The sequence below is a fragment of the Lontra canadensis genome, unplaced genomic scaffold, assembly GCF_010015895.1.
Source record: "Lontra canadensis isolate GAN:19392208 unplaced genomic scaffold, GSC_riverotter_1.0 scaffold57, whole genome shotgun sequence".
NCBI classification, from domain to species: Eukaryota; Metazoa; Chordata; class Mammalia; order Carnivora; family Mustelidae; genus Lontra; species Lontra canadensis.
This window is the reverse complement of record NW_022631051.1, coordinates 9,682,133-9,751,824: the sequence shown is the minus strand read 5'-3', so window position 1 is coordinate 9,751,824 and position 69,692 is coordinate 9,682,133. Positions and strand designations below refer to the sequence as shown.

Below are 69,692 nucleotides of genomic sequence, written 5' to 3'. Positions count from 1 at the left end.
TGGTATTTGGCAGCAGAGCTTCTGGGGAGTGATTAGTTCCTAAAGGTGGAACCCTTACAAAGGGGACTGGAGTCTGCCTAAAAGAGACCACAGAGAGCTATGTCTCTCCTTCCGCCACATGTGGACACAGTGAGAAGATGGCAGCCATGGGCCAGGACACTCAGTCTCCCTGGGCCTTGACCTCAGACTCCAGAACTATGAGAAATACCGCTTGGTGATTTCTCAGCTGCCTGGTTTCGTATTTTGTTATGCTAGCCCATCTTCTGCCTCTCCTCTGCCCACCGTGGCCCCTTGGGTCCCAGGGCCTTCCAGCATGCCCTGGGGTGGAGTTGGGGGGGGGAGGAATCCCACCTTTGGGGCCATCCTAGCTGTGCTCTCAACCCCTGCCAAGGAGGTATCAGAAGTCCCAGATTTTTGGATTTCCTAAACGGTTGCATTTAATTTGGAAGACTGAGATGCTCGGGGCACAAGCAAAGTGTGTTAATAATGGTGGGCCAGCCGTCTGTGGGGCCAGCGATCTGCCTCCAAGGACAGGACAGCAGAAGGCATTTGGCCCAGATCTGGAAGAGGAGGGAGGGGAATGCCTCACACCTTGGTTGAGATTGAACCCAGCCACAGGGCCGCCGTCTGCCAGTCTCTGGCATCCTTCCAGTTTCCATTCTCCCTCAGTGGGGACCAGGGCGTGCAAGCATTTGTTCTCAGAGGCTGCCTGTTCTCAGCGGGGCAGGGCTTCCTCCTCCCAGAAGCCTTCCAGAGACACCTCCAGACAGGGGCCTCCATGCTGGTCTGCCCCTCACTCACCATGGACCCCGGGTTGACGAGGAACCCCTCTGAGCCCCAGTCAGGCCTTGGATGGGTTTGTGTTTGTACTAGGAGCCCCTTCCTGCCCCTGCTCCTTGGGGGTTCCCTTTGTGGCCAGGGCTGTCTTTCGAGTCTTTGCCACCCACTCTCCCCAACCAGTTTCCTCTGCTTCCTTGCCCAGGAGCTGTGGGCCAGCCTGGCAGGACCACCATCTTTGGGAGGGTGGGAAAGGTACTAGTCTGTACGAGCCCACTGCCGGCCAGGCGCATACCACCTCCTCCAGCCTCTCTTGGCATCTTCCAGACAGGGAGACTGAGGCATTGACAGGCCACACGGTGGTCCTGGGCTGCCTTCCAGTTCACCCCGGCACACTGGCTTTTCCAGGGCTGGTTCATTCAGGCAATGGAGCTTCAGGACCTTCCTGGCCCCTGGAAGGAGAGCAGGGAAGCCACGGGGCAGGGATGGACGTGAACGCAGACCCTCTCCAGGGGGGACTCAACCAGAGTGGCCTGTGGTCACTGCACTGCTGAGAAGTCACCTTCAGAGGGAACAGATCCATCTGTCCTAATCTTGTCCATGGCGCCCAGTGGACTCCCTGACCAGGCTTGGTGGCAGTCTTTTCCTGCCAGCACTGGGTGGGCTGGGAGCACCCGCCACTCAGGTTCTCTGTTTGCTCCCTCCCTCCCTTCCCCATGTGCTCCCTCAGAGGGATCACTCTCATCGGGAGCTCCACCACGGGTTCAGGGCCTCTTGGTCGCCCTTCTGCAAACTTGCGTTCTGTGTCCCGGTCTCCTCCCTTCAGCCCCTACGCTTCTCAGTGCGCACATCTTACTGTTTGATTCTGTCCTATCTGTGGTGGGGGCCTGGATGGCTCCTAAAATGAGTTTCCTGATGCTATGTGGGCCAGGGACTGCCGGTCCCTCTAGCACCCTGATGGTCCAGGGCCTCCTAGCATCCTGTCCCACTGGCCCAGCCTCTGGACCCATTGCGGGGGGTATCCTCCTGGCCTTTGCCTAAACTCTGGGCTGTGGCATTCCTGGGGGGTGGGGAGGGAAACAGCAGCTTTGGAGCTGATTCCCTCAAGGCAGTGGTGTGCCAGACCCGGCTGTCCCCAACTCTGGTGGCAGTGACAGCTCACTGGTCCTTCTGGAATCTGCCCTGGGGGGATGCTGATACCCCAGAAATCCACAGATGCTCCAAGTCAGAGCCCAGGTCCTGCAGGTTGGGAAGAATTGGCCAGAACCTCATACTGGTGGAGCATGGGGTCTGCCGCGCACCACGGCATGGGTCAAGTACAGCCCTCTACCAGGGTTAGGGGGTCTCCTCGAGATGGATGCTCAGCTTCCTTGCCCAGTGAGCATCACTGTTGTTGGCCCAGGACCAGAGCCAAGACAGGTGGTCTGTGTGGATGGGAAGGTGGTGTATCGCCCACCCATCACACCTCCCAACCCTTGTGGGGCTTTTACAGAAAGTATTCCTGGAGGGAGGGCTTCTGCTGGGGAGAAGTAACCCTGGGATGTGCAAGACAGAGGGCATACCCCCTGGTTCTGTGCCCTGGCCTGGGCTGGGGTCTTGGGTGGGGGCTGGGTAGGCACAGAGGTTGGCAAGGCCTGTGGGGGAGGGGTGGCTAATCCCTGGTTGCTTGGCCTCCATTCATCAGCTCGAAGCTCCCCCTTCCCCAGACTTTGAAGCTGCAATAAATATTGATTCTGGCAAATCGATGCATTTCTGAGGACCTAGCTCGATAGCAAAGTTACAGGATCAGGGCAAAGTCATCCATGCCCCCAACTCCAGCATCGCTAAGAGCCTGGCCACGTTTCTAGGGGGCCGGTGCCAATGGCTGGGGCCACCTGAGGGGCTTTGCCTACACCAGCTCTCGTCCTCACCTGGCAATGGCGGAGGGGGTGTCCCCGTGCTTGCCAGGGCCTTCCTCATGCCAAACCATCTGAGCGTCTCCCGTGAGTACTTTGCCTGGTCGCCAGGGTCCAGGCCAGAACAGAGCCCCTTCCTCAGGGCTCTTTCTGCAACCCTTGCTCTCCTTTCCCTTGTGGCATGCCCCTGAGACGGGGAGCTCACCCCCTCCTAAGCTGCTTCTTCCATCTCCCTTCCAGCAGCACCTCGCCCTGGCCCTGGGCCTGCAGAATTGTCCCCGCCCCCCCGCTGCCCCTCCCTCTACCTGCCACTGAAAACATACTCCAGGAGGTAACTTCCGCCTGCTCAAGGTCACTCTGGCCATTTCCCCCAGCTTTGCTGCCGCCACCTCGTCTGGCCCTTCTAGCTCTCTGATCACTTCAACTCTCAATCAGTCTGGATCCCTGACGGGCCCATGGGGTCCCTGGGGACCTCATGGTCCCTCTCCACTTTTACACATGGTCTCCCTCTGCCTGGAGCTCTTGTCCTCCCTTCTATGAGGCACCATTCAACAACACCCCACCCCCTCCCCGTCTTTCCTCTGAGCTCCGACCTGCCTGAAACTGTCTTCCCTGGAGGGTGAGGCTGGGAGCCCAGGACGCTCAGAGGATACCTTCTGAGTCCCTCTTGAGGGAGGGGCTGAGCAGGATAGCTCCAGAGACCCTGTTTGGGTGGGTGGGCACCTGCCCATCCCCCTCGGTTTCACGGACATCTCTTCCCTCCTCCCACCACTCCCCCTGATCTTGTGTCCCACTCCCCCATCATATCTCCCATCTCCAGTCCACTCTGCCTCTCTCCCTTCTCCTACAACTTCAAGGCTAGGTCTGGTGCGCTCTGGCGGGCGGCTTTATTTATGAGATTTTGGGAAGTGCAGATGTGATGTTTCCAGCTAATAGCCCCAAATCACTCGTGCCGCCCCATTAGCGAGGAAACCGGCCTGTGGACATTACGCACTGCCTAAGTGGGAGCCGAGGCAGCGGTTTTATGACCCTATAAAACTTTGGGAGTTTATTGCTATTGAGCAAACATGTAATCTGATGCTTCAGGTTCAATATATGTAGCCAATGGCATCCAGGGCCGGCTGTGGCTGTGGCTCTCGCGGACGGGCTTGCTGGCTGTGCAGGCTGAGCCACTGAGACATTCAGGGGCTTTGGAGCTGATCAGTGATTGACTGGCTGCAGGATGGCGGGCAAGACTCACGGTGGCCATGCTGGGGTCTGTCCTCCTGCATACGGAACAGCCCAGAGGGCAGGCAGAGGGGAGAGGTAGCCACCAGGGATCTGAGGCTCGTGGCAGAGCGTTGGGCCACAGCCCCCAGGCAAGGGGCTGGTTTGGGGAGATGCTGAGGCAGAGGCCACAACAAAGAGAATGTTTCACTCCTGAAAAGTGGTGATTCCAGTGGAGTTCCTCGCAGGGAGGGGATAAAGAATAGGCCTGGGAGGGGCCATTGGCTATACCTCACATACCAGAGGCCCATCCACCCATCCCTTCATTCATCTACCTGCCCATCCCCCCAATCATCCACCCAACCATCCCTCCACACATCTGTCTGTCCATCTATCTATTGCCTATTCCATCCATCCACCCATCCACCCATCCATCCATTGCTCTGTACACTCTTCCATTCATTTGCATGTCCACTTACCCACCATCTACCCAACTGTACACTCATCTACTTGTCTGTCTGTCCACCCATTCATTCATCCTCTACCCACTTGCCCACCTGTCCATTCGTCCTTTCCCCACACAGCTGCCCTTCACCCAGGATTGTGCTGTGCCCCCAGAAATGACCCAAGCCTGGGAAAGCCTTGGGGACCTACATCACCATGCAGAAGTGCTGACATTTTGCTTTGGCCTCGGTCAGAGCACCCATGATCTCTTGCCTTGAGCTTCATGCCCCAGAAACCTCCTCCTCGTATCTGCATGCTTTATGTCATTCATCTAAAGAATGGAGACCCCTGTGGGTTAACAGTGGTTTATTTATTTCCTCCCGATTTTGGTGTGCACACACACTCCTTACCCTCACTTCATGTGAGACTCTGTGCTTGTCTGGTCTTCGTTTTCACTCTGTATCGTTGGGTATTCTAGCCATTTCCACCTTTTCTGTGGGGACAAGTAAATGCTGTGGCCACAATGAGTCCACATAGCTGGGTCTGCCCCTCCAAGGCAGACCCCACGAGCACAGAGTCCAGGAAGGGGGTGGGAGTCCCCATGACTCAGGGCCCCAAACACCTGGCCCCCTGAAGCCGCTTTCACTGGACAAGGGGCTCCCGCGGTATCTGGCCAGAGGGGCGAGGGCACTGGACGGGGCTCGTCTTCAGAGTGCTGCCTCATCTGCAGTTTTCTCAAGTCCTTGGTGTTTTGGCTCTGGATAAGCTTGTGTTATGTTAATGGTATTAATTTTTTTGTCACGTTAGTGTCAAAAATTTGCCCGATTCATTGCTTTTCTTTGAACTCCCTGGTTTCTTCTGAGCCACCTGAGAATTTAGCTTTCACACAAAGTGTACTTCGCCTTTGTTCTTAGAAAGTTCTTTCCCACGGGGGATTCAGTCAATATTTGCCTGCTTACTTCCGGTTCCTTCCCACAGTTTCATCTCTTTTCTGTTTGCAGCACCTTACCCCTCCGTTCCCATCTGTGGGCCCTGCATGCCCTCCCTCCCCACCTTCCTGCATAAATTGTTCTCGATAGCCTTGGTGCTGTGGCCACTGAGGGCACAGACCTGACCCCGGCCTCCAGAAGGACAGGGACATCAGCGCAGACGTGCAAAGCAAAGAAAGCAGGTGTGGAGTTAGGGCTGAGGACGGGGAGGTCAGAGCTGGGGCCTGGAAGGGGTGTGTGGCTGAGTGAGTGGGGGACGACAGAAAACTCTTGTCAGAGTGATGACAGGCGGGCAGTGGTGGTGTGGGACTTGGCCAGGGAGGGGAGGAGTGGACAGTGCTCTGAGGAAACCCATTTGGTCCCCATGTCAGGCGTTCAGATCACCTGGAGCAGGCAGTAGGGCAAGAGAGGGAAGGAGGGAGGTGGCAGAGTTGGGCGGCGGCTGGACAAGAAGCCCCTGAAGACAGATCTCCACCCAGAGCGGCCACTGGCCCCGCTTGCTGGCCAGCATGGGAACGTGAGCTAGAGCCTTCGCAGCCCTGGAGTGTGTTTGATTTAGGAAGCTACGAGGTGGGCTGAGTGGGGCAGTGGGGAGCAGTGGTGCCCAGGGCGAGGGGACACGGGGTCCCAGCTGTCGGTTCTGGGCCATGAAGGTCTGGCCCAGAGTGGCTTGCGCAGGTCTGTGTGGATCTAGCTGCTTTAACGCCCCCCGCCCCCCGCCATATGCATGGACGCTTGATCCCCTCACCCTTGAAGGGCAATCGAGTCACGGAAGTTGATGTAATGAAGCTGACAGAAGGCACGTCTGTGCTCTGGGAAGCCAGGCAGCTGGGTCATTCTCTCCTGAGGTCAGAGGATGTTCTCTTGAAATGAGCTCTTCCTGATAGTGGTTCTCTCCAAGCCGGCACCAGACACGGGACGTCCTCCTTCCACGTAATTCATCTCTGTAGCTGCTCAGGGTCCCATTGGTGGCGTTTCCTGCTGCCGCTGACCATGGCAGACTGTAGGGGCTCTGGGTGGGGGGGCAAGCATGCAAACAGAGCCAGAGGGAGGCCCCCTTCCTGCCCCTTTGGAGATGAGGGCAGGCGAGGAGAAGCCTGGAGCCAATGCCCTCACCCCTGCTGACAGGCAGTGAGGGACGGGGAGGCATGCTACGCCCTCTCTGAGGGAGATGTTCCCAAAGAGCGAGCTGATGGGATGTGAGACAGACCCCCAAGGGTGAGCTTCTGCCCTGCAGTCCCACCGGGTAGACTTCCAGGGGACACCATGGAGGCACTACCAAGCTGGGCATGGCCCAAGGGGCGCCGGTGGGGACGAGACCAGGTCTGAGCACAGACGGAATGAGATGGGTCCTAATTGTAATGGATGGGCCTTATCCTTGGCCACAAAACCTGATGATTCAGGGTCAGGTGGAGGGTCGGTTTGGCTGGTCACAGAAAAGAAAGAGACTTGGAATCAGGCTCCAAAGCCCCATGAGTCCCTGATGTGGCTGGGCACTTCTCAGATACCATCCCTGGTCACATTAACAGAGGTTGGGGCCTGGAGGGAGAGAGGGGACAGGTCTGTGGACTGGGGATGAGCCTGAAGCTGTGGCCGAAGCAGGTACCAGGTGGTCGGTACAAAAGATGGACATGGGCCCCGCGGTTTTCTGGGCTGCAGGATGGCGGGAGAGGAAGGCTAGGTTTCTGGGGTGGCTGGTGTCCAGCGGTCAGTGTTAGGAGCTCGACGTAGTTTGCAGAATTGGATTGGCTGTGAAAAACAGGCCTGGGACAGCTGCTGGGGTACCCAACCTGAAGGACTGTGAGATGGAGAGCCAGAGCCAGTGCCTTGAGAGGGACCCAGTGAGCGGGCCAGCATGGCCATTGGGCTGGGTGCCAGTCGGGGATAGACCCTGAAGCCCCAGCCTGGCTCTGGGTGTCCCTCACCGGCCCAGCCTCTCTCTGTGCAGCAGCCTTGTGGTTATAGCTGAAATGCAACCCCATTAGCTCTGGGCGTGGGAGGGGTGGTGGTGGTGGTGCAGGAGCCACATCCAGAGGATGAATGGTCAGAGGGGAGGGACTGCTCCACTTCCCAGCCTTGTCGAGGTAATTAGCAGTCTCGATTAGCACTTGACCTGTGGCCTGCACCGGGCGCCTGTCAACTCGTTACTGCTAATTGTGGGGACTGGTGGCACCTCCGGACTCATTACCCGGGTCTCAGCCCCTGCCCCGTGAGGGCTGATGGGAGTGGGGAGTGGGGAGGGGAATGACCCCCAGGAGCTGGAAGGCCAATCGGGCCGTGCCTCCTGGCAGGCCCTCCAGCTGCCTGAGTCTCCACAGCTGGGCTGGGCCCCTTTGCTCTGCAGGCATTTTAGTTCCCCTGGCCTGGAATCACCAGGATCCTTGGAGCTCTGGCTCACCACGCAGCCAAGGGCTCTGAGAGTGGGCCCCCGGGCGGGTCTACCATGGGATAGGTCCATGGGGTGGGCGTGACTCTGCCTGGAGTGGGATCCACTCCTAAAACCTTGCCCTCGCCCCCACGCCACACTTCCCTTGCCCACCTTGTCTTGCTGCCTTGTGACTGCTCCTCTTTGCTCACACTCCATGCGCTGCGGGGGCCACCCCGAGTCCTGCAGAGAAGAGGGGTCATGGACTCAGTCAACAAACTCATCCAGCTATGCGGAGGGGCAGGGGCCTGACCTGGACCTTCCATGACGTCACTGTCCATCTTTCCTCACTGGGACAAGTGCCTTGCTAGAGATGCAGGGCTGTGAGTGTTCCTCCCGGGGTGGCCCGGGCAGACGCTGGTCTTCCTGGGCAACCCCCCCCAACCCAGGCTCCGGGGCTCACCATGGTGGCAGATGGCTCTGCTCTTGAAAGGTGTGTCTGGGACTGCCTCTTCCCCCAGGGGTGATCAGGGTCATCTCCATGATCATCCTGGGTATGGCCGGGGGCTTGCAGACAGGGCCCACTGTGTGCCCCAGATGTCCTCGGTCCTCACTGGCCTCTGTAGATCCCGTGCTTGTGCTCCTTGGCTGCTCAGCGTCCTCTGGGGGCAGTCGGGAGGAGGTCAGAGCCCAGGAACCTTCCACCAGGCACAGAATTAAACACAGCTCTTGAGACCGGATGGGTTCCTCCGAAGTGGCCCCATTGTCGGCCAGAGTGTCACTCTGCCCATGGCCTGGCGCAGTTGTGACTGGTGGGCGGACCTCGCCTCATCACAGGAACCAAGACGCAGCGCGCCCAGCTCAGCTTCCGCTGAGTTATGGGCTTAATGCCGAGGAGCTGAGCAGGCCGCCGGGGATGCTCCTCACAGCCTGGGGGGCCAGGGCTGAGCCCTCATCGCCCAGGCGCCTGCCTGCTCCCTGTCAGCCGGCGGAAGCAAGCCGAGAGATTTATCTTCGCTGACTTTACGAGGTACTAACGGAGAGAGGGCTGAGATGCAGCAGCTGAATAATTGATGGCCGTCGCTCACTCGGGGAACAGCCAGGCTTGGGTATGGGCGGCGTGGCCCGGTGCTGGCCGCAGAGAGCTGGGAAACCAGCCGGGGGACTCGGGGAACCCAGCTTGGGGCCCCAGCGATCCCAGATACCTTGGGGCAAGTGTTCCCAGGAGCAGAGCTCAGCGATCCCAGGGCCAGCTCACCTTCAGCTCCCCGACTCATGCCCTGTCCACCCACCCAGCAACCTCACAGCTCTGTTCCGTCTGCTGCCCCCTGAACCCCACCACTTTGGGCTGGGTGTAGTCCCCATTGGGCCTCTAGGCTCTACTCTGAGCCAATGAGCCCTGGGAGATGAGTGGAGGTAGGGAATTTGGGGGTGGGCTGTGGCGCTCTGAGCACCCGTTCCCCTGGCAACCTCAGCTTCCCTCTGAGGAGGGCCCCCTCATCTGCCGGATGGATGTATCTGTCCTCATCCCTTATATGCTCTCTCTTCTCTGTTTCTTCTTGCCCCTTATCCCATCTCCGGCATCCGGGGGACCACTCCCTGCCCAAGGACACCGGAGGGCCAGGGACAGGGTGGAGTGCCCCCAAGAGCCATTCAGGTGGGAATGGGGCACGGGGCTTGGATCTGGAGGCAGGAGAGACAACTGCCAGGCCAAATGGGCAGCCAGGTTGGAGCCTAGACCACCGTGAGGCCTGGACACGCCCCGTCCCTGAGCGTTTCTTTATTGGTAAGAGGGGTGTCCGTGACCACATGTTTGGTCATTCCAGGTGGCATTCCTCCCAGGAAGGGAGGCACTCACAAGCCCTTGCATCCCCCGTCCCCTGCTCACTTTACTCTCCCCAAACCAGACAGGATCTTTACAGTGGAGGGATTTTATTTCCATTTTTATCAAATAAATGTTTGTTATCCTCCCTTGTGGCTGGCCCAGGCAGGGTTAGGGGTGTCACAAGTGGGTTATTTCCTGGTATCAAGGGAAGGGGCCTGGGGATGGTGAGGTAGAAAGCCTCCACCCCCCGCCAGACCTATTGCCAGAAATAGCCATATGGCTCCACAGCTCACCCAACAGGCTCTGCCTCAGTGTCCCCTGCAGACTCAGGCCTGTGCTCAGGGCCCCTGGACCAGGTCTGGCCTCTGGGACTTCTGCTTGTCTGAGGCTTTCCCAGTTGCTGGCACGGGTGTGATGGGCGGGCACCCGGGTCACAGGCACATGAAGCGACTGCCACCACGTCAGCTACCACGCTCTTCTCCCGCGGGCAGCTTTGGGACCCAGTGGTGGAGACCTGACTGTGTCTAGTCGAGAGGGTGTTTGCAGGGTGGGCGGAAGGCCGAGTTGAGGCAGATCATGCCCTTGAGTTTGTTTTCGACGAACCCTTGCTGGTGCAGCTTTTCCTGCGTCGAACCCCCTTCCTGCAGCCAGGCCCCCTCTGGGCCCAGCGTAATCTGCTGAGCCTTTGCTCAAATACAAGCAGCTTTGCCTCTTTCTAAACACAACTAATCCAATTTGGGTTTTGGGGGTTGGAGGTGGGCAGCACCAGCCAGAGAACGATCCGTGGCTGGGGCTGAGGCCAGGAACTGGGGCTGCGAGTGTGGGCTCTGGGTGAGGGCCATGGGTCCCCTCCCCAGGGTGCCGCTCCCACCTTGTCCCCACTGTCCGTCTGTCTTGAATGGGAACCAGCACAATACGTGGGGCAGCCCTGTGGTCTGGCCACCGGGACACCAGACCCAACACATCCCGTTTCCACAAGGACCGGTAAGAGCCAGGAGAGGGGTGGGACCTGGGCTGTGGGATCTCAGCCCCACTGGGGGCCAGGGCAGATTCCCCTCGAACCTGAGATCCCAGCTGAACCTCCCCAAACCCCCACTATGCTGGCACTCCCAGGATCTTCCTGCCCCTAACTGCCCACGCTGGCCTCAGCCCCCTGCCCACCCAGCCCAGCCTGCCATAGCCAAGGACACAGGGCTCCCATGGGCCTCTTGCTCCTGGACTGTGCTCCAACTGGGGCCTTTGAGGGGCCCGTGCCCTGGGTTTTGCTCGCCCGTGGCAGAAACTGCAGAACTAACCAGAACACGCACGGCTCCCAGATGACGGATTCAATTCAATTCCACAAATATTGACCACCGTCTAATCCACTCGTCCTCCAGCGCTGGCCTGTTCCGCTGAGGTTCTCAGCACGGCAGCCGCAGCAACTTGTTTAATCTGGGCCCCAACAATGTCACTGGATTGCAGTGAGGGAGCTGAGGCTCCCCCAGGCCCCCAGCAGGTGGGGCCAGGGCTGGGGTATGACCTCTGTGCACAGGAAGGCCACTGATGACCACTAACTCTGCCTGAGAGGTAAAGTGGGGGCTTAGGCCGGCTGAGGGTCTACCAGGCTTTGTGGGCCAGGGGTCATGGTGGGGAGCGGCTAGAGACTCAGCCTAGCCCCCCAGGTTGGGGAGCTGGGTGAGCCCAAGCCTGCCCTGAGTCTGGGCTTGTGTGGGGGAACTTACTGGGGTCTGGTGGCTGTAAGGGGGGCGGGGGCGGTGGGACAAAGTCCCTCCTTGTGAAGGTCCTTTCCCTAGCAGCATGACAGGCTCAGATATCCTGGGCACACAGTGTGCCCTCCAACCTCTTCCTGCCCCACCTTGGGCTAGCCCCTGTCTGACATGGGGCTTCCCTATACTTTATCTGGGACCTTGACTCTGCCCCCTCACATGCTTTGCTCAAGACCCCTGCACCTTCCGTGTGGTTTCAAGGCCTAGGGAGGCTGGGAGGAGGCCAAGGAGGGGCCAAGAAGGGGAGGGTTCAGGGGCACTGGGCCTCTGTCATGCCTTGTGCCTGTGGGTCACTGCATGGTGGCGTCCACAGAGGGCCTGGAGTCTGGTTCCTGGTCAGCCAAACTCAGGAGGGACAGCCATTTCCTGGTTCAATGGCCCTCTGGCTCAGTGCTCTGCAGGCCTCCCTGAGTGGCAGCCTGAAATCTCCAAGCAGAGGAAAGCACATCCACTCCTTTCTCAGGCTCTGGTTCTCTAGGCCCACCTGTGCGATGCCTCCTACCTTCCCAGGGGAGGCTGAGGTTGTCACTTTTGCCTTAGAGAGAGTGAGCGGCTGGGGTGGCCCCTGACAGGTAGGGCCTTGGCATTGGGGTGGTCTTGCCATGGGGAGGAGCTGAGGCCCTGGGACAGCCCCTGCCACCTCAGCCATCCTGGCCCAGGAGCTAATCTGCACTGGGCACTATAGCCCCGTGCTGACCCTGGGCACCAGGAAATTGATCAGAATTGGAACTGATGGATTAGAGTAGAACCAGGAGAATTGATTTTTCTCCCTGGGCCCTTAAATGCTGCTCTCAATCAGGTGATCAGCTCCTGGGCAGGGGCGGCCCTTGGGACAGAGGTGGGAGTGAGGGGGTGGCCCTGGGGACAGAGGTGGGGTCATGCTTCAGCCCAGTCTCTGGGGGGATCTTGTGTCAAGTCCCTTCTCTGACCGGGCAAGGGATGAGAGGCTAACTCCCTCCCATATCAGTTGTGTGAACTGGCCAGTCCTGTCCCCTCTGCATCTTGATGGCCTTAGTGTGAGCCCGGGGGAGCCCGTGACTTACCTCTTGCTCAATCATTCATGCATTTGACAAGCCCTGTGGTGAAGAGAGCATGGTAAGCCTCGGCAGGATGTACAGTGGCAACGGAGACAGGCCCGGCCGGTGTGTAGAGCCTCACGGATGCACACTCCTATCAGCCTGCTGGAGTTCGGCTGGGGCCCCTGGTCTGCAATGCCCACCCTGCCCTCCCGTCTGCCTTCTGCTGCAGAGCCAGGTGCGGGCTGAGTTAGAAGAAAGATGGGCACTCGCTTGTTCTGGCAGCAGGAGCCTAAGACTATGGCCAGTGACCCCATGGGCACTTCAGGTGGCTCTGGGCCGTGGACAGGCCCCTGAGAGGCAGGAGTGTGGTCTCCACCATGCTCTACCTTGGGCCTGGCAGCCATGGCCGCTGATGTGGCAGGCAGTGGCTGAGGAAGGACAGGTTAGTCAGTGCCCAGCCTGGTGCTGGTGCTGTAGGCCCACCCCAGCCTGACTCAGGGAGACCGTGAGGGGCCCAGGAGGCCCAAGGCATTTGCTCAGCCCTTTCCAAGGCAGCCTAGAAGGGACTGCCTCTCTTAGATCCTGGGAGAGAGGCACTCTATGCCCTGTGATCTGGGGGCTGCTGGATAGTGCCAGCATGACTGGCCTTGTTAAATTCCTCACTGGACATCTCCCAGCACACGGTGCCCCTCCCCAAAAAGGGGCACAAACAAAACCGTGGTGACTTAAGTGACAGCCAGGCTGGGTAATCACTGGGGTTTCCAGGCCCAGACTGGTCTCCCCCCCCACCAGAAGTTCTGTGTTGCCCCCCACTTTGAGGATCTGGCTGGGGATCCTGGCACTTGTCAAAATGTGTGTCTGAGCCTTAATTTCCCCCTGCATTTGGCAACCTGCCCAGCAAATGCTTTGAGGCCTTAAAGCAGCATACCCAGGCCCTGATTAAACACACCCAGGCTGTGGACCTTGGCCGAGACAAGGCCCCTGTGCACCCCCTGTCCAGTGGTCTCTGACGGTCCCTCCCAATTTGACCATGGGCCTGCCCTTTCCTAGTGGCTGCATGGACCGCAGGAGAAACCCTGAGCTGGGAGACCAAAGGGCATGCCGAGGGCCAGTCTCCCTGGGCGACCTCAGGAGCTACAAGGGATGGGAACCAGAGCAAAACATCCCACCACCTGGTCGGGCCAGTGTCCAGGGCAGATGGAGACCAAGTGCTGGCCACCTCTTCACACCTAATGCCTCCATCCCTGGAGCCTCTGGCCTTTGAGCTCTGGATGTTTGAGCCATGGCAGGCAATGGGGAGGGAAGGGGGTAGATCCATCCCCAGCCCTGACCACCTCTGCCCAGGCCCTGTCCCCAGGCCAATCCCTCCTCAAAGCTGGATAGGCCTGGGAGTCATGTGACAGTCAGAAAGTGAGAGCAAGCAGAGACCCCCAGACTGTGGGGGCGACCGCTGGCTGAGTCACCCCTTCAGCTTGGCTTCCTTCTGTTCCTGAAGCACCACATGTCTCTGTCCGCTGTGGCAAGCACCATGTCCCTCAACTCGCTGCCTCGGTCTACTCTTGTTGGGGGGGTTCTGGGTTCCCCCAGGTGATGAGGACAGCTTGCCATGCCAGCTGGAAACTCCACCTGCCCCAGCCAGCCCTCAAGAGCTGGGCGGGCTTCTCCTCACTCGCTGCTCTGTGAGCATAGGCATGGGTGGTCCTAGGTGCTGTCCTTGGACCCCAACTCCTCTTTTTTTTTTTTTTTAAAGATTTTATTTATTTATTTGAGAGAGAGAGAGAATGAGAGAGAGAAAGCACATGAGAAGAGAAAGGTCAGCAGGAGAAGCAGACTCCCTGCCGAGCAGGGAGCCCGATGTGGGACTCGATTCCAGGACTCCAGGATCATGACCTGAGCTGAAGGCAGTTGCTTAACCAACTGAGTCACCCAGGCACCCGCAACTCCTCTTTCTTGAGAGCTGGAACTTCTTGGTGGTGGATGGTCCCATTTGGAGCTCACTGTGTGAAGGAGACTGGCCTTCTGCCTGGGGGTGGGGGAAGCCCCCATGGACAGCCACCTTGGAACCAGGCCCTGCAGCTTGGAGTGTGGAATCTGGGCCATGCCAGGTGGGTCCCAGGGCACAGGGAAGGGCCTGAAGCTGTAGATAACCTTTGGTGGGAGGCCCTTGAACACTGAGCAAACCTAGCACAAAGTTGATTAACAAGCCTCTTTGCTCAGTACCAAGTGGCCAGGGGCTGCTCAGGTATGGACAGGAGCTGGACAGGCAGGAGGATGGTCAGGCTCAGCCCTGGGTATGGGGTGCCGTCAGGGCAGCGTGTGGTGTCTGACCCATGTGGGGTACAAGAGCTGACCTCTGCCCAGAGCCAGAATATGCTGGATGCTGCTTGTGCCCCGTGCTTCTGTGAGGTCAGGTTGCCCTCGGCTTGGCTTCCCTTCCCCTGTGTAGCTTCCCTCACTCTCCCCACGGAGCCTCCGTGCACAGCTGCGCTAAGACAGGTAACCCCCGGTAAGTCCCCCAGCCTCCCTTCCCATCTTGGTCCTGCCTCACCTTACCAACACTGTTTGCAGAGCAGCCCCACGCTCCCGCCCAGTGCTTGGAGGGGCAGGGCTACCCCTGGCTGAGGAGGAGACTCTCCTGGCTGGGCCTTGTAGGAGGGTGGGTGTCACCTCTCCCCCTAGCAGGGGAGCCCCAGCACCACACTATGACCTGCGGTCCCACCCCAGGCAGTGGCGTTTGCATGCAACTTTGAGCCCATGCTTTGCACCTGATTACGCCCCTCGGTATGGTTCCCAATACCTGGGCTCTAGGGATCCACCTGGACCCTTGCCCTGTCTTGGCACAGGACCCTGACCCAGGGTCCTCCTGGCCCGTGCTGCCAGAGGCCAGCAAAGCCACTTGCTGGGAGTTCTCCTACAGATCACGTGACTTCCAGGTCTTTGGTAAAAAAACAAAACAAAACTCAGGGATGAGTGTTATGTGGGGTGGGGCCTTGCTCTCATCTTTACTGCCTTATTTCTGTCCTCCCAGTCCTTGCCTGCCCCATACCTCACTGTGTACCCTCCTGGGGGCCCGTTCCAGGGAGGGCTCCAGAGCACCCAGCCCCGGGGTACCCGGTCTCCACAGCCACTGAGCAGGTGGGCAACTGAACAGATAGGCTGGCCGGCCACCAGCCGTCTGAAGTCGCTTCCTGCTCACCTGCTTACCGCTCAGCCCAGGGCCTGCCTAGGTGACGAGGGCATACCCGGAGTCTCTGGGGAGGGCACACCCGGAGTTTCTGGGGTGCTGAGGAAGGTCTGGCGTAGCTGAAAGGCCCTCGGCTGCTTGCCTGACACGTGGGAGAGGGCGCTTGGTGGCAGCAGCAGGGGGCGCCTGCACTTCAAGGTCGGCGAGGGGCTGCACAAGGGGCCTGAGTGAGGACGAAAAGCCAGGACCTGCTCGTGCATGTGCATGTGAATTGTGAGCACGAGAATGTGCGTGTGCAAGGCTGCATGTGCGAGAGCAGGCTGGCGTCCTCATGTGTGGGTGCGAGTTTCGGGGATACGAGGACGTGAGCGAGCAAGCATGCAAGCGTGCCTGTGTGGTGTATGCGTGCGTGTGGGTGTGCACGTGTGTGATAAGCGTGCACGCCTGTCAGTACAAATGCACAGCAACTGTGCACAGGTGTGAGCGCGCATGTTTCTGATGAGTGCGTGGGTGCATGCGTGAGTCAGTAGGTATTAACAAAGGTTGGTGAGGGTGCACACGGGTGTGAGTACGCGGGTGGTCCAGGCTTTATGATGACGTCGGTTTCCAGGGAATTACTTTTTTTTTTTAAAGATTTTATTTATTTATTTGACAGACAGAGATCACCAGCAGGCAGAGGCAGGCAGAGAGAGAGGAGGAAGCAGGCTCCCCGCTGAGCAGAGAGCCAGATGCGGGGCTCAATCCCAGGACCCTGGGATCATGACCTGAGCCGAAGGCAGAGGCTTTAACCCACTGAGCCACCCAGGCGCCCCTGCAGGGAATTACTTTTGACAGTTGGGGGGCCCAAAAGTCTGGCTAAGCTCTGGGGCAGTCCTAAGCAGGAGTGCCTGATGGCGTGCCCAGGAGACCAGGGAGCTCAGAGTGGAGTCCTTGGCCAGAGGATGTGGACAGGGGAGGTCATGACTAGCCTGGGAGCTGGGCCTGGGCCCTAGGGCTAGAGGACAAGCCTTGGCCCTCCTCTTTTCCTCAGGACAACCAGCAACTCCCAAGGAAAGTGCTCCCAGTGCCAGCCTGCCAGGGGACACTCGACCACACCTCGCAGCGGGCGTCGCCTTAAACCCTTGTCCCCAGTGGGGGAAGGGAGGCTCCGCTCCCCACCAGGCCACCTGGGGCTCACAGCCCAGGGCCTGCGCTGGCCAGTGGCCACCGGCAGTAGAACAAACGGGCATCGTGCACTGTTCTCCGTGAATCTGGGGGTGAGAACAGCCCTGCCAGGTGGGGGAGGGCTCACAGGCACAACGAAGGCTCTTGGCACTACTGGGTGTTTGCAGGCGCTAGTTTAGTTAGCACGAAGAACATTTCAGTCCTGAGCTGCCAAGCCTGCAGCTGAGCAGTGCCCAGGGGTGCTGGGAAGAAGGGTCCCAGCCAGGAAAATGCTGTCTGATGGGGTCATCGGGGTCCCCCATGCTGGCCTGACTGTGTCTGGGAGACACGGGCTAAGGTCCTGTGTGCGCTGAGCTTGTGTGTTTCATTCCGAAGCCCTGGCTAGGACAGCCAGGCGTGGCTCAGGGACCCTCCTTGTGGCCCAGACCCCCATCGCTGACCCCAGACCCCTCCTGGCAGCAGAGCTGTAGACTCTGGGCCAGCCCTGCCTATCTGGGCCCCAGGAAGTCACTCCAGCTCTCATTCTGATGTCCCCCCTGACCGTGCCCGCTCGCCCACCTCACTCACGGCTCTTCCGGTTCCGGGCGGGGGCTGGAAGCCGGGTGCGGCTGGCTCCGTTGGCGTTTTTGGAAAACGGCCGCTCTAGGCAGGGAGGGCCTAGCCTGTGTTCCCAGCAGGGTTGTCTGGCTGGGGGGTCTGCGCCTCGCCCCTGCGCCCCCCAGTTCTTGGCTCCCCCCCACCACCACCGCGCAGCCTTTCTTGCCTGGCGGGCCCCTGGCCGCCGCCGCTGCCCGCCTCGGGGTGCGAGATTTCACAGTGGCGTCCTCCTTGCCAGCTTGTGTCTCACGTAGGGGATGTTTCCATTTTTACAGCAGAAAGCAGCGATTCCAAGCGCCTCGGCAGCAGCGGAGTGCGGCGGCCCCCGGGGAGCTGCTGCCGCGTCAGGTGCTTCGGGGGGAGCAGGCCGCTCTGCCAGCCACGGCCCTAATTGCTGTCACTCAGGGAGCCGGCTCTAGCCTGGGGCGGCCCAGAGTGACGGGGACCACACGGGTGCGCAAGAGCCAGAGGAAGGGTCTTCAGGGATAGGCACAGCTGCTGGGGGCCTTAGGCCCTGTTGGCAGCCACATGCTTAGAGACCCAGTGGTGGTTCTGGGCAGGAGCTTTGCCTGCGGGACACCCGTCCTGTGGGGTGGGTGACAGCCCCGGTGGAGCAGGCGTCAGCCTGGGTGGGTTGGAATCCTGGCATTTCTCTCACCAGCCTTGTGGCCCGGGCTCAGATCCTGACCCTTGTAGCCGGTCCTGGGGCTGCCGCAAAGAGGGACAGAGGTGGCTGGCTGTGGCTCGAGGTGGCTCTGCTGTCATTGCCGTTACTTGACTCTACTCTGCTGCTAAATGTTACCTGCCCACTCTGGAAAGCCTCCCCAGGTGTGGGAGGGACACACTGTCCTCCGTCACCTACCGCCCTTGCTTGGGTCTGGTCTCCCAGGAACTGCTGGAGTCCAGCAAGGACTGTTTGGAAGGCTTTCTCAGAAGTCTCTGCTGTCCAGGGCACAGCAGGTCTGTGAGCTTGATGTCCAAAGGTCTCATGAGCTGGTGCGAACTCCACTCTGTCCCTGAGGCTTAGAAGGGAGAAGGACAGGAAGGGGCAAACTGCACGCTCTGTGATTTACAAACAAAATGATAAGCATTCCTAGGAAACAGAAGGAGGATTTGGCTTTACATCCTCAAACCTGTGTGCCTTGAAAGAATAGGGTGCTGTTTGGCGCATCACAGTGGGGGCTAGGGCATGGCGACACAGCAGTCCTGAAGGAGCACTGTTGACCCTGAAGCTCTGGGGGGCATCACCAGCACTGCAGCCCCGAAGGGAATGGGGCAGGAGGCAAGGGCAAGGCTGGCAGTGGGTCCCGGCCCAGGGGGAGGCTGGGTGGGTTGCTGGACTTGGCTTCCACCTGCCCCATGCTGGACCACTGGGATGCCTCCACAGGCTCCAGGCAAGCAGGAGAGGGTAAACTGAGACATGGAGGGCCCAGGGTGGGCACAGGTTGTGGGCTGGCCTGAAGAGAAGTGTCCAGCTGGGCCCTGCGCCATCTATCTGCAGGGCATGATGGAGAGCAGGACTGCCCGACTTTGGCTGGTTCCAGGGGCCCAGATCCTAGATGTGTGGCTGGGGGGCCTGACGGAGCATTATCTGTGCTGTTGATTTGTAAGGCAAGAGCGTCTTGGTGCTCACAGCAGCACCTGGGAGTTCTTACGCAGGGCAGGGTGGGTGCAGAGGGGTCACACACAAGGGACTGAGGCCCAAGAGGATGGTGCTGGCCCTGGGCTCCCCAATAGTCCACAAGGGCTCTGAAACGGAGTCTAGGGGTAGCTGGGTACAAATCCCACCTCCCGCAAAGGGCAACCCTCCTATCTGCACCCATGCTGCCCTCCCAGTCTTGGTTTCCTCCTGACACCTGCTCTTCCTGGGGCCCAGATCTGGTACCCCAGTGGGGTCATGTGTTTGCAATTTCTGGGCTTCCTGTCCTTAAGCTCACCTACAGCAACCCTTGTCTTCCCACGGAAGGGATCTTGCCCTGATCATGGACCTCGCCACGGTTTCTGGCCTTTGTTGGGGGTTCTGAGAGTTAGGGGACCCTCTGAGGCCCCACAGAAATTTCTGGGTCCTTGGTCAAGGCCTGCAACCCCCAAGCCTCAATTTCCACTAATGGCACCTAATCTCCATGTGGGGGAGAAGACTGGGTTCCTCCAGCCTCTCCAGGCTTCTTAGCGCACCTGCCAGTCCTATGTCTCTGTCCCCAGCAGGTGAGTGGTTCATTGGGGATCCGGGACCTGCTTCACTGGGGGGCAGGCTTGCTGTCCTCCAAGGCAGGTGCCCTCTCTTGGGAGTGCCCTCCTTCAGACATAGGAAGTGCCTGTCCTTTCCTAAGTAATAGACTCCATCACTTGAGGCCTTCCTGGGGCCCACCTACCTTTGCCTGACTTTGACACCCTGAACTTGGACTTGGGTGTTGGTGGAGGAGGGTCCTGCCTGGTCTTCATGTCCCTGCAGCCTGGCACTGGGCATGGGTGCCTTGCCGGTTTGGGGCTGCTTTGGTCTCAGCCCATTTGGGCATCTGTTTCCATGATGTCCCACATACCTAAGGACAGGAGGACATGGGGACAGAGCTCCTACAGAGACCTGTCCCTGGGGCAGGTGCCATATTTTGGATGTCTACATACATGTACACAAATGCTCACATACATGGACGTGCATATACGGACACATGTCCACATATGTACCAGCACACGCTAGTGCACGAGTTTGCATGTGTGTGTGCGTGCACACACACACACATACAGGCCAGATGAGAAACATTGGCCAGCGAGGGTCTAGGGAGGTCAGGACTGCCAGCAGGCTGGGATTGGCCCTTGGCCCCTCCAGGTACCTGAGAGGGGGCTCTCTTTGAGAGCAGGGAGCCAATGGGGCCAGGATTTGGATCTGAGTTGGGGATTTAAATCCCAGCCCAGGGCCAAGGGTGTCAGGTAAGTCCTTTCACCTGGCACACGAGGTCTCCAACCTAGGGTACAGGAGACACAGAGGGGGTGCCTCGAGCCTGTGAGATGCTGAGGCCAGGGCTGTGGGCCACGGCCTTGCACCATAGTCATGGTCCGGCTGAGGACTTACGGGTCCAGGAACGGTGGGGTCTGCGGATGAGTCCTGCCTGTGCCTGGGGGGCACACCCATGCCCAGCAGTGCGAGGGGTTGAGGTCCCTGAATGCTACTGACCCCGATGAGCCCCAGGCTGCAGACTCAAGGGCTGTTCCGAGTCAGTCCCCAAGGGCCTTCAGTTGTCACAGCATGATTTCAGGCTCCTCTGCTTGTCTACCTGTGAGTAAGCAGACCCGTCGGGGGGGCCTCCGCTGTGTGTACCCGGCCTGTAGACATGCCCCTACTCCTGCAGGGCCCCCCACCGACAGCCAGAGGAGCCTGGGGCCCGCTCTCCTGGCTGGCCTCCTTACATGTGCTGACCGTGGTTTAGGACGCCCTTCTGCTGCCCCTGAGATCCCTCACGGGGACTGACCGCAGCTCTGAGAAGCTCCGGGGGGTGGGGGCAGCTGGGGAGCCACATGCAGGGAATAGCAGGCTGGCTCTTGCTCTCCCCTGGCCTGATCTGCCCCCTCAGACCCCAGACCTGTGGCTCACACCCAGCTCGGGCTCATAGTCTTCTCTATCCCCAAACCTGGGTCCCCAGAGTCTCCCACATCCTCTGTCTCGGTCCACTGGGGCTTCAGGGCAGGATCCTTTGCTGGCAAACTTGAGTTCCCATCCAGCAGTCCAGGCTGAGGGCAGAGATGGGCCGGCACAGGGGGCACATGCTTCCCGGTTGGTACCTGCCAGCTCCACCTGGGCCCCTCCTGCCCCACCCTGCACATCACCATCATGGACAGATTCTCCTGCCTGTCAAGCTGAGGATGGGGAGACTGCTAGGGAAATTGAGGCTGTGTAGCTTCCCTGGTAACTACGCTACTCAGCCTCCCATGCCGTTGGCCTCAGAGACGCCCTCCATGCCTGCCAGACAGATGTGCCAGAGCTCAGGTCTGTGGGGTCCTCCCAGTGTGACGGCAGTTGGGCTCAGGGTTAGGCCGCAGTCACAGGGACCCTGGGCTCAGGGTCCCACCACAACCTCCCAACCCCCAAACAGACGCCTCTGTCTGGCAGAACTCTCAGTCCCCTCCCAGCACCTCTGCATGCCCACGGCCATCTGCCATTCTGGGGAGTTGGTGGTGCCCGAGAGGTCCCCCCAGGTGAGGGAAGAGCTGGCTCAGAGGGATGAGGCCCACTGTGTCCCTGCACACTTCTACAGCTGGCCACCCGCAGCTTGTGACATCCCCTTCCACTGTCCCTGTTGTCATGCGCTGCTTGCTTTAAATCTAGGTTTTATGATTATTCAGCTCTGGCAAAGCCAATAGACCAGGAGAAGATTGTCATTGAGAAAATAATGGGTTACTCACAAAGCCTAAGAGGAGGGTGCCTGCCGTGCTCCAGGGAGCCCCCCGGGGAAGGTGGGTCAGCAGGTGGATCAGAAGAGGGAAACTGTGGGTAAGGAGCCTCTGTTGTGGTTTCTGAGGGAAGCCTGCAGGGGAAGCAGCCTTAAGACTGGCTAGTTCGAGTGATCAGCACTCTGGGGCCTAGGGGCTGTCCCTGGTTGTCTGGTATGTGGCCCTAGGTGACAAGGACAGGTAGGCAGTGACCCAGAGTGGGGAAACCATGGAGGAGGTGGGTGGGAGTGGACTCTGGGTTGTTTGGTTTTTCTGTGAAATGTGTGCTTGCAGATGAGTTGTTTGCTATCTAGAGACTGGCTAGTCCTGGCAGGCGTAGTCCCTCCAGGGGCAGCCAGGACCTGATCAAAGCACCAGAATACAGAAAATAAAAGGCATGGTTAACAGTGTATGTTCTGGGAAGGCCCAGGGCATGGGGAAGGGGTGTCTAACAAGTCCCCTTGTCTGCAGAGGAGCACCAGGGCCCACCGCCCATGCCTGCCCCACTGAGCCATCTAAGCCCATCACTGACTAGGGGACAGAGAGACCTGCCTGGGTTGGGTGGGCTGAACCCCAAGAAGACTGGCCTTCTATCCCAGGCTGGGTCCCTCCAGGGAGCCCATCTTCACATGGTTCTTGCGGACTTTCATTACAATTGTTGTTTGGGGGAATATTTAAGAGTATGAGAAGGAAGAACCATCCGTTTTGGAGGGGACCGCTCTGATATGGGCATTTTCTGTTTCCTGTTCTCTGTGTCCCCTGAGAATGCCCCTTCTGCCCCGTTAGCCACGATGGCCTTGAGCCTAGCACCTCAGGAGCTAAGTCCTGGCTTGTCCTGCTGCTTCCTTCCTCTCGACACTACCTGCCTGGCACTCCTTCGCCAATTCTGCTGCGGCTGCGCAGATGGCCTTCCATTGCTTTGTCCCTGTCCGAGGACATCTGCCTTCCAGAAGGACGATGGGAAACACCGACATCCTTCATGGCTGGTGCTGGGTCCTGCTTCAGTCGTCTAGTTTTATGGGCACCTTTTTATGCTCTTTTCTTCTCCTTCCTTTTTTTTTTTTAAACTAAAATGATCCATTTATTCAGTTAAAGATTGCATATTCAGGACATTTCTTCGGTGGGTGATTCTGCATAGTAAATCTAGAATGAACCAGAGACCTATTTTTATGTATTAAAAAAAAAATTCAGTGGCATATAGACCTATAATGTTGGGGAGGGGAGGTTTGGAGGGGAAATACTCTTTTTTTTTTCTTTAATGTGGTTAAATATATGTAGCATAAAATTTACCATTTTAATCATTTTTAAGTGTCCGGTTCTAAGGCGTTAAGCACATTCATGTGGTTGGGCAGCCATCCCCGCCATCCACCTCTGGAACTCTTCATCTTCCTAAACGGAAGCTCTGTCCCCATTAAACACAGCTCCCCAGTCCCCACCCCCAGCCCCCGGCAACTCCTATCAGCTTTCTGTCTCTATGAATCTGATGGCTTCAGGGACCTCCCGGAAGTGGAGTCCTACCGTAGGTGTCCTTTTGTGGCTGGCCTGTTTCACCCCTCTGCTTTATACCGTTTTGCTGCCTGGCATTCTGGCTTTCTGTGTTCTGCCGCAATGGGTGGTAAGCTGGATAGACGTTCTGTTCTTGATTCTCTGGGCTTGAGTCCCGGTTTTCAAAAATACACTTGACCCTCTGGCTCTGCAATGATCAGGGGTTCGTGTTGAAACAATAGTTGTCACTTCCTAACATGCGGACCCCTGGGTTCTGTGCCCCTCCTGCCTGTCCCCTGAGTTAGGAGGACATCAGCACTGGCTCCCTGAGTCGGTGTTCTTAGGGGCCCCAAAGCACCCATGCTCTGATGGGACACCCCCGCCCCCACCCCAGAACCCAGGGACGTGTTTCAGGGCAGTGGCTCCCAGGATGGCCTCAGGACCATGAGGATGAGCTAGTTCTGGGAGACAGGAGCTCAGGACGCAGAGTGCCTGGGAGGCCCCTCCCAGCTCCCGTCACCACTTCCCTCTATGGTCAGCCTTCCTGGCTGGCTGATCCCCAAGCTGGACTTGTGGCCCTCATAGTGCCAGACTTCCACCAGTACCCTCCTTCCAGGGAGAAAGGGGATCCCCTTCTGCTTGCGTTTGAAAACGGAGGCATCTTAGTTAGTTAGGCTTGAGTCATGTAACTCGCCCTCCATGCAGTCACTGCAATGTGGCTAGGAGGAGGAGGTACTGGGATTATCCCTGCCTGGGCCTTGGGCCCACCCTGATGCCTGGGGTATCAGCCATCTCAACAGCAATGTACCCTGCTGAGCTGTTGGCCTCACTTGGAGGGGACAGCCTGACCTGCAGCCTTGTGGGGACTCGAACCTGGGCTTTCTGATTCCAGGTGGAGAAACTGAGCTCCAGGTCAACAGCAGACTCACTGGAGTCACACAGAAAGCTGTGTCAAGTCACAGTGTGACTGAGAGTCCCTCTACTATACTATACCATCTCTTCCAGGAAGCCTTCCTGGCTTGGCCCAGCAGGGCCTGGGGTGGTCACACTCTGTAGATGTCTCCAGTGTCCAGAATAGGACAAGTGCTTGCTGCACAATTCCTGGGTTCTTTTGGCCTACCCCCTGTGCCCAGGATGTCTGTGGAATTCATGATTATGGCTTAAGAACTGTGGCTGGGCTCTCTCCCCTGCCGCTCTTTGCCTTTCACCCAGACACGTGCCGACTCTCCCGGGTCCCCGCTGATTTCCTGGCACATTGACTGACCCCTTTCTGCCTCCCACCCCTAGAGTCCAGGCCACACAAGCAGGGCCCAGACATAATTTTTCCCCTGGGACCTGCCCATGTATGGGATGGGCCTGGTCTCATCAGCGACCAGGCCGGGCACCCTGAACCTCATGGACCTCGCTTGCAGGATGGGCCAGGCCCCAAACATCCTGCTGTTGAGGGTCCTGGAGTCTCATTATGGGTGATGCAGTCTCTATTTCGTAAATTATGAACATTTGTAAGTGTTTATGGAGGCCCCGTGAGATTTTGGCACAAGCAGTCGACGATTTAGGGATAGAGGGGGGCATGTGGAAATGACAAGTCTTGTAAATGGGAACCCGCTGAAACACCCCGTTAGGGGGATTTACTCCGATCCTTAAATATTGGAGATTAATTTTTTGAGAACCTCTATAAAATAAGAGATTTATACCTAAAACAATACCGTACACCATGACAGGATGGGATTAGAGTCAATTTATTTGTGTATTAGTCAAAAACTCAATTTCATATATTGTGCAGAAAAATTAAAACCCTTTCTGCACTTTATTACAAATTATGCATTCTCCATATATGGAGATAAATAATTGATAGCATTACAAATACTTAATCTAGAAAATATTTATTAGGAACAGACAACTCATTTTTCACATGTTTCGTTGAGGACAATGTTGCACACTTTAAAAAATTAATGACGACTTCTTGCAAGACAAAAAATGTCTACATCCTAATTCTTTTGTTCAGCATCATGGTTTTGCCAAGGAAATGAGGCTGGGCAGCAGGACAAGAGAGTGGGGTTGGGCTGTCCCCTCCATGACCTTGGCCGTGGATGGGTGGGAGAGTTTCCGGGTTCCTGGTGCTCAGAGCCTTGAGCCTGGGAAGGTGCATTTGGAGAGTGTTAGCATATTGTTTTTCTGCTGCTGCCCACACTCTCCTTGGCTTGTAATTTAAAAATAAGTGTTTCTGACTTACTCTCTGAGAAAGCACCATTTAAAGAGCTAAGGAATCAAGCTTTATGGACTTGAAGCCCAGCGAATCACAGAGCTGAATTATCCAGACCCCCAGCTTGGGTCCCAGGCTCTGTTCCGGAATGAAGGAAGGCCTCCTGGATGGTGGGAAGCAGGTGCTGACTTGGGGCCAGTGACCTCACCTAGGACAGGTGACCTGTCCCCCATCACATGCTCTCCCTGCCAGGGGAGCTCCCAGCCTCCACCTGAACTCCACCTGGGATCCATCCTACCCTGGGCTCTATCCCAGCTCATCTCAGAGCTGGCACAACACCCCCCTCCCACCCTCATCACCCATGTCCCCTTCCCAGGCCTGCGAAGGAGGAGATGAGAGGAACCAGGAGGGGCATTTGGGATCTGTGCCCTTGCCCATGACCTCTGTCCTCTGCCCTCTGTCCTCACTGTGAGCTTTGGGGGCTGCGCTGGTGCGACGGGGGAGCCAATGGCAGTGCCTGGCAGGTCCTTGACGCCCCGTGCCCCTGGGAGCACTAGGGACTGAATAAATAAAGCTGTGTTTATTAAAATATAAATTTGGTGCCTAACGGAAGTGCTGTTTCTATACATAGAAAAAAAGGTTTAAAATAAAACCAAAACAGTTTTAAAGGCGCAGTGGCATTAATTATTCATCTCTTGTTAATGAAAACATGCCTTTGCAGGTGGTACAGCAGTCCCCCCATGGGGGTCTCGGGGCTCTTGACAAGTCTGGCCTGAGGGTAGGGAGTTGGGTGCCTCCAGCGATGGGCATCTGTGTGGCAGACCCTGTGGGGTGGGTGCCGGTGGCTCTGAGCTTCGGTGTCCCCTGTGTAAAATAGGGTGACCATAGCACCCTCTCGAGACTGTTCAGTGTGTGTCAGGCAAAGGCTGCAGTAGGACGTGGGACCCAGCAGGGGACAGAGGACACAGACCAGCCTGCAGGAGTGAGCAGCAGGGGCTGGTCGCTACTGGGGGCCAGTCCACACACATCCCTGGCTTCTATGTTCAGGTCCGGGGAGGAGGGTGGAGTCTGACGTGGGGGAAGGAGGAGAGAGTAGGGAGCAGGGTTGGCTGGGTGGCAGAGGGAAACAGGGACGAAGGCTGGTAGGGTCATCCTGATGAGATGATTCAGGCCAGGGGACAGCTGGGTGGACACACTGGTGAGTTAGCCTGGCTAAGCCAACAGGCCGTAGCTCCCGAGACCAACCACACCGGGGACACAGCTCAAGGCTCTTCCCTATCTTACAGAGTTCTCGCCACTCATCCTGGCAAGGCCCAGGGGACAGTGGCTGCCTACCTGTCCCTGTGGGCCTGCCCCAGTCAAGTCCCCTCTCTTGGGCCCACTTTTCCAGACCTCAAGTCTGTGGACATCGGCTGGCCCACCGTCTCGGACATCTGCCTGGGAGGGAGGGTTCTACCCTTGACGCTTAGGGGTACCTCGCCCTGTTTCTGTGTCTGGTGAGGAGCCCACCCAGTGGCTGTCTTTTCTATCAGTCAGGCTGGTCAAGTTATGCTGGTAAAACAAATAGTCCCAAATCTTAAAGCAACAGAGGAGGATTTCCTGTTTACACTCAATGCCCTATCACTTGGTGGAGGGACCCAGTTCTCAGTCACTTGCTGACCCAGGCTGATGGGCCATTTCACTGGCTTTGGGCCAGAGGGAGGGAGAATCTGTAGGTCTCTAAATAGCTGGACGTGTCCTACCCCGCTCCTGCCCATAGTCCATTGGCAAGAGCCAGCCACGCCCCCAGGTGCAAACAGGTGGGGTCCTGCAGTCAGAAGGTGACCATGGGAAACACTTGGGGAGCAGTGACAGGAGTTCCCACCCCAGCCTCCACTTTCCCCATGGGCTGCACAGAGTACCCTGCCCACTGTGTGCAGCGGGGATCGGTGCCAAGAGGCCCTGGCCATTCTGCGGTGGCCAACAAGGACTGACAGGGACCTCAAACAAAGCTGGGTCCAGGGCCCTAAACGGAGGTCCACCCACCCACCCACCCATGGGATCCTGGAGCTTTTGGCTCCTGTCATCACCTGGGGCCAACCCCAGGGAGGCCTGAGGCATTCATTCTTGTTTTCATTCATTCATTCACTCATTCATTCATTGTTCATTCACAAACATCCCAGAGGTATCACTCCACCTGCCCCTGGGGCCAGGCAACTTGGGCTCACCTTGGTGGGTGGGTAGATCTCCCTGGAACTCCGAGGACCCTGATCCCCGTCAGTCACCCCGCCCGGCCAAGGGGTCTGGGGGGCCAGAGGAGCATCTCAGAGTGGCACTGCCAGTGGAGCTTGGGGCACAGGTGGTCCAAGACTACAGCTCCCTATGGAAATTAGCTGTGCCCTCAGGCAGCAGTGGAGGGGTCCCAGCAGGTGCCTTTGAAGCTCTGCCAGCCCCTGGAGCAGGTAGGGGAGAGAGAAAGGGGCTGCTGGGAGAAGGCTGCATGGGCTCCATCTGAGTTGGCAAGGCTAGCCTTGTTTTGGCTCCCCAACCCCCGTGCTAGGGCAGGCAGTGGCTCGGTGCCTGTGACCCTGCTGCATGTAAGAGGGGACTGGGCCCAGGGTTCTTATGCTGGATGCCTCCCAAGGGAAGATAGCCCCAGGCGGGACCTGGCCCCGGGATGGCCTGGCTGGGCAGAGGCATGTGGAGAGCTGGCCCGGACACCTTGGCCGGCTTTCAGCCTGTGAGCGGGTGAGGGTAGGCAGGCTGGCTTAAGCCCCCCGCTGTCAGCCTCCGCCTCGCCAACAGGTCTGACCTCGCTGGAAATATTGCTCAGCTCAGTATGGATTTCCTGTCTTCACCGAGGTTGCCACGCGGCCGGTGCTGTTGCCGAGCGGGCGCAGGCCTGGGGATGTTTTTCTGTTGTGGTTGGGGAGGGCCAAGTGGGCCTGAGCTGCCCAGAACTCTGGCGTCTCCTCCTGCCTGTGGCTTAGGGGCTCTTCGCCTGGCATGGGTACTGGACCGTGCCCTGTGGTGCAGGCAGCTATCAAGCCAAACCTCTCCCCAGCTAGGACCCTCTGCCCATTCCCCAGGGTACCACCCTGGGACCCTTTCTAGAGCTGAAGTTACTGGGACAAAATCTCTGAGCCCTGCATACATTTGACCTTGTGCAGGGGACAGTATGATAGCAATGGGTCCAGAAAGGGGCCATCGGTCCCTCAGGATCACAAAGCCGGGCCCTGGGAGAAGTGCACGCTCTGGGTCTTGATCTCCTCCCCCATTGCTCTGGGTGGGGAGCTGGGGGCGAGGGCTCTGGCTGGGGGACCCGTGGGATGGTGAAGGGGAAGATGCCAGGTAGAGACAGAGGTAGGTGTACAAGCACAAGAGGGCAGATGCTAGGACCTCCCAGGCAGACACACTGGCACACACACATGCCCACTCATATAGACACACGCATACAGACACGTGTATCCAGAAGCACATGTGCCCCTGCCCCGCTCCCCACGGCCAGCATGCACATAGATGCTCACTCAGAACTTGCCATCAGGCCTGCGGTGCTGGAAGCAGGGGCCCTGGGCAGGCAGGGCCAGCTGCTACGGTGATAATTGGTTCCGAGTAGCTGTGCCTGGCTTACCCTCCCCAAAACCCAAGGGCAGCTGCTGCCCATCTCTGAGGCCCTCACCTTCACCCTCACCCTCACCCTCCAGTGTTTCAGGAGCTGCTAGAAGGCTCCCCCTGGCAGGAACTGTGGGGCATGGGACTCTGTAGTGTGGTCCCTGAGGCTGGGCATTCCCAGGTCCCTGCAAGCGTCCCAGGTTCCCAGACTCCCTGGTATAGCAGCAGTGGGGTGGGGTGAAGATGGGAAGGAGGGAATGAGAACTGTAGGCTTCTGGGTGGAAGGTAGGGAAGAAGACTTCAGGCCTTGCTTGGGTTCCTGTGAGGGTCTCAGGGACACAGTCCACTTCTGGGCAGGGTCTGTCACTCAATGGGCAGGCTTACCCAAGCTTCCAAGATTGACTAGGCTGTCCATGGTGGAGGCAGACTAACAGGACACAAAACTTCCAAGGCCGTTAGTCCCGAGCTGCACAGTGGAGAATAACTGCTGTGCCATTAAAACAGTTTATTTTGCTCTCCAAGAAACTAACAGCTGCTGATACTCAGCCCATCTGAGCCCCTCCCTGGGGTGCTGAGTCTACTGGTCTTCAGCTTCCCATTGACTTCCGGTATAGGGGATGGCCATGCCAGGCTGAGGGTCAGAATGGGCAGAGGATGACACTGAGGGCTGGGCCATGCCCTTCCCAGCCACGTCCATGACCCCAAGATGTTTCTGACTCCTGGGTCCACATCCCCTTGGCACTTATCATGGGTAGTCACTGAGGTCTCTGGATACTGGCCTGGAGGAGTGCGGTGGTCATACAACTAGAGCAGCACTCTATGGGGCTGATCCTGGGCACACATGGGGCATTTGAGGGGGTCAGGGATGACCACGGAGGGGAAGGGCATGGGGTGCAGTTGGGCGGTCCGGGAGGCCCTGCTGGGAAGGTGGGCTGGAAGCACAGGCCCAGAGCAGCAGTAGAGGTGTGCCTAGAGAGAGTGCACAGAGAGGGAGTGGGGTTGGTGAACGGGGAGGTGCAAAGGCCCAGGGGTAGGCTCCTGTGACACCCATAAACTCCTTCCACTTGGCAGACCTGTGCCTGTCATGAAGGTCACATAGTGTCTCCCTCTACTGTGTGCACGTGCAGTAGGTGCTCATAACTACTTGTTGAATTTTAATCAATCAATCAATGAATGAATGAACTAATTTTTTTAAAAGATCTATTTATTTATTTGACAGAGAAAGAGAGACAATGAGAGAAGGAACACAAGCAGGGGGAGTGGGAAAGGGAGAAGCAGGCTTCCCGCCGAGGAGGGAGCCTGATGCAGGGCTCGATCCCAGGACCCTGGGATCCTGACCTGAGCAGAAGGCAGACACTTAACAACTGACCCCCCCAGGCACCCCAGTTGCTGAATATTAAAAATGACAGTCTGGAACAGGGTCCTCTGAGGTGTAGGACTGTGCACACTCAGGGTCTCTGGCTGCCTGCCTGGAGCCTGGGGCTGCTGTCTGGGTGAGCCTAGTGTGCAATGGCCCAGAGGTCACACCCATGCCGCAAGGACAAGGAGTAGGGGCTCACTGCCTGGGGATGTCTCTACGGTTCCAAGTCCCCTCCACTGGCCTGTTACTCCTGTCTCGGTCCTATTCCCACCCTGTGGGAGTAGGGTGGGGAGGCTGGGGAGGCAGCTCCTGAGCAGACAGGAGACACACAGGGTGATTCTGGCAGGGACTGAGGAGCCCACAAGGCTTCTGGAGGGACAGTAGGTCGGGGTCAGGGACCCTAGCACTGTGTGGCCAGAAGGCCTGGGAGAGGTGGAGACTCTGGTCTGAGGCTCACCATGGGGACTCCCTGGTCTAAGTCCACAGTGGCTGAGAAGCCAGCTGCTCCCTCCATGTTATTAGGGCCCCTCAAAGTCCAGGCCTGACCTTGGGGTCTTGAAAAGAAAGGTTCCGGGAGGGGAGCTGAGTGTGGACTCTGGGACAAGTGGACCAGTATTCTTGGGTATTTCTTGTGGCCCAGCTTTTGGCCAGAGAGGAGCCAGAGGTGTGGGCGGGGAGCCACCTGAGGGGAGGATGTGGAAGCGAGTCTGGATGGGGCAGCCACAGCTCTGGGGTCAGCTCTCAACAACTCAGCCTGACATATGTCCTCCCTGTGTGATGGCACATGAGTATGCTGCCCCACAAGGGGCCAGAAAGAGCATGGCAGTGTCCTCTGTGAGTGTCCCTGCCAGGCACCTGAGTTGGGCCTTGGACTGCATGACCACATCACTGGATGGCCCCCAGGACCCAGGAAGGACCTGGCAGTGTCTGGGTGCCACAGTCCCAAAGGGGCCACAGCCCTCTGACAAGGTCTACGGCTGGGTCAGGGGCTTCATCCCTGATCTCTCCTTTACTTAGCAGGGAGCCAGAGTGGCCCATGCAGCTGCCTTCCACGCCCATCTCTGGAGAGGCCCCTGAGCTCTCAGGAGGCTCCTGGCTAGCACTTGCTCTGGTGTGGATCCTAATGGCTACGCACCTACTTCAGGTCAAGCCAGCTGCTCCTACCACGTTCAACTGCTCATTGAAGCAACTGCCCTTGGGGTTAGAATTTGCTGGAGTTTCAGCAGTAGCTTCTGATTTTAATGTTGAGAGAGTTGTGAACAACACACCATGCAACAATGAAGAGTGTGTGAACACATAGAACAGGGCTGGGACTTCAGGGGCCTTGCTTTTGGAGTCTTCTGGGAACAAGTCCTTCCAGGCCACCTTCCCTGCCTGAACTGGGCCCAGGGACTCCACAGTCAAGGTGGGTGATGCCCTGGGGAGGAGGTCAACTCTGTAGGTTGAGCACAGTTTCCTGCTTGGGATCAGCCCGCAGATGGGAGGGCTAAAAGATGGGGACCTCCTTCAGTCAGTTGAGTGTCTTCCTTTAGCTCAGGTCATGATCCCAGAGTCCAAGGATCAAGTCCCGTGTTGGGCTCCCTGCTCAGTGGGGAGCCGGCTTCTCCCTCTGCCTGCTGATACTCTACTTATGCGCTCTCTCTCTCTCTCTCTCTCTCTACCAAATAAATAAATAGAATCTTAAAAAGAAAAAAAAGGGGGGAGCCCTCTTGTCCACCTCTGTGTCCCAGCACTGAACACCAGTGAGTGTCTGGAGGTGATAACACACCCAGTGTGGTTACGAATGATGCTTTCCAGGGCTGGCTGGTCAAGAGAAATCCACCCTGGGGCAGCCTGGGGCAGGAGCTCAAGTCCTGAGCTGGAGTCTCCTCAGGGGGACCTGTGAGGAGACCCCTAGCATCCTGGCAAGATTCCCTGGGCTGACAAAGCGTCTGCTGCTGACTGCCACGGGTGCTGTGTGGTGATAGGTGGAGGCCTTAGATGAAGGGGACACAGGCTGGAGGAGGGGAGCCACAGACACGGAACCCCAGAAGAGAACGAATCCACTGAAATCCCAGCCTGAGCACTGATCAGCTAGGAGATGTGTTGGTGTGGTGTTGGGGTCTCCCTCTGTGTACTGTGCACATACATGCATGAGAGTCTGTGTGTGCATGTAGTTTGTGCACCTGTGGTTGGCCTTCCCTGGGTGCAGCCCACAGTGCCCAGTTTTCTCAGGGAGTGTCCATGGTTGGGCTGTGGAGACAAGCTGGCCCAGGGCCTTTGGATGATTCTCTGAAGGCATTGCTGTGAGTCTCATTGTTACTCCATTTCACAGACCAGGAAACTGAGGCCTGAGGAGGACAAAGGACCACCTTCCAGCAGCAGGAGGCCGATAGGGGGCTAGCCCGATGGCCCTGCCCTGTCTCCTCCTGGGATTCCTCCACGCTCCTCTCGGTGTCTTCATCTGTAGTTTCCCTGGTTACAAAATCACAGTGTGTATCCTTGGTTCTTCCTAGTTAAGTCTCTCCATTTGGAGGACAGCATTTTGGGGTCCATGTCCCAGATGTGCCTGGTCATAGGAGTCACCGAGCGTACTTGATCTGCTTCAAGTCCCCAGACTTGCCAACCCACCCTCCTGTGAGCAGACTGGACCCACATTTGTAAGAAGGACCAGTGGATTCTGTGTTAGGCAGGTAGGGAGAAGGTGGCTGGTGGAGGGAGAAAACTTAAGTCCCACGTGGGCCCCACACCTGCCCTCGAGGAGGAGGAATGATGGCAGTTCATCCTGGGTCTTCTTGGATCCCACTCTCCAGGCTGGGTGCCCCACCAGATGCTAACTGTGCACATTATCTTGGCCCAGTGCCCATGTGGCCGAGCTGGGTGTGGAACCTCCCTGCGTCCCTTGGAGGTGTCTGGAGCCTGGACCAAGCCATGGCCTGAGGAAGGCCTGTTGCCAACACACCTGGGGTCTATGCCCGTCCCTGCTCCGGCTGCGCGTCTCCCAGGGGCCTGGAGCTATTTCTGCTGCACCGGCCTCTCCACTCCGCCAGGCTTCAGTGAGCAAAGATTGTGTCGACATTGACAGAACAGGCTGGCATGGCACTCTGTCAGGGAGAAGGCCCAATTAAAAGGGGAAGTGTGGGGGCGTGCTGCAGTCCAGGCGGAGTGCAGGGGCGCCCTTGGGCCCAGCCTGCCCCGGGGCAACCATACACAGCCTCTGCGCACCAATGGCAGCAGGCAGACTGAACAGCGCAGTGGTGATGATGCTGGGTACCAGGGAGAGAGCCTTTCTCCTAGGGGACCCCCTTGCTGCCACACCTGCCGGCCCCCTCAGCCGGTGTGCTGGGAGTCCTCTGGGTACAGACTCCAGCCAGGTGCAGAGGGGAGGTGGAGGGTGGGCACAGAGCCCTTGGGCAGGACACAGGAGGACAAGGACCTGCTGGGGACAGTGGGGGCTGGGGACCAGGCACCCCTCACATCCACTCAGCCGTTGCTGGGAAAATGCTACGTGGTGGCAAAGCTTTGTCGGGTGCCCTGTGCCTCTTGCTTGCACTCTCTGATGTTCCAGATCAGCTCTCTTTCTGGGCCATGGCCACACGCAGCCAGCACACCAGCCGGCCTCAGTGACAGAGCTGTAATTGGGGAATTTCCTGGTTAAATGAACAGCTGGCCACAATATGCAGCCTGGACTGTGTCCTCCTCTGCTGGCCCACAACTCAGTGTGGCCGGCGCTGCGATGGGGACACGTTGAGAAGGGGAAGGAGAATGTGTTGCTGAGACCCTGGGGCTCCGTGGGGTCCCTGGCCAGCCCCTCACTCTCCTCCCTCTGTCCCCCTCCCACAGGCCCCACACGCTGTAGGGTGTCCATGAAGGAGCTCCTCATGGTCTGTGGCCCTCCAACTCAAACAAGGCCTGTCTCAGCCTGCACACGGCCCAGGGAGGGGACCTCAACATTTGACCCCAGCCACGTGCCTTTGGCCTGTCCCATGGGGACACTCACCCAGACATAGCATCTTTCCCCACATGTCACCTGTAGGTCACCCCATCCATGTGCTGAGCTCAGCCCCTGCTGAGGGTACTCAGGTCCCTGACTTTGCCTGGCTCACCCCGCCAGCCCCTGAGTCCCCATGGGGGGCCAGGCAGAGGGGATGGGTTGCTGTTGTAAAGACTGAAGGTGACCCGCACTCAGAGCCACAGCAGTGGTGGTCCTGGCTGGGACAGGAGGGATGTGTGAGGCCCCCAGAACAGAGATGGCATGAAGGAGAGTCAGGTAAGACACACCCTGTGCCCCCAGCCCCTTCCTCACGAGGGCATATGGAAGGAAAAGTTGTCACACGCTGTGGCCTGCAGGCCCCCACCCCTGGCCCCAGTGGCTTTGCCTACTTAAGGCTGTGGGATGAGCAGGTGGGGTGCACTGTTCCCCCAGTATGGGCTGTCTGTCTGCTCACAACACTCTATGCCCTCGGGCCCTGAGCAAGCAGGGACTAGAGTGGCAGGCTCAGGGTCCCCTGAGGCCAGGGGTGTTCTGCCCTCAAAGCCTGGATTTCAGGTCCCCACCCCACTCCCATATGAGTGCGTCCTCTTATTAGCGCTGCTTCGCCAATTTTGCAAGTCAAATCCTGCATTATTGAGCGCCTGCTTGGATCTCCAGCTTGATAGGCAGCCAGCCAAGCTAGAGGCCAGCTGGGAGCAAGGAAGTCTTTGTGTCAGGCAACAGCAGTCACCCATCAAAGGGGCCTGGGGACCCCAGAGGCAAGTGAGGCAAACCTCACAGCTTCATCCTTCTACTGGGGTCCAGGGTCACCTCTCTCTTTTCTCAGCCTCACCCTGGCCCTGCTCAGCACCCTTTACTGGATTTCCTGGGGACACCCTGCCCCCACCCTACATAGGCTGCTGGTAAGGGAGTCAGGTGAGCCCATGCACACCTGGCTCAGGTCCCTGCCCTGTCCCATCCCCCACGGAGGCTCCCCAAGCTCAGGGTAAGCCATTGGCCTCTTACTGTCCTGTGTCAGGCCACACACAGGCTGTTCCTTTTGCCAGGATGGCCTTCCTGGTGCTTGGCCAGGTGGGGGTGGGGAGGAGTGAGCCCCTCCTTCCATGGGGCCCTCAGGGACGAGCAGCTGTGACACGCATAGGAGAGGATGCCAGTGACCACAGGCTGGGTCTCCACAGGGCCAAGAGAAATGGTTTTTAGTTTCTCTGGCAGGGCTGGGACCCCCACATCTGGAGGGTCATCTGCCCCTTAGCTCCCCACTGGCTTTTAGCAGTTCTTTGGGTGAGAGATGAGGGGCTGCTGGTGCAGGGTCCCCGGAAGAGAGCTGTCTCCCATCCAAGCTGCACAGGCCCCCACTGCCCGCCCCAACTTTTCCTCCTTTGTCCTTCCAAGTCCCCTCCTCCTACTGGTGATGGTGGGCCCCAGCCCCCGAGGGCTACAGGAGAGAGACCCTGACTGAGACAGATGACTGATTGCATGGGAGGCAGCTGGGTCTCAGCCAGTAGGAGGAGGAACAGACTTCTCCTAAGTGGGTACCAGGGTCCCCCCTTAGCGGTGCCAACTGTCCTCAGTGCCTGGTTCTGACTCAGGCTGGTCCTGCAGTTCCAGGAAGCTGGATGCTGTTCTAGGTGTCACTTTTGTTCTCATTCCTTTTCCAGACTGAGGAATCCTTTCCAGAAGCATCCAGGGCATGCCTGACCCTTGCCCATCCCAGGGAGCAGACAGGGTCACCCTGGGTTACATTTGGAGAGTTTGAATCAATACCTAACACAATCGGAGCTTTGTCAGCAGTGGGTGTAGCGCTGGGTGAGGGCTCAGACTCCAGGGCTGAGTGAGTGCTGTCAGAGCTGGCTTCCAGGAAGAGGTGGCCTCAGAGACTGGTCTTAGAGCATCTGTAGGACTCACTGGGTGGGGAATACTGGGTGCCAGACGCTATGCTTGCTGTCTGGAATGCCCACGTCAGCGGTGAGGACACTGAGACTTTCCCGAGATGCTACCGTGGAGACGGTGGATGCCGGGCGCCCCCTCACTTCGCCCCCACCACCGTTCTCACCCCAGCACATGTCCTATTTCTAGAATGCGGCGCTGGTGCTGGGTGCTTCTATTTGGTGTGTTAATTGGGGTTGGTTTTTACAGAATGAGCCTAAAGGGGTGGGAAAATCTGCAAGTCTTTGTGTTCCAGTTAACCTGCGGGGTTGGGGGGCATTTTGCCCCTTGGGCATGTCAGGGCTGAAGTCATCCATATCCTCCAAGCCCAGGCCCTTGAACAGACCAGACTCAGCAGTTGGTGGGGGTGGGGAGAAGGGTGGCCAACAGCCTTCCTTCGGCAAGGCAGAAACGGGGGCCATAGCCCCACTGGGACGGCATGGGTGGTCACTCTGGGTCCGTTTGGCCCGGGATGTGAACTTGTGACCAGTTTGTCCCTCTGCACTTCTCGGCAGGGGGGCGGGGGGTTTCTGTGGTTGGAGCGGGAGAGCACGTCCTGGATGATATTGACCTTGGGGTTGGGAAAACCACAGTCCCCCAACCAGCACGTGATAGAGTGGGATTTATTGAGAAGAGCAGGGATGGTGTTATCGATGGGCTGAGTGGTGGGTGGAAAGACGGGCGAGAGGATGGGATGCAGGAACAGGGCAATTGGCACGCAGGGAGGGTCCAGTCCTGACTGGAGCCTAGCCAGCCACAGGAGAGGGGTCCTGGGATGGAGGTTAGGTTGGGCAGAGAGCCAGAGAGTGCTGGTAGGTGAGAACTTCCAGGTACATGGGTGTGGCTGTGGCTGTTCCTGGTGGCCAAGGGACCTGCTCCTTTCTCAGAGGCCCTGGTGGTTCTGAGCTCCGCCCCCCTCAACAGAACAACTCCCTCCCAGAGGCCCCTGAAACCCTGGAGGCCACAGGGGCCCCCCCACCCCCACCCCCGATTCTGCTCTCTCTCTCTCTGTTCCATCATTTTTCAAAAATAATTGTGTGGCATCAGGCTGTCACTGAGCTGCTCCCTGTCAGGCTGCCCGCCCCCCACCCCCCACCTCGTTGCTGGCTCTGCCTCCCTGAGACCCTTCCAGGCCGCGATGTGTGTGTCAAGGTGTTTTCTCTGTAAGGTCTTCATCATTCCTTAATTGTTCACATTAGTTTCTCTCTCTCCTTGGTGAGCATCCCTTGAAGCCTTGGCCCCCACCCCTCCTTTGCTGGCATCAAAATGTGGCTGGCGTGCTCCTTGGGAGGGGGCTGCCTCCCCTCCCCACCCCTCCTGCCCTGCTGCTGCTCCTCTGACTGCCCCGAGATGGATGTTCCTTTATTGCCCATAAATCTCGGCACAGCCCTTTGTGAAGACAGATCGGAGGCCTCCAGTTCCCCGGTGTTTGTCGGCGGCGGGTTTAATTAGCCCTCCCCGCAGAAGAGCGGGCTGGGCTTGGGCCAGGGAAGGAGACTTTCACTGTCCCTGTGCTTTGTCTAGGGGAACCGAGGCTGGGGCGCGTGCAGGGACAACAGAAGGCTCCCCGCTCATGCCTCCGTCTGTGTGGATTCAACACGCCGGACCCGTGTAACTGGCTTCTCCTCACCCAGTCCCAGGCCTACCCTTCCTGCCCAGGTGGCCTGGGGGTGGACAGTAGAGGCCCCAGCAGGACCTGTGCTGGTCTCTAGGAAGGAGTCCCGTCAGTTCCACTCGGCACACAGTAGGTACCCAATAAATGCATGGTGAACTGGGAGGTTTCTGGATGAAAGGGCCCCGCCCTTCCCCAACCTGGGCCAGAGCGTAAAGATCCCCTGTACTGAGCCCAACCCAGCCATGTGCTGGAGGAGACCTCACCCCAGCAAGAAGGCCAGGTCACCCCAACAGCTAGCTTTGAGTCCTGCTGCCCTCCCGTTGTCGGCAGGTCCTCGCCTAGCCTCCCTGCCCCCCCGTCGGCTGCAGGGAGGAAGGAAGTGCTGCGTGTGCAATGCTCAGGATAGCGGCAGACTGGGCACCCAGATGACGTCAGGGTGAGGGGTCCCTGAGGCCAGCTCCAGCAGTCCCACTGGGGTGAGTGGTGCTCAGGTGGCCGGGCCTGACCTCGCCCCTGGCTGCATGGCCTCAGGAGACTCCCCTGGCTTGCCTGGGCCTGAGGGTCCAAGGGTGTGTTCTGCACAGAGATCCGAGGGACAAGTGACAAGCTTGCAGTGTGGGGGTCGGCTGGAGGATGGGACTGCCTCGGGATGGCGTAGCAGGAACACCTCAACCAGCCCCACCGGTTGGCACCTCAGCCATCCTGGCAGCCTTCGAGCCTCTCCGTGGTCCATCTGAACTGGGCTCCTCTCACAGCAGCTTTGTGGGCTGTGGGGACCCCTGCCGTGAGGATTTACTCACTCCTCATGACTGGCTGGAAAACTGAGAGCCAGTGAGGTGACCTGCCCTGGGCCAGAACACAATTCTGGACCTCCCTGAGCTCTAGCTGTGCAAGGTCTGGGTGATATGGGTCTATTCCATAACCACCTGGCTGGGCCTGGGAGATCATGGAGGACGTCCTGGAGGAGAGGGTTGAATCGGAGCGAAGAGTTGAAGCAAAAGGGAGGGTATTGGGAAGAGGATTCTGAGGCATTCCAGCACTGGGAGCTGGGGTGGGCGTAAGAAGTGGGAGATGAAGCCGGACCCCGGGATTCCCTCAGGGGTTCCAGCTTGGCCACATGGCGGGGGCAGCCGCAACCAGAATGCTGTTGTCCCCCGGGGGCTGCCCGTGTCTTTCGTGGGGAGCCTTGCCAGGCTGTGCTGCATGTGGTGACCGGTCTTGTCATCCAGGGCTCCTGTCATCCAGGGTGGGAGAAGAGAGATGGGTTGTAGAACAAGGCAGACCAAGAGCAAGGCTGCCGGAGAGGCTGGGTGGGAGGGCGACGAGTTGCGTCATTGTGGTCCCATGTCTACCACAGCTCGGAGTGTATCTGCCTACAGGGCTGAGGGCTGCTCTCAGGCCGAGGGACAGCCCTGGGTGGACACCCTGAGGCTGACTGGCGTAAGGCAGAGAGAATGCTGCTCGGTTCGTGTGCTGTCCTGGCACTGGGGCGAGACTGCTGAGGCGGCGAGGAAGCCACGTGCTGGCCACAGTGTTCGGGGCCGAGCCGTGTGGGCAGCAGGTGCGTCTGCACAAGCGCGCTGGCCTCGGGTAGGCCCAGTGCTGCCCAGGCGCCTCCTTGCCCGCCCCACGGCCTCAGTGTCCTCGTCTGCACACTGGGGGCGTCAGCAGCCTCTTCCTGTGAGGACCGAAATGAGGCGATGCGTGTGAGCTGTCCCCGCTGGGGCAGGGCCGTGAGCAGGGCAGGCGCTCTGGCTGTGAGACCCCCCCTGCTGCCCCAGGCCCCAGCTTGGCCAACAAATAAACACTTCTCCGTAAGCATGTTTCCGGCATGTTCTTGGTCTCGCTGGACATCAGTCGACTATCAACTGCTGAACATTCTGCTGCTTCTGTTATTTCAGAACTAATTTAAGCATTAAAAAGTAATTCTTTTGATTACTGGGCAAAGCCCCGGCAGCCAGATAAATGGGGGCAGAAGCTTCTATCCCAGGACCTGAGCCAACCCTGCAGGCCCCGGGTGGATGGCAACACAGGGCGGCCTCAGGGACCCCTTGGCTTCCAGAGGGCCTGCAGGGGCACCTCACTATCTTCCTAGGGCCCCAGAATCGGGGCTGGCAGAGAAGTGACCCTTGGGGGCACCCCAAGAGGGCTGCTCCCCCACCCCATGGACCCCCAGCAAATCCCGGCACCAGGGGTCACCCTCCCCTGCTTGCTCTTGACGGTGTTGACCTGTGAGCTGTGAAGGGTGCTCTGTCCACAGGTTGCCCTGTGGTTGGCCTGGCATCTTTGGATGGAGGCCAGGAGCACTCGCTGTAAACTGGCAGCCACTGTTGGGGTGAGGGGTGCTGACACCCAACACCACTTCTCATGGATTTAATTAGCTTCCCGCACAGATCTCAGGGTTCGAGAGACTGAGGCTGGACCTCAGCCGCCCGCCCACCGGGGGTGGGCAGGGGCCCCACCTCAGGGAATCTGCAGGGAGCCTTGAGGGTTGGGGATCGGGTGGGGGCAGGCAGTAGCTGAGCCCGCAGCCCTGGGCTCAGCACTCCCACCCCTCCCTGCCCCTCACCAGCACCGGCCGGTGATCTCATCACTTCCTGGGCTGTAAATATCACCCAAACGCTCACGACTCCCAAATTGTCCTCCAGCCCAGGCCCCTCTCCTGAGCTCAGCCCGCACAGCCCACGCGACACCCCCGCCCAGATGTCTCCTGGGCCTCGACAACGGTGGCCGCTCCTCCTGCACCCCCATCTCAGGGAGGGGCACCCCATGCCGGCTGCTCAGGGCAGACGCCGGGAGCCCTGCCCACCATCTCTGCCTTCTGCCAGATCCAAATCGAAATGCAGCCATGTCCCTCCTGATCCCCTTACCACACCCTACTTGGGCCCCGGTCCCCCTCCCCACTGCACAAGCCTCTGTTGGGCACACAGCAGCCAAACGGACCTTCTCTGGAAATCAGATCCTGCCTTTGCCCATCTCAGGACAAAGCCTCAAGACCTGTGGGATATGACCCTCTAGCCCCTCCAGTTCCACCTGGGCTCCCACGACCTGCTTCATCCTTTGAAAACCTAGCTGGCCTCTTGTCCCTGCTCCTTGCCATGGCCTTGGTTTCTCCCTCCCAGGGGGAAGGAGGGAGCAGAGTCCCAAAGTCGGGGCTATGAGCTCTGGTGGCACCCCTAGGAACATGTGCTATGGAGGCAGGGCCCAGCAAGGACTTGGGGCGGGGGGCGGTCAGGCAAGGCGTGGCTCAGGATGGGGCCCCAGGCTCTTCCAAGCTGCCAGTGGGCTTCCAGCCCCCATGTGAGGGCCAGCTGGTGATGACAGACACAGTCAGACTTCAAAGTGCCTTGAGGTATCTCTCAGTGAGGAGCAGGCTCAACTTAGTGAGTGAGTGCCCTGTCCTGAGAGGTATGCAAGCTGAGGAGCTCAGGTGGGCAGCTGCTCTTTGCAAAGGGGCATCTGCCATTTCCTGACGGCCAGGAAGGTGGTGGGAGCGCAGGGGCCACCATACTATGCAAACCCCTCAGCTTCAGCTTGGAGCTCTTCCCCAGACCTAGCAGTTTGGCTGCATCTGCTTGGGCATGGCAGGGTCTGCTCCGGGGAAAGCTGGATTTAAAAAACCCTCATCCTAGCTCTGCCCACTGATGCCCAGGGCCAGGAACCGGGGAGCACTGATGGCAGGCCTTGAGGCACGGGGCTGAGGCTAAGCAACACCTCCACACCAGACTCTACAGAGCTGCCGCTGCAAAGGCGATCAAGGGACAGTAATAGGGTCTCCAGGTCCAGAGGGGCTGGAAAAGGAGCTTTGCACAACCAGTGTCCCTACCCCTGTGCGGGCCTGCCTGAGCTGCCCCCTCTGAGCCTGGGGAGTCTCAAAGCAGTCAGGTCTTTGAGCTCAAATATGCTGACATCCTTTGTGCAGAAGGACAAACAGCAAGGGCCCATACCAGTGGGTGAGTGGGGGTGGGGGGTGCGCAGGCAGTGCTGGTGCACCTAGGATCAAGAAAAGACCCTTGGCTCTGTCCTCATCCCCAGGGTGGGGAAGGTCTGAGCCCACACTGTGGGCACTGAGGAGCTGGGTAGGGGAGCCGGGAGCCTGGTTGCTGAGCGAGTCCCCCTCCTCCTCCCTCCCTTGGGCTTCTGGAGCCCTGGCCGCCCCCACCACCATCTGGTTCCACCAGCAACGCTCCCCCTACTCCCTCCCCCAACTCACTGTGCTTCCTCCCTCACCCTGCTCCCTGAGGCCCCTGCCCCAGGGGGATGGGGGAACTTCAGCCATGGGCCACGTGGCCTCTTTCCCTTTTGTGTCTGCGTCCTCACGGGCCCAGGCCTTGAGAAAACGTGCGTGTGCATATTTTTGCCTGCGCTGTGGGTGCTGTGTCTGCAAGCACACGTGTGCGTGCCTGTGTGAGCACGCGCATGGTCCTTGCCCTGCCCGTGTGCTTGCCGTGGGTGCTCATGGGTGTGCGGGGTCACGCAGACCCATGCAGGGCCATGTCTGGGGTTGGCATGGTGTGGGTGCACACGTATGTACCTGGGCACGAGCCTAGGCAGGCCTGGCTGCGGGTCTGGAATGAGACCATGAGCCGTGGTGTAAGAGTACACATGACCCTGCCAGATCTCAGACAGGAGGGGTCTGGCCTCACCCACTCAGCTCTCCTTCAGGGCCACCCTGTCTGCCCGCACAAGGTACTCCTGGGACGCCGACCCCCAACCCACATGGAGCTGCAGGTGGGAGAGCTGGGGGGGCACTGGCTACACCTGGTGTGTGGTCCAGCCAGATGCACACCTCTCCCTAGACAGATGCAGCTATCAACCCAGCTCGAAGGGAAGGTGGCTAAGTTGCCTGATGGACTAACGGACGTTAATCTTCAGGGCTGGGGTGCGGGGGGTGGGGAGGTGGGTAGGGGTGTGACGCATCCCTGGTGACCACCACGGGTGCTACTGGGTTGAAATGGCAGGATGCAGCAGCAGGCAGCTCCCTTCCCTTTTGGGCCTCCATGGGCCTGTGACTGGGGCAGGGCTGCCTCTCCAGGGTCCACCTGCCTCTCCCTGCCCACCGCACCCCAGCCCGAGAGGCCACGGCTTAAGAAAAGATCTCTTTATTCCACGTCGTCCGATATTTTTACACAAGTAAAATAAAATGCATATCTCTATATACCGCGATCCGGGTGGGAGGTGGCGTTCTGGAACAAACGCTCCGCCCTACCCTGTAAACATGACGGGGTGCAGATGGGGTGGGCGGGCGGGACGCGTCCATCAGGGAGGGCCTGCTGCCTGGTGCTGGCTGGTGGCGCCGAGGGGACCCCGTATGTACACACACCTGACTGCTGAGAAGGGCTTCCCGCTCCGTGGCTGGTCAGCAGGGCCCGAGCACCGTCCACAGCACCAGCGCGAGGCCCAGCGGGGCCAGGCTGTGGGCGAGGCTGGGCAGGGCGCCCGAGCCCTCTGCATCCCCAGCCCCACCGCCCCCGCTGCCTGCCTGGCCCAGGCGGCATTGGCTGCGGGTGCGGTTCTTGCGGGAACAGCCTGGCTTCCGGCGAGGGCCCGTGGTGGGGGGCCCTGGAGGCTCGGAGCCCTCAGGCCGCATCCCGCTCAGCGGGGGCTCGGCCGAGCCCGGGAGGGTCCCAAAGGGGGAGTCGTTGATGTGCCTCGGGCCAGAGCCGTTGCCCGGCGGGCTGTCCCCAGACGGCACCCGTCCCTTGAGTGCGTTGCCGGCAGAGGCTGGGCTCCCAGCCTCGAACACCAGGGCCTTGTCTGCGGCATCGGGCTGGCAGCACTTGGGAAGCCCCAGAAGCTCTTCATCGGCAGGCCTGCCAGTCCAGACGGGACGTGAGGGCCGGGCCACCATGGCGCAGCCCTCCAGGTCAGCGGCGGCCAGGCGCTTGAGGTCACGGCCGGCCAGGCGCAGGGGCAGGCTGCAGAGCAGCTCAGACGAGGAGCCGCGGAACTGCTGCAGCCAGGCCCAGAGCGGGCGTGCCCGGCAGTCACACACCCAGGGGTTGTCATTGAGCCGCAGGTACTGCAGGCCTCGCAGGGGTGCCAGGGCCTCGGCTGGCAGTGCCGACAGGTTGTTAGCAAACAGGTAGAGCGTCATGAGGCGGCCGAGGTCACGGAAGGCATGCGGGTGCACACGGGACACGCGGTTCTGATGCAGAAGGAGGCGGTCGAGGCTGTGCAGGCCACGGAAGGCGCGCTCGGGCACGCTGGGGATGCGGTTGCCGTGCAGGAAGAGGTGTGTGAGGTTGCCCAGGTCGCGGAAGGCGTCATCCGGCAGTGCCTGCAGCCCGTTGTCCTGCAGGTAGAGGTACTGCAGGGCAGCCAGGCCACGGAACAGCCCGGGGCCGAGCTCCTGCAGGCCGCAGCGGTCCAGGTGCAGGGTGTGCAGGCGGCTCAGGCCGCGGAACGTGGCGGGGTCCACGGCACGCAGCTGTGCATTGTCGCTGAGGTCCAGCTGCTCGAGGAGGGCCAGGCCGCTGAAGGCAGCTGCGTCAATACGGGCCAGCGCGTTTGAATGCAGCCACAGGATGGTGAGGTTGCGGCACGCACGGAAGCTGGCGGCAGGCACGTGAGCGATGCGGTTGCCATGCAGGAAGACGCGCTGGCTGGCGGCCGGGATATCGGCGGGCACGGCCAGGAGGCCTTGCTGCGGACAGCTTGTCGTCACCTTGGGCTCATTGTAGCATACACAGGCCCCCGGGCAAGGGGCTGCCACCCGCCACGCCTGCAGCCACAGCACCCAGGCCAGCAGCTGGCTCCCTGTGGGCAGAGGAGACGGTGGTTAATGGGCTGAGGGCCCCGTGAGGCTGGTGGGCATGCTGGAGCCAGGCTGGCCCCTGGGATCAGTCCTTGGGACGGTCTTGAGCAGGGCCCAGGACATGCTGTCAGCCCTGAAGATTCAGGGGCTGGGATCCTTGCTCCGCCTGCCACATGGAAATGACATCGCTGAAACCTACCAGGGGGTTCCACACTCCGCACTGGGCATCCTCACCTGCAGATGCCCCATGCCGCCCTGCCCAGAGCCCAAACATACAAGCTGACATGCTTACACCAGCCACGCGAGGTTGGCTGGATCACCCCCAAGGCCCATTGGAAGCCCTCCTGAGATGGACATTCAAGCCTGCAGACACTTTCTCAGTACACCAGGGAGCGCCGCGGGCCTGCCCACCATCCCTGTCAGCCCTGCCCCACCAGCCCATCAGCCAGGCTGGGAGAAAAGCCCTTGGTAAACACCAAGGACCAGGACGGCTAAGCTCACATAGGGCTAAGGCTCACGCCCAGGTCTGCCAGGCAGCCAGCTGCTGGGCTTCCAGCTGCTTCTGCAGCAGCTCCTTCTGAGGGCCCTCCCAGGCTGCAGGAAGGTGCGGGGGGTGGGGTGGTGCACTGGGGCTCAGACTCTGTGCCCTGTGCAGGCCCCCTGCCCAGGCTCCCAGAGCCCCTAAGGCCCGAGGGCTGCCCGGATTCTGAGGAGGCCTCACCACGGCACAAAGCTGTGCTTTAATGAAGAAACCGCAAGGGCCTCAGAGCCACGAGCCACGACCCCTAGCAGCCCTCCTGTAGGGGGTCTGGGTCCCATCAATACAGGACACGAAACTTACAGGCACCATGGGCTCCAGAGCAATTCTGCTCTTACAGGATCAGGAGCCTGGACGCCCAAGGGCAGGGGCAAGGGAGCCAGGCAGGTGCAGCCCTGCCTGCCCTATAAGCCCCCTCCAGGCAGGCTGCTGCTCCCTCCTCCACACATCCTGACTTGGCATGGAACTCCTCCTGCAGCCTCCTCCCTTCGGCCTCATTCTTTGCTTGATCTCCTCCCTGGGTGAGGAGCTTACTCCTTCCCAACCAATCGATGCCTGCACAATTCCTCCTATCCATCCCCCCCTCCCTGCCCCACCACCATCTCGAGGCCAGACCCACACAGGGCCTCACCAAAGACCTACACTCTTGCGGCACTGCATCCACCCTGGTCTCCCCACTGGGGCCACACAGCCAAATACGAAGCTCACTGCCTCTCATCCCACCATTACAGCCCCCCTCTTCCAGTGTCGAAGGTTCTTTCCTCCTTCAGGAGCAAGTCTATTAAAATGTGAATCCCCCTGGGAGGGTTATGGCTTATCAGCTAACACCTTCGTTGACAGATAACACCTGCATTGACAGCTAACACCTTTCTTGGCAGTTAGCTAAGAGCAGGATTCCGCACACAGGAGGCCGGCTGAGGTCTGGGGCTGGAGCCAGGTGGGAGGAAGGACAGGACCATGGGCCAGCTTCCCCCACCCAGACCTGTGAACTTGGGGGCCCCCCATTCACGCTGGGGCCCTCGCCACACTGGATCCTGCCTGGGCCGGCACAGATGCATGCCCCAAACCCAGAGCCGTAGCAAGGCCAGCATGTTTCGTGGTGATAAACAGTCTGCCCTCCTGGACTTTGGTCCCCAGGATAGGCACCCACATCCTGGGACTCATCTGTCCCTTGTGTTCCGTCAGCCTCCCAGGTGGGGCTGTTTGTTAGCTGCCCGGTAAGGATTGGAGGCGGGGGTCCAGAGAGGCAAGCCTGGTATAGAACTCCCCATACCCAGGACACCCCTCCCCAGGCTGGCCATGCCCAGGAGGCTGTGAGGGCCCCTCAGCCTGCTGTGCTACTTAAACTGCTGACATCCTCTGCAGGCTCCCTCCTGATGGGGCTTCTCAGGGAAGTCGGGCCTGATTATGCCAGCTCTCAACCAGCGTCTCACCTGTCACTACGCTCTGAAAACAGCACTTCCTGTCCCCGAGGACTCACGGAAGAGGAAGACGTGGGATGGGCTGGGATGGGGGCTCCAGGTACTCACCAGGCCGGGCTTTGGACCGCACTACCACGGATGGGCCACGTCACCAATCATGCTACGTCACAGGCATGCCAATGTCATCAGCCGCACCCGGCCACAACTGGGCCACACCACCCAGCAGGCTATGTGAGCAGCCACCCGTCGTAACCACGTTTGCCACCATCTGAGCTGGTCCTCCCCGCTGCCAGGCAGGCCTGAAGCCATGGTCTGGGAGCTGGGCTGGTGTCAGGTTCAGCTGACTTCCCCAGAACCAGCTGCTTCTCCAGCCTCCAGCCCTCCCCTGCCCAGGCCCCCAGCAGGCTGTAAGCCATGTGCTTGGGGTACACCCACTCCAGGAATGGCCCAAGTGAGGCTCTAGGGCTGAGCTATGCCACGGGGATAAGTGGCAGAGCAGCAGTGTGGCTCGGCCCTGCTGGGAATCTGGCGTCAGGCATGGCTCCATTCCTGCTGAGCTGACCGCTTTTCGGAAGCCAACTTCTGAGGGTCGGTCCCTCTGCACGGGTGTGCTGTCAGTGCAGCGGCCAGTGGTGGGCTTGCTCCTTGCTGCAGCCACGGTAATTGGCTCCAGTCTGGCCCCCCTTGGGGCCTGCCTGCTGGTCTCCATGGCAACCCCTCCGCTGAGCAAGCAGAGGGGGCATCTTTTTTTTTTTTTTTTTAAAGATTTTATTTATTTATTTGACAGACAGAGATCACAAGTAGACAGAGAGGCAGGCAGAGAGAGAGAGGGAAGCAGGCTCCCTGATGAGCAGAGAGCCCGATGCGGGACTCGATCCCAGGACCCTGAGATCATGACCTGAGCCGAAGGCAGCGGCTTAACCCACTGAGCCACCCAGGCGCCCAGGGGGCATCTTTTTATGAGATAATCAAACCCAACTTTGTGGCCTGTGTTCCTACTCCCGGCAGGGGCCCTAGGGACACAGGAGGCCCTGCCAGGTTGCGGGATGGTGATCCCTGACCCCACCCCAGGGGCTGGACCCAGTTACGCATCTAACCCCCTCCGAACCCTAAAAAGTGACTCCGCCATCTGGTCTCCCCATCCTGTCCCCTAACCTGTCCTCCTAGCCCATCCCCTCAGTCCCACCTCCCACTTGTACCCAGCCTCACTGGGCTCCTATTCTCAGTGAGCATTCAATACCAGCTTGCCTCCAAGCACATGACAAGAAAACAGCCCTGCCCCAGCCCCGGTTCACTCACAGCAAAGGCATATTCCCGCACAGGCTGCCTGGCCCCCTGAGCCTCGCACAGACTGGAGCCGGTCCTTCTCCTGCCATCCCTGGGGCTGACTTGGGCCTCCTCTTTTCCTTAGTCCTCACCTCAAAATGGCCCTGTCAGGTTAGGGAGCTTCTCCAGTGCCCTACCCATGGGGAGGCCCATGGGTTCATGGGAGGGACTCCCCCCTTAGCTCAGTTCTGCCTCAGGAGCAGTGCTGATGGCACAAAGGCCACCACTGGGGAAGGACTGGCCATTCCTGCCTGGGAGGCTGTGGGGGGGAGGCAGTGACTGGCTTCTGCTCAGGGCCTCTCCCACTAGGGCAGCTGGACAAAGCAGGAATGACCACTAACGAGGCCATGCGGCCCAAATCCCATCAGGTCTGGGTGTGGTCCCAAAGAGCCCCTGCATTGCTGCCCCTGCCCCGGGGCAGCAAAGGGCCCAGGTTCTCCTTCATGGGCACAGCAGGGTGTTGGGGGAGGAAAGGGGAGGAGTAGGGAGAGGAGCCAGGAGGGGCGGGAGACTTCTGGGGACTCACCAGCAGCCGCAGGAGCCAGTGGGCCGGTGGACAGGCGGCTGCTGAGGTCAGCAGCTTGGGAGTGGGGATTGCCAGAGGCTATAGGCACAGGGGAGGTCTCTGCTTCCTGGCCTTTACTTCTCTTGGGGGTCCCCTAGCCTGGCCTGGGGTGTGCGGCTCCCCCCAGGTCCTCGGGGACCCTTCTGCTGCTGCCTGCTGCCCCCACCCCATGAAGTCATAGATACAGCACAGGGCTGGCCACCTTGTTTGCTCAGTGCCCTTGGACCTCCCCGCTGCAATATGGTGGCAGAAACAGGGGGCAGCATGAGATTCTACCAGTTGGCATAAAAGGCATGAGTCAGAGCTGCCTAAGAATCCATTTTCTTTATAATATCACAAGCCCATTTTACAGATTAGGAGACTGAGGTAGAGAGCAGTTAAGCCCCGGATTGCTCCAACCTGGAGATGGTCCAGGAGGAAGGATGGGAAAAAGAAGGGACCACATCCAGCCAAGCCAGTAATGGAGTTCAGGCTGTGAGGGCGTAGGCAGGCACCAGGGGTACATAGCTCCCTCCTGGGCCATCTGTGGCTGGGAGGGGACATCTCCGGGGAGGCTCTGAGCAGCTGCTTGCCGCCCCCCTCACTCCCAGAAGACTGGGGTGAGTAGGCTGGGGAGGGGAGGTTGCACAGCTGGGGCACAACCAGGACACTGGTCAGCTCAGGACCCTCTCGAGCACCAAGAACGTCCCCAGAAGGATCACGTCACAGACCGCAGTTACACGGCAGAACGAGAGGCCACAGCTCAGCACACCAAGGCCAGAAATAGCTCTGGGCGGGGGTGGGGGGGTGGCATTGACATACCGTAGAGGGTCAGGGCCCCCTAGCAGCGCTGTACTCCCTCTTTCCTGTCCCGTGCCTGCTCCCCATCCCTGCCAGCCCTCCACCAGTGATGGGCTCACCCCCCACCGTCCATTGGTCCCCTCCTCAGTCTTCACTCCTCGCTCACATTCACCTCCCAACTTCTAGACCATGTACGTGCCCTTGGCATTTCCCTGCCCCCTTCCTTGGCTCCGGGGGGTGGGGGAGGAGAGGGGCAGCCCACCCGTGAAAGGGCCTGCCTCTCCCGGGGGTATGGCTGCCAGCCCCCGCTGCCGGTCATGCCCCTCAAGGCCCTACTCCTTACTGATCGTCTCGGGGCAGTAGCTGCAGGGGCAGGCCAGCTCGATAACAGGCAAGGTCACCTGTCAGGGAAGGAGGGCACTGACCCAGGGCTGAGCAGTTCCAGCAGGCCAAGCTGCATGCAGTGGGGAAACTGAGGCCCAGCGTAGGCCGAGCGAGCAGGAGCAGCCTCCTGAATGCACTCAGCGCCCAGGTGGACGGAGGGCTGACAGAGGTCTGCTGAATCCTCCTAGGAGGCTATTTTATTTTCCTATCTTACGGGGGCTGAAAATGAGGTTTGGTAGGGGAAAGCACTTGCTCACAGAACTGGGACTAATAGGATTCCCAGCCCCATGGTGTCTAATCACTAAAAGGGCTTGCGTGGCAGTAGGGAGTTGAAGCTCCCCATCCCCACCTTCCCATTACCCCCACCCCTAAACCCAAGCTACGTTCCCCCTTAAAATTTCCAGCTGACACAGCACCTGGGAGGGCCCTGGATCCCTTTCAAAGGCAAGAAACCAAGGCTGCCAGGGGAGGGGCCGGTCCACCTGAGAGCTTGAGGTCCTGGGTGCACAGCTTGCATTAAGGGTATGTCCCCGAGGGGATCCCCCACGATAGGGGCCCCACTGGACGCTGTCAGCTTGAGACCAGTCCCCAGCTTATAATGCTTCTGGTCAAGTAGCAGGCTGACCATAGGGGGTCACCCTGCTGCACGGCACGTGCCACAATGGGAATTTAAGGGACCATGGAATCCTACCCTGGCTCCAGACATCAGGGGGACACCAGGGAGGGGCACCGGAGCCCACTGCCAAGGTGAGCATCCAGGTAGACCTTCCAGTGGGTGGGAACCTGGGCCCTATAATCATGCTTTAGGAATCCATCCTTGGTCAAGGCTGGGCTGCTGGAACTGAGGGCTCTGGAAGCTCATCCTGTCTGTGTTTCCATCTGATGCTCACCTCCCTTGGCCCCTGCCAAGGGAGCCCCACACCGGGGACTGCTGATGTCAGCCTCTGGAGGCTCTGTTCACCTGAAAACCCACCCAGCGTGCAGGACCCCCTCCCCCCACTTCAGGGATTCAGACAGTAACCTCTCCCTCACAGGTGGGCATCCCCTACCCCCTCCATTGAGACCACCAACAAACACCCATTGTCCAATTACCTGGAGAATCTGTTTCCACAACCTCTCATCAGTTGGGCTCTCAGCTCATTCAATCTGGTGGCCAGCGTGGGGTCGAGTCCCGGAGGATGTGAATGAGGTATCAGCCGGGGGCCAGTATGGCCCTGGTCTGCCCCGGCAGGGGGCGCGCAGCTCAGGAATTGGGCTCTCCCAGTGTCGGGGCCTGGGACCTGCCCTGCCACGTACCTGCCACCATGCCCATCTGCCCTCCCTGACCCCTTCCCCCTGCCAGCTCTCACTCAGAACTGGGCGCCTAGCCCCACCCCAATACACCCCACCTCCTCCCAGGACCCTGTATCTATCCAATACCTTCCCAAAGTTCACCGTCCCTGTGAGGCCCAGAGAGGGGAGAGGGGGAGTGACAGAGCCTCCAACAGGCAGACATGGTGTAGGAGTGCGCTCTTGGGTGCACTTGTCAGAATGCACACCTGGGGTGCGTACAAGAGTAACACCCACCGAGGGCACACGCTACGGGAACACACACTCGGGGTGCACGCTACAGGAACACACAACAGGCATACACTTCTGGGCCTTCGGCTGCCAGGGCCTGGGTGGGTCAGGGCACAGTGGGTGAGGTGGCTGTATAGCAGAGGGCTGCTGTGATGAGAGTGGGACTAGACCAGAGGGCTCATCCCCACCTGCTCAGGAGCCCTCGGCATTTGTCAAACATCACGGGCAAGGCAGGCCGGTGGCCTCTGTATGACTGGGGTTCATTCTTCTACGAGGTGACAAGTGCATATCTCAGGAGGCGTGCAGCCCCTTGTCCCCTGGGATCCGCCAGTCCCGCCCCTTGGCTGTCTGTCTCTGATCAGCCCTAGTCCCGGGGTGGGGGGAGCTGGATTGCCGCCTACCTGAAATGTCCCAGGACAGTTGAGTTCTTGCAAACACTGACCAGGGCAGTCAGTCCTCGGAAGGGAGGTAAAGAATCAAGGGTGCTTAGGGGCTCTGTAACTAAACTGGGGTGGTGAGGTGGGGGGCAGCACCTGCTGAGGCCATGGAGAGGCCCAGTGGGGGCTGGCGAGGACCTCTGGACAGAGACAAGTAGGAAGGGCCACAGGATCTGGCCCTTTCCAGGGGACAAGTGTTTCCAGAGGCAGTGACGAGATGGTCCCATTCGGGTCACCACCGGCCAGGGCACTGTGTCCAGGTGACCAGAGTGAAGCCCCTGTCTGAGCCAATGGGTCCTCATGCCTCCTCTTCTATCGGCATCTGGCAAACCAGCCCACCAGCCGCCACCTGTCTTTGTAAATAACAGGTTATCAGCATATGGCCACACCTGGGTGCTTACTGTGCTGCTCTAGCGTCCCCACAGCTTAGTGGAGTAGTCCTCACAGGTGGTGTGGCCCACAGAGATGACACTGTTCGGGATCTGGCCCTTTAGAGAGAGAGTCTGCCAACCTGGCTTGTGATTGGAGTACGCAGAGTACCTGCTACCTGTGGGTACTGCCACTCTCACCCTCACGGTGGTCCTACGGAGGTCACTTGAAACCCTGCCCCACTGCCCACCTAACGAAAAGTAAACCAAGGGTCAGAGAAGGCCACTGTCTTGCTGAGACCACACTGCTGGAATGGACAGAGCCTAGTGGCCTCTCACGGGGCTGGAGGGAAAGGTGACCCCCAAATGGTGTGTAGGTCAAAAGAAACACAATTATTTTGCTAAAGAGGCCGTTGAGGGGCTGGTGATCAAACACGCGTTAAAGAGGACGCTTACAACACTGTCAGACAAAGCCGGCTGTAGAGGAGGATGTCCTCAGGGTCTGGGGTGGTGGGGGGAGGAGGCACTGATCCACATGGCACCTGCTTGTGCTGCAGGATGACAATCTTGGGAGATGGTCTTGGAGTCTCTGGGCTACAACCCTCTCCATGCCAATTCCTGTGCCCTCCTCTAGGGGCTCTGTGGCCAGGTCACACGGAGGGCAGCCCGCTGGCCCACTACTATCAGCCTGTCCACTTGGGCTGGGAGGAGGGGACATGGCAGGTCAGGTTTGAGGCACTTCCCAGGATGACAAGGTCCAGGCCTCAGCTGACAGAATCTTCCCATCTGAGAACAAAGAAAAAGTACAGGTGGGATGACTCTGTCAAGAAAAGGAGAGAGGCACAGAGTGTAGGGGCCTTCTTGCAAGCAGGCTTCCCTAGACCATTCTGTGGACCTCTGGCCAGAATCGTGAATGGAAAGTTGGTCATGGAGGTCCATGATCTTTTTTTTTTTTTTTTTTAAAGATTTTATTTATTTCAGAGAGAATGAGAGAGAGAGCGAGTGTGAAAGAAGGGAGAGGGTCAGAGGAGAAGCAGACTTCCCACTGAGCAGGGAGCTGGATGCAGGACTTGATCCTGGGACTCCAGGATCATGACCTGAGCCGAAGGCAATCACCTAACCAACTGAGCCACCCAGGTGCCCGGAGGCCCATGATCCTTGTCACCAATAACACTATCATCGTCACCACACCAATCATGGGCAAGTCCCTCAGATCGCAGGCAGTTCAGAAGCAGCCTGGGACCAACCTGAGGCCAGGCTGGAGTGCAGCCAGCCTCGCACCAGGGTGGGGAGCCCCAGAAGTGGGTGAGCAGCGGGCCAGTGTGGGGTGGACACCAGACACCCCTGAGGAGGGTTGTGGCCCAAGGATGCCCATTCCAGCATCAGTGCCTTGGCCAAGTCAGTCCACACAGGGCCTGTACCAGGTGACAGGGATGGAGAGGGGAGAGATAGAGCCCTTGGCTTCCCTGTCTCCCTGGGACTGCTCAAGGCACAGACTCCCTGAGGTGTCATGACATCCCACAGCACAGAAAGGGGATGACCATTGACCCCACTTCCAGACAAGGGCACTGAAGCCTAGTGAGGTGAGGTGATCATGTGTACCAGCTGAGGCCAGGGGACAGGATCTTAGGACCCCTGCCACTGCCCCAGGTGACCAGAGCAGGCCCTGAGCTCTAGAGACCCAAACAGCGGAGGGGCAGCTCTTCCCCCCATGGCAGGCCAGCTGCTGAGCACACCCCCACGCTCTGAGCAACTTGGCCCCCACACACCTCATCCTCAGCCCCAAGCCTTTTGTTCCCTGAGCTAGTGGGCCATGGGGTCTGGTAGTCCCAGGCTCAGAATGAGGACTCTGTACCCCTTTGTGCAGTGGCTGGGGAAGCGGCTGGCCAGCTCTGGGTCTGTCTCAACACCGTGAGATCTGGGGATGACAACAGGCTAGCACCAGCCTTTCCGGGACCCTGAGATGCCTCCAGCTCTGTGGCTGGTGTCCTGCCTCCCCAGGGGACCTTCAGTCAAGTCCCATCTCAGGTGAGGAACCCACGGTGATGAGGCCTATAGCTCAGAGGTGGCATCCCAGAGACATCCTGATTGGTAGCCTGGCCAGACGGTCCTGCTTTGTCCAGGAGAGGTGGCATCCAAGTAAAAGGAAGTTATGGGTGGTGGGCCCAGCAACGAGGCTGCACATTATAAGCTTGCCTAGAGCCACCATCCCATCCCCAGCATCAGGCTCAGCTTCAGTGGAGTGAGGAGGCTCCCAGACAGGCCTGTGCAGCCCAACTTGAGTCATGAGAGAACCCTGTCTTGCTCAGCGTGGCCTCAAGTTCTTGCTGCTTCTCAAGGAACACTGGTGGTTCCTTGAGATTTTCCTCCTTGGTGGTTTTCCTCCTTGCCCACCCACCACCTGTGTTACAGACAAGTGGTCATCCCCCCTCCTCAAGAGCCGAGATGATGATGAAGAAGTATGTGTTAAGGGCAAGGACCAGGGAAATGGGGCTGCTCCCCTGGAGAAACATCCAGAGAAAGGGTTTCCACCGTGGGCTTCTGAGGGCGCTCAGGGTAGCCCCTCCCCGATCACCCCAAACCTGCCAGTTTATAAGCCCTGCTCTTAGCAGTGCTTCTCTAGAACACATGACCAGAAAATCAGGCACCTGGAAAAGACTTGAAGGCAGACAAGAGGGAAAACAACTGTAGAGGAAGCAGAGACAGTGCAGGGAATAGATAAAAATCAGGCGAAAAATCTAATCAATGTCTTCTCAGGGATAGAAGGAGATTTAAAACAAGAACAGGGTGCTATGAACAAGGAGCCATCAGAAAACAAGAAGAGTAACTGGAAGTTAAAAATAGAATTACTAAAATTACTAAAAAAAAAAAAAATCAATAGAAGGGTTGGAAAACAAGGTCAAGGAAGTCTTCCAGAAAGAAAAACAGAAAGAGAAAGAAAGAAAAAAAAATTGATGAGATTCAGAAGACAAATATAGGTCAAATATCTGAGAAAACAGAAAAAATAGAGGAGAAAAAAGTTATCAAAGAAATAATACCAGAAAATCTCTCAGAGCTGAAGATCCAGCCCTCCACTGGGCAAGTGTCTAGCATAACAGATGACATTCCCAGTGTGATTTCAGTCCCCTGGGGGTCAAAAGAGGTCTGAAGCCCCCAAGGGAAAAGCAATGTGGCATAAGACCTCTCTACAGAACACTGGATGCCAAGAAGATAACAAAATGGCAATGGTTTCAAAATTCTGAGGGACTTTCTTTTCTTTCTTTCTTTCTTTTTTTTTTTTTTTAAGATTTTATTTATTTATTTGACAGCGAAAGACACAGCAAATGAAGGAACACAAGCAGAGGGAAAGTGAGAAGCAGGCTTCCTGCCAAGCAGGGAACCTAGTGTGGGACTTGATCCCAGGACCCTGGGATCATGACCTGAGCCGAAGGCAGATGCTTAACGACTGAACCACCCAGGTGCCCTGGGACATTATTTTCAACATGGAATAGGTTTGCTAATATATGAGGACTCACAGAATGATTCTTCACTGTGAATTCCTTAGAGAGTTAGCTGGGGATGTGCTTCAGCTAGAACTAGGATATAAACCCAGAAAGAGGAAAATGTGGGGCCCAGGAAACATTGGGTGATAATGGAAGTCCTGGGCAGTTATGAGTAAACCACAGCATGCCTGGTCCATGTGGGGACAGCAAGACAAAGGCCTGGGGTCAGACCTCCCTGGAGTTAAATGAGACACCCAGTAGAACACCTGAGGTGGAAAGAGAAGGCACATGAGGGTAGTAGATGGGACAAGGGAGAAAAGACAAAGTCAACTGTAAACTCCAGGGAAACCAAAGGCCATACAAGAGCAGAACGGTCACCAAAGTACCCACTGCTCCTCCAACCTGTGGTGGGGTGGTGAAGCACATTTATGTGACTTTGGTTGGAAAACACTGTGACTGATGGTGGTGAGACAACCACACTGGGAAGTATGCTAGGGAAGAGGGAGCTGGGGTAGGAGCCATGGAACTATGAAGGCAACCACTTGGAAAAACAGGGAACAGAGCAACAGTGGCTGCCTTCAAGGAGGAACGGGAGCTGGGGCAGAGCAAGCCAATTCTCAGACTGGCCCTAAAGGACTGGGTGCAGGTTTTAACTTTGAGCAAGATAAGGTTGACCATTTTATCTTTTCAAAATGGCTGCGTATTTGGTGCTGAAATCTCAGAAATAGAAATAAAAAAGAGAAAATAAAGTGTATCCCCCATCTCCTAAGTACACTTGATGGGACAGCTTCTGGCCTGAAAATTCAGCTGAGTGCTCAGGCCTCCGACATCTGGACAAAGGCCCACCCCATCTCCTCATCTCTGCCCAGTTCACAGACATGAGACACCCCGCACCTCAGACTGAGGGCCCCCCAAGAGCAGGGAGCCCAGCAGATAAACCTGGCAGGGGGCTGTGTGCACATGGAGCCTCAGGAGTGGGAGTCTGTGGCCCGGGGGAGGGCTTGCCCTGACCTTGGCTGAGCGCAAACAGGCTTTCCTCGGCTTCAAGAGCCCCAGTTACATTTCTGCCACCGAACCCGCGGCACACAGGCAGGGGCGACGTGAATAAGTAATTGCTCTTTTATTAACGAGTGATAAATTATTCCTATATGATTGTGTGTGATAACTCTTCCTTATTTGAAATCAATTTGGGATGGAAATTGTTGGCGGCTTCTCACCAGTGAGGGTGGGAGGACCAGGCGCCGCTGCCTCCTGGAAAAGCAGGTCAGTGTATTTCGGCTACTTCCTGAGGCTGATGCGCCAGGAGCTGGCATGTGGAAGGGGGTTGGCTGCCTTGGGGGCGGGGGCTTAGGGAGGGCGGCCTTATTCCCCAGCACCTGCCCCTGAGACCTGGGAGGGGTCCGGGCAGGGGCTCCAGTATGGCTTCTCCCCACCTCCAACACCTGCCCGAGGCTCCCAAGAGGCCCAGCCTACCCCACCTGACACCAAGGAAGGGTCAGGCTGGGGGAGGAGCCCCTGAAAGCTCAAGCCCTGCCCCCATCCTCACTCCCTCCTCCCCCGGCTCAACGCTCCCTCCCAGGCCAGGCTGCAGGAAACCAGGCTGTGCCCACCTCTCCCTGCTCCTGTTTCTCCCCAGCTGCCTCCCTGCCCCCCCCAGCGCGGCAGTTACAGGTCTGAGAGGCTGGGGCACCTCCTAGCCCCGCCATGTTGCCCAGCTCAGCCCAGACACCACCAGGGAACTTGACTCTCAGGTCTGGCTTGGTCAGCTGTCAATTGGAGAGCTTGGGTCTGAGAACCTGACAAATCCCCAGGGCTAGGGGCATTTGGTGGACCCAGGGTCCCTGATACCCGCCCCCCACACCTCCATCCACTGCCGGGGCACACCCACTTCACCACGCACCTCGCTGGTCAACTTAGCAGGTGCTTGCTTCCTTCCGTCGAGCCCCTCAATGAGCTGTGCCCTGGGCTGTGGGCTCCACAGGGACAGGAGCCACAGCTGGTGACCAGCACACACCATAAATGTTTGTCACACAGGAGTGTAAGAAATGTCCACCATTACAGACAGGAAAGTCGCAGACTCTGTGAGGCTGTGGGGACAGCGTTCCCCAACGATGTGTTTGGAGAGTCCCCAGGAGAGTCTATGGGGTACCCACATCCCCATGGGGGAAGGGCAGTAGCACCTGGAAGCCAATGCCAATTTCACCTGTATTACAGAAAAGTTTTGGTCTCCCCCAGATTCCTATGTTGAAGCCCAAACCCCCAGTGTGATGATATTTGGAAGAGGGGCCTTGAGAGAAGGGAACCCCGATGAGATCATGTGGGTGGGGCCCCCATGATAGAATGAGGGCCCTTACAAGAAGAGATAGTGGAGGGCTTGTTTTCACTGTCTCCGCATGGGGACATGGCGAGAAGGTGGCCATCTGCAAGCCAGGAAGAAAGCTCTCACCAGAACTGGACCACGCTGGCTCCCTGATCTCAGACTGCCCGCCTCCAGAACTGTGAGCAAATAAATTTCTGTTGTTTAAGCCACCCAGTCTGCGGTATTTTGTTATGACAGCCTGAGCTGACTAATACAACTTCTTTCTTACATCTCTGATATATCTTCCCAGATTTTTTTCAACACACACGAACCGGTAAAATCAGGAACATTTTCAGTTTGGTTTGTTTGGTCTCCTGTGCCAACGCTGGACGGGGCAGCCCTGCCCTGAGAAGGGTGAGTGAGGAAGTCCTCTGTCAGGGGGACCCCCTTCCAAGACCTCCCCATGCCATGGGCTCCCTGCCGACCACAGCTGGCCCTGTGGGATGGCTGGAGAAGGCCAGGGCTTTGGTGACCACTCTGCCTCCCTGGGGACTCAGGTAGGTCTTTCAACCTCTTGGGCTCTGTTCCATCACCTGGAGAATGGGGATAACCTCACAGGGAATGGAGAGACCACACAGCCCATACAGGGCTGGTGCACAGCGGGTACACTGGAAATGCCTGGCTTACCTGTGGGATCATCTCAGGAGTGCTGCATGTCACCCCCGGCAGGGAGCCACCGTCCCCACCTGACAGAAGGGACCAAGTCACAGCTAGAAAGGGCATGCTCGGTCGTGCCTTTGCTCAGACAGTTCCCCTTTCTAGAATACCTGCCCTATTCCCAACACATTCCCCTAGAAGGGCTCTTCTCCTCAGAGTCCCACCATGCCAGCCCTTGGAGGCCTTCCCAACATGTTCTCCTGCAGCACCACAATCACATTGAGTCCTGTCCCCAATGCTGGACTCAGCTCCGATGGGGCCACTGAAGGGAGCAGGTCACAGCTCGTGGGCTCTCACTAAGGGGTACATGGCAGGGGGAAAGCATCAGCTAGGCCTGAGGGTTCTCGCGTGAGTGACATGCCAAGCTGGTCTTGACCCCACCTGGGCCTCAGGGAAATGTGGGGATAGTCACTTAGTGGTGCTGGTGTTGGCCACCTGGTAGGGCCTGAGGGGGAAGGTCTTTAGCCCCTTACTCCCTAATGGCCACCACCGGCTCTAGGAACATACTGCAACCCTCCATCCCCCGGGGTCCCCTTGTCTCTGATTAGGAGGGTCATGCCTCTCTCAGGCTTCCTGTGATCTGGAGTGGAGAAAGAGTAAGCCACGGCACTGGGGAGGGCTCTATGGGGGCCCTGACGTGCATGTACACAAACACACACACACACACACTGCCACCACCCACCCTGGGCCACCCTGGGGACTGGGCCGTGGCTCCAGCAGCAGGTAAAGAATGGAGTCCATTAGGGCCACCATCTGTCTCAGCTGTGATGGGTCCTCTCGGTGACATCCAGGAGGTATGTAGATGGAATATCTTTATGGGGAGAGTTTTTCTTTTGCCAATTTTCGAACAGGAAGCCAGACACTTGTCACACCTGTCCCTGTGTCAGCCTCTGCCTGACATAAATTGGGGCTGAGGCAGGGAGATGAAAGACAGCCTGGACACGACCGGTGTGCAGTGGCCACGTGTCATACGGCCAGGAGCACACAGAGCGGGGGCTGGCCTCCCACTGGGGCTGGGCGGTGGGGGGGGGGCAGGCCACTGCCCACTCCACCCTGTCTTTCCAGCCTTAGATCCCCCAAAATCCCCCCTTGGCTCCCCTCTTGGCCCCCACAAGCTCCTCACCTAACTCCCATCTCCTCCCCCCCCCGCCAAACAGTTTAGGCCCAGCTCAGCAGTCCCAGCCACCCGGCCCGGAGTCCACTGTCCCAGAGTCCACTGTCTTCTGCTCCCCCTAGGAGCTCCCCCCACCTACACCAATAGCTCTAACGTCTCTTTAAGACCCAGGGCTAGTGTGACCTCAGGGCGGAGGCCTAGCCTTCAGAGTCCTCATTGCACCCCCACTAGCACTTCTTTCTCCTGCGACCCTCATGGACTTTGGGGTATCTCCCTGGGACCTGAAGGGCCTTGGGGGGCAGAATGCATCACAAGAATCTAGGGGTCCCTGCTGCCTAACACAGGGCTGGCCTGAAACTAAAGGCTAGAAAACATTTCACCAAGAGAATGGAAAGACAAGTGACCCTCTGGGACCTGCCCAGGACCAGCCCCCACCCCCAGGGTACATCTTGGTACCTGGCTAATCCCCTGGAGGGTGGGGAGGGCTCTGCCCAGGGGATGCTGGGGGACCAGTTGCCAGGCCATACTCCAGAACCACACCCCAGGGTTCCCCTCAGCTCCTCCATCATCCCTGTCACCCATGCCATGGGCTAAGGAGTGCTCACTGCCAGGGAGAGAGTGACAGTCCTGCATCTTCCTCAGATGGCCCTTGGGGTCTTGGCCTCAGCCCCCAAGGAAACCTAAGAGCCCAATTCCCACCAGGCTCATAGGCCACTGCGTCACACAGCCTCATTCCTTGGGAGGCCCCATGGATCCTGGAGGTGAGGGCTGGGCAGGGGTGTGACTAGGCAGCACTGTGCTCTCTAAGGACAAGGAGGGGGTTGAGTGTGTCCTGGGAGACCATGGAGGCCTCGAGCAAGGCGGCTGAGGTAAGTGGACAGTAGAGAGCTGCGGGAAGCATGTGGCAGGGCTCTGGGAAGGGTGAGGGCAGGGCAGAGCATCAGGGCCCACTCCCAGTTCCTGGCTGGGGTGTGCTGTGGTGGCAGGTGAAGGCCTGTGGAAGAAGGTGGGAGAGCTGGGTGTGAGCATCCTGTGGGGCCCACGGCCCCCGCAAGACTGAGAAGATGTGGTGCCCAGCCCATTCTGGTGGCTGGCCAGGACTAGCCTTTCTCTTTAATTCTGCTTCCAGCTACATTGCTGGGGATGGAAGGTGCTTTCAGGCTGGTAGCCAAACCTAGGGGGGCCCCATCCCGCCCAAAGACCACAGGGCGCCCCTTCCATCATAACACGAAGGTGCTGCAAGGTGAACTGTGGGGGCAGAAGTCTCCACATTGTGAAGGCAGAGAGACCTTGAATTTCCTTCTGAGTCGGTATGGGGTGACCAGGACCAGTGCCCACCTGCCCCAGGGTGGGACTTGGAGACTCCTCACCTTCTGGGGGTCCCAGATGCCCCTCCAGACTCCCCTGCCACTGGCCCTGCCTGAACTTTTGCACATCCTATCCCCAGCCCACCACGGCGTCCCAATCCCACTCCTCACTTGGCTCCCCATGGCATGAATGGGTACGTCACAGACTCCCCTTGGGACAGGCAGCAAAGACCCTCATGGCAGGAGGACTGATGGGGGAGTGGCAGGCCCAGAAAGGGGTTCCTCCTCTGTGCTCCCATGGCTCAACTAAGTCTTCTGCTCCAGGAATCACAGTGGCCCACACACGCTTCTTTACCCTGCTGACCAAGTTTCACCAGAGACTACCCCCCTCAGGGCAGGGCCGCTGTAAGACTTGATAACCCAAGGGGGCCCCTGGAAGGTGGGGACCCCATGACCCACTGAGGGCCCTGGATGTCCCATCACCAACCTCCGTCTCCATAGGAAGTTCCAGCCTAGGGCAGTGGGTCCCACCTGAATGGGACCATTAAGCTCCCATAAGGGGCTGGGCCTTGTGGGCTGCATTCAACACTGACTCCCCCTTCAGAGTCTCCTGTGTGACAGAAAGACTCAGAAGGTGACTGACATACCCAGGTGCTCAGCTGGCTCTAGGCTAAAGCCAGGAGGGTCCCAAGGCCAGACACTGACTGCCCAGGCTTTGCCTGGAGGGCTTCCCCCATAGGATGGCATCTCTGTCTCTCTCTAGAGCTGTGCCTTTGGTCATCTGAGTCCTGGAGAGGGGCCACCTTCTTGCAGCCACCTGGACAGCTGGCCTGCCCCTGACGACGGGCAGCCGTCCCCGGGGGCCAGGACTGCCAGCTCCTGCGTCTCCTGGGAGCTCATTCCCTGTGTCCCAGTGCCAGGCCTCAGGGCTGTGGAGACGGGAAGGCAGGCACAGGTGTGCATGGCAGGTGCTGAGACCAGGGAGCTGGAGGCCTCCTCTCATTGGGGTGGAAGAGGAGATTCCCAAAGGAGACTCCTTGGCCCAGGCCCTGAAAACAATGGGGGCTCCTCCAGGGGTAAGACATGGGAGAGTTTAAGCAGGAGGGGGCCTGGCTGGCAGGCAGCATGTTTTAGGAAAGCATCTCAGAGCATGAAGGGAGGACAAGATGGCAGGCAGGCAGCTGTGGGCATCTGTGACCATGGACCTGGGAGGGGACCGGCCCACAGCAAGCCCTCACTGAGGCATAAAAGGGGATGGATTTCCCTGGAACACAACCTGATCCTGGACAGGCCTTTGGAGATGGGAGGCAGCCAGGACCCTGGGCCTTGGGGGGTAGATATTGGGGCTGGAGGGGCAGGGGGTACAGGGGTGATCAGCACCAGACAGACTGGATCTGGGGGACCTGTGACTCCACTGGAGCACAGCTACACCTGCAGGGAAAATATATGTGGAACTGCTGGGTGGGGGACAGCCTAGGGGCCTGAGACCCCCGCTCAGCTTCACGGGCCTGGCATACAGCAGGGAGGCAGTAAATGCTTGCTAAGCAATCACTAGGACCTGAGGGCCATAGCAGAACTCAGCGACAGGCCAAGCGGGGCCTCAGAACTGGCCTTGGTGGGTGGACGGGGAGGCAAGAGAGTCTGGGGGACTCTGGATTCCCGGCTGGTCTTGTGTACCCCATCACCACCTCACCTTCCATGTTGACTCACTGTCCCTTGCTCTTTACACAGTACCTACTGTGTGCTTGGGGCTGCGACATGATACCAGGAGCCAGCCACCTAGCCCCCATCTCTCTCCCCCAGAGTCCAGCACCCTACACACCTCAGGCTCAAGTGTTTTCCCACCCACGAAGGCACTGAGTCAGAAGCACCACCTTTGGTCAACAGCCGTGGATTACGGATGAAGCCTCTGGCGACCAGGAAAGGGCGGGTGCTGCCCAAGGTCACACAGCAAACCGGCACTGCACGGGCTAATGCAATGCCTGCCCAGACTTGGGATGGGGAGACTTCTGGCAGGTCTCTGAGCCCGCCCCATCTGGGCCCTGGCAGGAGGTGAATAAAGGCAACATCTCAACAAGGTCACAATAGTTGGGACAGATGGAGGACACGGCGCTGTGCTGAAGCAAGAGAGGGGCAATCCGAGAAGGCTCCCTGGAGGAGGTGAGGGGCCCAGAACCCTGCCTTGGCCTGAGCCCCTCGGCACTCCACCCCCTTCCTCGATGGGCCCTTCACTAGCTTCAGCCTCAGTCTGACATTTCCTGTGACATTTGCTGCAAAGAAATAGAGTCATAAACCCAAAGGTTAAATTTGCACATTGCCTCACACTGCCAGGAGAAGTGTGGTCCCTCCGCCCACCAGGTGCTGTGGCTGCAGGGTTTGTGTAGGATGGCCCGCCCATTCCTAGAGCCCTTACTGGGGGCCCGAAGGTCTCCCTCCCAGGCCCTCTGAGAAATCTCAGCCACTGTTACCCAAAACAGTTTCTGGGCACACCAGTTCCCGAAGTGTGTTGCACAGGGGTGTCCTTCAGAGGCCCTACCCAATCTGTTTGCAAACCCGAGGCCCCCAGACACCCTGTGGTAAAGGAGATCTACCTATGCCACTTAACCCAGCCAGTCCCAAATTTGCTTGACCACGAAACCCTTGCTCAGTCACCACCAACATTCTGTAGAACTTCAATTATGCAAAGTGTGACCTGTGCTGGTCGGTTAGGAACGCCTAGGTGCCGACCCGAGAGCAGAGGAGCACACCCAGGGAGCTGGGTGGGCTGCTTGAACAAATCTGGGTCAGCTCCTGACAACCCAGACTCTCCACTCCGGCTCCCCACGTCACTGCTGGCCCAGCTCCATGTGCCTGGGCCCCGACAGGGCTCGTAGTCTGTCCAGCCCACCTGAGCCAACCCAAGCCCCTGGACTTTGCCCAGACAGCACCTTCCATGGCCCCTCCAGGAAGTCTGCCCATAGTCCGGCCTTTCAGCTGTACCTCCTGGGCCTGGCTGCCCAGTCCTTGGGGGAGGTGGTGGTCAAGGCTGTAGGATGGTGCCGCATGGCCCATCCTCCACCCTCTGAGCAGAGCAAGGCAGCGGGCCCACGTGGAGACAGGACTGTCAGGACGCTGCAGGGTGAAGGCAGAGGTGTGCGAAGGGGGCAGAAGAGAGGCAGCCAGAAATCCAGATGCACAAAGGCCATCCCCAGAGTCAGAATCCTGATCAAAGCCCAGAAGCAGATTCTATGACTTGCAGAGCACACCCATAAAATGTTGGGAGGGGGTGGGGATCAGGGCCTGCCGCCTTTGCAGTGGGGACGTGGTGCCTGTGGCCAGGCCTTCAGTGAGGACACCGGGGGCATGGGCTGAGAGCCCCTCCCCGGGGGGGTCGGCTACTGGACCATGGACAATGCGAGAAGCCGAGGCAAGTTCGGATAAATAAATTATGGCGAATCCTCAGGAAGGGATTCCACATACACCAGTAAACCCATGATTGCACAAGAATAGTTCCCGATGTGCAAAGTGTTTAAAATACAGCGACAAAAGAAGAAACTGCAGCACACAACACCCGGCCGGGCCCACACGCTCCGGTGACGGTTCGCGGAGAGGCAGGGTGTGTGGACGACGTGCCCACCCTCTGGCTGGGCTTCTGTTTTTGGCTCTGGGACCACCTGTCTTTAAAGCATTTGATCCTATAAACTCAGGAGGGCAAGGATCACATCCCTTTATTTGCCTGGCTCCAAATAGGGTCTGACAGGCTGGGGACAAATGAATGAGTAAATGAACGGATGTCTAGACGTCTGGAATGGGGCAGCTGGGTCACAGGGTTGGGGGACACCAAGGGGTGTTTTCGAGGGGTTATCTTGAGAGGGTAAGTGGAGGGCTGAGGGGCCAGTGCTCCAGTATGGCTGAAGGGATGGGGTAGAGGGGTATGGGCAGCCAGGCCGGCTCCTATGGACCTTGAGGCCCAAGACCTGGGTGGCTACCAAGGAACAGGCAGCCCTCCCCGGGGGGTCAGAGGTCAGGGTCCACCAGGCTGAGGGCGGGGTGGCAGGAACTCGTTAGGCAGGCACAGCCAAGAGCCCTTGGAGGAGCCCCACAGCAGGGCCCAGGGGCAGGAGTGTCACACTCATACACACTCCCCTCACACTCCCATTCACTCACTCAAAGCCATTCACTTATTCACTGTGGAACTCCTTTCCTGGTGCTCCTGTTCTCCTAACCCCTTTCCGGCTGCACAGACTGAGGCTCTGTGGAGACTCTCTGGCCACAGGCCCAGAGAGCAGGAAATGCAGCCCCGGGGGATGGGTTCCTTCTGCCTCCACCAGCCAGGACCCTCCCGGTGCTGCACCAGCTGCCACGGGCGTCCGTGCCACAAAGCGGTGGATTCGGGCCTGGGGCAGGGAGCAAGGAGGGAAGGAGGGGCTGGAGCCAAGAGGCAGCACTGGCCATGGGGAGCACCGGGAGCACCGAGAGCCCGAGGCCCCTGGTCTGGGAGCAGCAGATGGGGGGGGAGCTTGGAGTCCAGAGAGCATGGGGGAACCAGGGCCGCACACGGCTGGCCCCCAGTGGTCTGTCACTCACAATGAGTAACGGCAAACAAACCTGGGTCTCAGGCCAGCCCTCGGGTTCCTCAGACAGCAAGACTCCCTCTTCTGCCTTCCAGAGCCCTAGCATATCCTGGAGTGGGGGCTCTTCTACAGACACCCCCATAAGCCCTCTTGCTTCCTGAGACGCACCGGGCCCTCTCCCCTACCTTTCATCTGCGACTACAGGGAGAGGGCCAGTCCCAACTGCAGGACACGCAGCTGGCTGTTAATCCTCACATAGAGAAACTGAGGCTCAGATGTTCTGCAGGCTTCCTGCTGGTGAGGGGCAGAGCCGCTTGGGAAGCACGCGGCTGGCCACCCCCCACCTTTTGCAGTGCTCTCACTTCCTGCCCCCCAACTGCCCATCACACCTTTCAACTCCCCTGTGACCTCTATGTGCCTTTGTTTCCCCATCTGCAAAGAGGTGGGAAAGAGGTCCGGTTGGCAGTGCAAGAGTTCTGGAAGGACTTCCATTTGTGGGAACCACTGCCTGGGGTGGTGTGTGTGGGGGGATAGTGACGTTTTGGGTATTTTGAAGGCAAAAACACTGGCATCAGAACCCTGTGGGGACCTGATTCCTGGCCCTTGTCACGGGTGAGAAGGCTGAGGCACACAGAGGTGAACTGTCATACCCAAGGTCATACTACCAACGGGTGGCTGTGCCAGGACCCAAATCCAGGAAGTTCTGTGATCCCTGCCCTCTGCCAGGTGGTTGTGTGCTGACCACCACCTGGCTCAGTCTGTCTCCTGGAGCTTGCTTCTCCCTCACCTTGTTTGGCTTGTTTGGCTTAGAAAAGAGGCCAGCCCCTTAGCCTACCTGGCCATGGGGCCCAACCTCCGGCCCACCCCTCTGTTTCACCCCCACACATTCTAGAAGGATGACCCACTTGTCTCCATTCTCTAGACAAGGACACAGATGAGGACCAGTCAGGATGGCCCCACCTCTCTAAGACCCTAGCCCAACGTCCTCCTCACTGCAGTGAGAGTGGGTCACCCACACCCTTACTCAGTACCCCACACAGCACCTGAGCCCCATACAACACCTGAGGCAGGTGACCTAACACAGAACCCCTTACTGATAAGGCTCCTACCACGGAGAGACTGAGGCTGGAGGGCAGGGCCTTCCTGAGGTCACCCTGGGTCAACCTCAGGGTGGACACACACCTGCTCCCCTTGGGCTTAGTGGCAGTGACTACAGAGCAGGGAGGAAGGGTCTGGCCTCTTTGTTACTGTGTTGACCTCCAGGTTTGAAATGGGCCTTCCCTGCCCAGGTGAGTCCCTGCCCCCATCAGCCTCCATTGCTCCAGCCCAGGGGGCAGGGGAAGAGGGGCTGGGAGCCCTTTGGCCTCACAACTTAGGCTGGGTGCCCTGAATTATCTCCCTGGCACACACCCTTAGTGCCGATGCTAAGGATTTGGGTAAAACCTGCTCATAGTCTGTCTGGGTGTACGAGGGCACCCACACTGGAGGCAAAGACCCACACACGGATGTGACCACAGGCACTACGGGCATGCGTGCAGAGACACACACGTGCAGAAGCATAGAGTCACACACACACACACACACACACAAAGACCCAAGGGGCTGTGGAGGGGAGACTCCCAGGACACGGACAGAAGGCAGACATAGGGGGCCATGCTCCCGTAGCCGGATTCTCGCCCCTCCATCTGTGAGCTTTGGCTGCCCAGAGCCTCCCCCTCAACACATGTGCATGTAGGCAAGGGAGCGGGTCCCGCTAAGGGGCCCCAGCATGTGCCAAGTGTGGGGACCACAGCAGGCATGCTATGTGCACGCATGTGTGGCTGTGGGCGTGCAGGCGGGGGCGAGGACATGGATGTGCGTCCACAGCACGCGCACGCGCATGTGTGTGTGTGTGCACACTGGGGCAGCCTGGCATGCATGTGCACACGCGGTGTACAAGTGTGCAGCCCTTGTAGACACGTGCACGTGCAAGGAAACGTGTGTGCCGCCTGCGGCACAGTGGACATCAGCAGGGCGGTCTGGGTGGGCACCAAAGGAGCACCCTCCAGGCAGGGCATGCCCAAGTTCCCTCCCAGGAGGTCCCCCCTCCGCCCCCCTCGCCCAGACCCCTGTTTCAGGGCCTTGCAGCAGGGAGCGGAAGGCGTCCCATGAGGGCTGCCAGGGAGGGGACGCTGCAAGCCCCATCACTTCTGGAGCCTCTTATCTGAGCCCCCCCACCCCCGGGGTCCTCAGGCTGCGGGTGGAGGCTGCTAAGGCGGCCTCTTCTCCACCTTGCCAGCCCCCTGGTGGGGTAGCTCTGGGTCAGCTCCGCCCCCCACGCCCTCTACGGTAGCCAACGCCCCCACTCATCCCCCTGCGGCCTGACCCCAGAGAAACCAGAGGTCCTGAGCGGAGTCCTCCGGGCAAGGATGGAAGCGACCCGGTACCCTCACCCCTGCTTGGTACCCACGTTTCTGCAACCCTGCTCATTAACCCTTTCGAGGCCGGGACGCTCCGACGCTGGACCCCGCCCTTCCAGCCGGCAGACCCCACCCCTGCCCCGGTCGGGAGTCCGGGGCCAAACGGCCCCGCGGTCCCCGGCCCCGCCGCCGCGGCCAACTTTCCCGGGAAGCGGCAACTTTTCCTGCTGCCGCGGGCTCCGCCCTCCCGGGGCCGGGGCGCCCGCGGCCCGAGCCCGGCGCGGCACTGCGGTGGCCCTCACGGCCGCCCGGTGACCCTTCTGCCTACCTCGGCAGCCCCGGCCTGGCCCTACGGCTCTGGGAGGGGCCGTCCCCACCGTCCCCACCCCGACGGCCCGGCTCGGGTGCGGAACGGCACTCACCTCCGGCGGACGCCCTCTTCATCTTAGGGGTCGGGCGGGGCGCGACGGGGACCGAAAGTCGCTTCGGGGCCGGCGCCCGTCTCCCCGCGGCCGGGTCCGCATCCAGGCGCCGCCGCTCCGGCCCGGCCCCGGCCCGGCCGCGGGACGAGGCTGGGCGCGCTCCGCTCCCCGGGTCTGCTGGGCTGGCGGGGCCGCGGGCGCGGAGGGCGAGGGCGGCGGCGGCGGCGCGGACTGGCGGGGCGCTCGCGGCGCGGGCCGGGAGCGGATGAATGTTTTATGGGATCATGTGGTTTGACGCGCGAGGAATCCGCCCGGTCCCCCCCGCCGGCCGGGCCGGGGCGGGGCGGGGGCGGGGCGGGGCGGGGCCTCGAGGCGGGCGGGGCGCTCACCTGGGCGCGGGCCGGGCGGGGTGCGTTAAGGGGTGCGGGGCGGGGGACCGGGGAGGGAGCGTGGGCGGCGCGGGGTCCCGGGGCGCGCAGGCCGGGCCGCAGTAGGGGTTCAGCCCGCCCGGTGCACCGGCGCCGCGCGGCCCCAGACAAAGGCGGCGCATTTCTGAAGAGGCGGCGGCCCCTGCAGGCGGCCGCGGGGATGGCGGCGCCAGCGGTAGCCGGCTGGGGGCGCTGGCCCGAGGGCGTGGGCCCGAGGGCGTGGCGGCCTGTGTGGGGATCCCCGATAGGTCCAGCCACTGGTAATGACTTTGTCCGGAGGCTTAGGGACCGGGGCACGCCTCTGCCTGGCGCACTCGCTTCCTCGCTTCACTAAATCCTGGAGCCTCCCCGCCCAACGGCGGAACAACCTTTTGCTGGAGTAGGATTGCTCCATTTTTCAGATCGAAAACTGAGACTCTAAGCTCAACAGACTTCTGAAGCTCCCAACAGACGTCTTTGTAGCCCTCTCTGCACCAACCCAAGGAGAGGACGCAGTCACAGTCCTGACCTTACCCACAGGTGCACACCAACTGTTCCCTTCTTTGGAGTGGGGAAGTCCAGGAGATTCCCGTCCAGTCCACCTGCTTAGTACCCTCACCCTCCACAAAGCCAGCCCACTCTCAAGGGCCAGATAAACCACTGACCCTGCCCCTTCTGCACACACTCCTGCACAGATTTCCCTCTGTCCCTGTCCTCAGGGGATCTATCTGGCCTCACAGATAAGCTCCTGGGTGCATCTGGAGTCTTCAGCCAGCTACCAGGCTGGGAGTGCTGGGAGCTGATCAGCCTGGCCTGGGCCTCTCTGAGCCAGGTGGATAAGAGACTGGCTGGCAAAGTTGGTTCCAATCCGTAGGACCCTGTGTCCAGGGCAGGCTCTGGACCCTTCCCGGTGAATGTATCATGGTGGCCAAGGACTTGGTGGTCCCGCTGGAAGTCCTAGCCAGTGTCACCTGGTGACATGAATCCGAGAGACCTGGTCACTAGAAATCCTAGTGCACTCTGCCTCCCCACCAGACCAAGCCTCCTGAC

General features: G+C 59.1%; 1 protein-coding gene across 1 annotated transcript; it reads right to left on the bottom strand.

The window, feature by feature from the left end:
• Nucleotides 1-42,892: 42,892 nt before the first annotated feature.
• RTN4R (reticulon 4 receptor) lies at nt 42,893-68,538 on the bottom strand. Its single transcript, XM_032875841.1, has 2 exons — nt 68,236-68,538; nt 42,893-44,565 (listed from the first exon to the last, which is right to left on the bottom strand). The coding sequence occupies exons 1-2, from the start codon at nt 68,255-68,257 to the stop codon at nt 43,166-43,168; spliced, it is 1,422 nt and encodes a 473-aa protein (XP_032731732.1). The 5' UTR covers nt 68,258-68,538; the 3' UTR covers nt 42,893-43,165.
• Nucleotides 68,539-69,692: the final 1,154 nt, after the last annotated feature.

Bases quoted from the DNA above. Each gene is read 5' to 3' on its own strand.
- RTN4R (XM_032875841.1), bottom strand. From the start codon at position 68,257: ATGAAGAGGGCGTCCGCCGGAG. The intron at 44,566-68,235 runs GTGAGTGCCGTT...CTCTGCCCACAG, and splicing joins GAAGAGGGCGTCCGCCGGAG to GGAGCCAGCTGCTGGCCTGG.